This window comes from Lycorma delicatula, chromosome 9 (genome assembly GCF_047948215.1).
Source record: "Lycorma delicatula isolate Av1 chromosome 9, ASM4794821v1, whole genome shotgun sequence".
Classification (NCBI taxonomy): domain Eukaryota; kingdom Metazoa; phylum Arthropoda; class Insecta; order Hemiptera; family Fulgoridae; genus Lycorma; species Lycorma delicatula.
The window spans coordinates 108,682,067-108,754,155 of record NC_134463.1 but is presented as its reverse complement, the minus strand read 5'-3'; the positions used below and the strand labels follow the sequence as shown (position 1 = coordinate 108,754,155).

Here is a 72,089-nt window from a genome sequence, read left to right as displayed (position 1 = left end):
CTAGATAAAGACAAGTACATAAAATTCACTGCAAATACTTTTGCTGTTCACAAATAAAATTACCCCAACAGTTTACGAATGCAATTTAGTACATTATTTCTTTCACTTATAGTTTTAGAGTAACTCACAGATAGTATTTCTTGTTTACTATAATTCCCCGTTACGTCACCTTAATCGTATCGAAGTTAAATCAAACTGGAAATTCGCTCCTTACTTCCTCCCCGCAGAATACTCTCGCCGACTGACGTCTCCCAGATTCACACCGCAGACTCTCGTCACTGGACTGACGTCGCAACGTCTCGCTGGATTGGTTCGCAGAACTCCGCCGAACTCACACAACTCATCTCGCAGAACTGACGTCGTAACGTCTCTCAGAACTGACTTTAGCTGGTCTTCCCAGGGGTATTTATACTCCTGTTTTCTTTACCTGCCGGACCGGACCAAACTCTTAAGCGCGAGAACGGTCGACCGAGGCTTTCGTTCCCATGACTTCCATAACCAGGTCCGACAGCTTTTCTCACGGTATAAACAGGTGTTTATTGTGTGTCAGCGGGCAGTATAACAAAAGACGACTTTTAAACGGACCTGTTACCTTACTAAAAAAAGGGTTCCCTTTTTGTCCCTTTCTGAATTCCTCCCATTATTATCTTTTCTACTACTTTCATAATAATTGGTACGAATCCGTTACTCAGGCCCGCTATACCAGTCTTGTTACAATATATATATATATATATATATATATATATATATATAAGAAAGAAATCATCGCTTAATTCCTATGGATAGGAAGTAAGGCTTACCCAAATTATGCTTTAAACAGCTTTTAAATCAGCACTCATTTTGGTAAGTCGGGTTAGCTAGTACACCTTTAATAATATGAAAAACGAAGCTTTGTACGCATAATGAAAGAATGTTTTCCATTAATTTATTCGGTTTTTCCTTTCAAAAATCTTTTCATAATTTCAATTTAAATTATCTGTAAGAAACTTACAACTTGACCACCACAAAACTTTCTCTGTAAAATAAAAAAAAAAGAAGAGATAAGTAAAACTTAATAAAAAATATATATACTGCAGGTCAAATTGAGTGTCTCCTTCCGTTAAAGGTTCGAAATGAATACAAAATAAAATCGATATAATAGAAGGCAGGTGAAAATAAATAATAAAATAAGGAAGAAACAAAAAGAAAAAAGCATATAAGAAAAATCATCGTGATGTTTCAAAGAATAAAGTACAAAATTTAATATGAGAAAGCAACCAATTGAATTTAACGAAACGAAAATAAACAAACAAGAGAGAAATCACCAATAAAACAGACAAGACTAACCTAAACGTAACAAAAAATAGTAATATTTTTTAAACTTTTACGTCAGAAAAATATGTATATAAAATAAAAAGACCTGCTTTAATATTACATTTACGAAAATATTAATTATATGGTTCAACCAAAGCAGAAATATAAAAGGAAAAAATTTACATTAAATCTTGTCGTAGAGCCTTACTTCAGTTCAAAGTGATATTGTATATAACAATGTGATAATATGTATGTTAAAACAATAAGTCAAGTTAAATCGATCGTCATTACTTTTAATCGTAAACAATCCGTTAGTGGCCAAGTAAAATCTATATATATAAAAATGTTAAGTTTGTTTGTGTACGCTTCAAAAACTCAAAATGTTCTGCACCGATTGAGCTCAAATTTTAGCACGATATATAACCCGCATCAAAGATTGTTTTCATCTATTTTTAATAAATCTATCTATCTATTTTTAATTTGTACATTTTTAATTTGGAAATGTAAACAAAGGAAAACCAATCAGATCAATGCAAGATGGCCGCTGTCAAACACAACGACCAAATTTCTTTGAATTATATTTAACAGCTAAAACATCATTATTTTATTAACACCAAAACAAAAAGAAAAGCCACCAAGAAGGATGACTTACAGTAAATAAATTAAAACACCCAACTTTCTTATAGCCCAGATAGACTTAAGACTATGCAAACAAAAAAAGTCGAAATAACAAAAAACACAGAAAGTAATATCCCTACATAATGACCAAAAAATCCTTTGTTAGGTTATTTTTTTACATATATATGACCAAAAAATCGTTTTTTGGTCATTTAGCGTTCTTTGCTATGTAAAGGCAAATAACAAAATTCACAAACAGTAACACTGAAACCACACAACTAAATATTCGTTTTTTTTTTTGTTTTTTCTAACCTCCGAAACCACCGTTATGCATCGCTTCAGATGATGATATGAATGATTTATAGCGTATGAAAATGCCACGCCTGACCGGGATTCCAACTCGGAAGATTACAGTCAGAGACGTTACCACTCGCGCCACGGAGGCCGGCAACCATATTCGTTAGGAGCCGAATAAAAACACGACTTACCAATATGGCGTTGTGTGTCAAACCAATTTTATACGGACTATAATTACTTTTAATACGCGAAACCGTTTGCAATGATTGAACATTAACTTAAACCTCTTCAAAAATTATTCCTTTTGAACTAAGCCGCATTTTGATATCATTGTTTTTCTATAACACGGCTGGAATTCTTTTCGTTTAATGATAAGAAGCGTTGTCGAAGACAATAACCGAATTCTCTTCCAAAGGACATAATACACCGCTAAACTATTTCTAAATAATTCAAATTCGTGTAATTTTTTACGAATCGCGTTTTTATCAAAATCTCACCTTTTTCTCGATTGACCTGCGGGGTTTTGTTTTCTTTGGAGACCGTAATTCATTAGTAGATTCATATTCTAGAATCACGTTGTACACTGAAGCAGCACAACTTCTACTTACGTTAGCAGTTTATTAACATCTGAAATCAACGCCGTTTGATTATTCTTTGTAAGCATTACTCTGCTTTTGTAAGCATTTAAAATGATGTGTTTTTTCGCACGATTTAAGAGATTTTTTCGCAGCCCACAAATCTTTATATATAAAAATGTTAAGTTCGTTTGTGTACGCTTCAAAAACTTTAGCAAACTTTAACAAATTTTAGCACGATATATAACCCGCATCAAAGATTGTTTTTATCTATTTTTCGCATCAGTCACATACCCGCGACTGATAAATTTATTTAATAAATTTTATTAAATAAAATTTATTGTGGGTATAATTTCTAAAATTTCCATAATTTTTATTAACTTAAAGCAGAACGATTTTTTTTTATAAATTCCCTTCCTTAATTTTAATAAAAATGTTTAAATTTTAATAATCATTATAAAGTGCGATGAGAATAAAATTAGACAGGTCACACTCAGGTAAATTAAACAGGTGAACAGAGCAGGTTCATTCCACAAACATCTGCCCATCTGTTACGCTAAATAAAATTCACCTATCGCGATCAGACCCGGCAAAATACTTGGGTATTCGCCTTGACAAAAGACTCACATACAAAACAAATGAATACTTCATTAAATGTACTGTATTTTAAATAGAAACTTACAATTATCTCTGAACAAGTCAATAATTTATAAAACCATCCTTAAACCGATCTGGACCTATGGCATCCAGTTATGGAGAACTTCAGCAAATCCGGCATAAGTATATTACAACGTCTTCAATCCAAAGTTTTATGCACAAGTCACAGATTCGCCTCGATACATTATACATCTAGACTTCCAACACATCTATAATCGATGAAGATATTTCAGGATTTGCTTCAACGTACCATTCAAGGCAGAATAAACAAACATTCAGATGTTCTAGCAATTAACCTTTTGGACAACAGTGGCGACACTCTACGTTTACGTTTAAATCCTACTGATCATTTTTTTAAATTCAAGACTTCTAAGAACTAAATGTACATACGGACTTAATTGCTGTCGGGCTTTGCTCCTTCAAGACATTTGCGAGCATTCACCTCATTTATTCATTGTTTGGGCAGAACAAAATCTAAATGTATCAAAAAAATAATAAACATGTGTTTTCAATTTTTTTAAATTATTTTCTAGTTGTTTAAGCTTTGTAAAAATTCTTTTATTTCTCATTAAAAAAAAATTCTAATTATTTTTAAATTAAAAATTTAATTTTTATCCCCATAGGCGATGATATTTAATTATTTTCAACAAAAAAAGATTAGAGAAAATTTTATAAACTTTTTATTAAAAATTCAGTAAAGAATGATTAAAAAGAACGTGAAATAATTATATAAAAAAAAATCAGTTACGCTTAAAGCGTAACATCATCCAAGCATCGTCCACGCTTTGAATATTATTATTTAATCTGCTCTCTCAGATGAGAACAATTAACTCTGAATAATGTTGTAAAGAAAGAACATTAATTTTATTATTTATAAAATCTTACAAAATAATCTGCACACTAACTATTGATTCATAAACTTTTTATTTTAAAAAAATAATAATAAAATCGTTTTCAAAAAAGTAAGACCTTTTCAATTCTTTAAATTTTAATTTCTAGAAGTATGCGAAAATTATAAAGGTACTTACGTATTAACGCCACCGCAGCTACAGCTTTATTTAAAAACAAAGTAGTCAATCGTTTTTCGGTGGAAAATGAAGTCTCTTTATTAATTTTAATAAATTGTTATTTATATTTATTTATTTTATAAATACGAGGTGTGATCAAAAAATACGGCGAATGAATTTTTATAGCGGCAACTGCCGACGCTACATCCATATGGTGTAATTTGTCCAATAGCGTGATCAACTGAGACAGGGACAAGTTGTAACACGTTCGAGCTTGCCAGTCAGCTGCCAGAGCTTTATCGTGTCTGTCGCGCAACATGGATTTTGAAAATCACGTGTCAATTTGCACGGAGTTGAAGGGTCGTCTTCATGCAAAAATTGTAACTAGAGATGAAATTTGGGTCTATGGCTATGACCCTGAGACCAAAATGCAGAGTTCCCAATGGAATACCAATTCATCTCCTCGCCCTAAAAAGGCATGTCAGTCAAAATCCAACATCAAGGTCATGCTCGTTGTTTTTTTTTTGATAGTGAGGGCATAGTGCGACCAGAGTTTATTCCAAGGGGAACAACTGTAAACTCTGAATTTTATAAGGGTGTACTGCAATGTTTGCGAAACGACGTACGAAGAAAGCGACCAGAAAGATGGACCAATGGCTTCCTTCTTCACCACGACAACGCGCCGTGTCACACCTCACTTCTCATTCGCAAGTTTTTGGCCGAAAAAAGTGTTCCTATCTGTCCATATCCGCCATACTCACCGGATTTAGCACCATGCAACTTTTGGCTCTGCCCAAAAATTAAAACTGTGCTTAAAGGAAAACGTTTTGACACCATTGCTGACATTAAGAGGGCCACGACCGAGCAACTGAAAGCCCTTCCGAAAAACGCCTTCCAGAAATGCCTCCAGTCATGGAGTCAACGTTGGGATAAGTGCATTGCTAGCCAAGGACAGTACTTTGAAGGAGATTAAATCGAATTCTATGTAACCTTATTACTTCTTTTTAAAAAAAATTATTCACTGTATTTTTTTATCACACCTCGTATAATTTAACCAAACTTAACCTACGTAGCGAGCGTACCTTGACTAATTAACACCGTAATTTTTTGAGTATTTATTTAATAAATTCAGTAATTATTGCAATTATTTATTATTTAAATAATCAAAACACTCCTGTTAATTAGTCAAGGTTAGCGAGCGTAGGTTAAGTTTGGTTAAATTATATTTATAAAATAAATAAATATAAATAACCATTTATTAAAATTAATAAAGAGACTGTTCATTTTCCACCGAAATCCGATTTACTACTTTGTTTTTAAATAAAGCTGTAGCTGCGGTGGCGTTAATACGTAAGTACCATTATAAAAACTAACGACAAATTTCTAACCCTTAATTTGGCGCCAGCATAAAAAAAAACGATTTTTTTTATATTATTAAAAAAACCTTATTTTTTGTTATTTCAGGTTTTTTGAAGTTTTAAAAAAAATATTAATACGAGTTCAAAAAAATTCCAGTTCCCAGTTTGTATCGAAAAAAATCGTTCGCATAAAGTGGAGTGAGCGAAAAACATCCGTCTTAATATAAATAAGAAAGAAATGTGTGGAAATGAAAAGAAACTACTGCAAGCGTGAGCTAAGACTATATAGAATGTAAATATGCACTGAAAATAACTCTGTATATATGCATTCTATGAAACTTAGTTCATTTACATAAAGATATTAATAAATATAAAATGTATCTGATTTGTTTTAAAAATTATAATAATATTAGGTTTTAAATAAATATGTAACATTATCAAAAATATTTCACGCGACCTGACACGATATTACTCCAAAAACCGGTAAAACCATTTCTAAAAACAACAAACACTTCATACCAAAATTAATAGAAAAAGTGAAAAGCGAAATGTTTTTTCATTACCTCATTATTCAACTCTTTCCAAAACACTGGTAATATTCAAACAAAACCACAGGTAATATTCAGCTCACAAATGACACTTTTATTTTCTTCGCTATAAATCTGGCTTTTGCTCAATATTAAAATCCGGCTGTATAATTGAACATCACTAATTTCAGAGGAATTAACTGCTTCTATGCTTTTTGTGCCTCAGGTCGCTTTAAATACATCATCACAGTCAATAAAAGGCCAACTATAGATTGCATAAAGCAACAATTTAATTCAACATTTCTGTCAAGAAACAATGCAATAGGGCATTTATACGATGACTATCGCAATGTAGATAATATAAATCCTGTTAATATTCGGCCACAGAAATCAAATATTTATTCATAAACTGGTTTAAAGTGATCATAATAAGAGAAAGCAACTAAAAATGGTACCTCTTATCAACCATCAAAAATATAAGAAAAAATGGGACATATAGTTTAAGACAACAAATCAATACCCTTTCAGGTATAAAAAGTTCATTGTGCCACACACACTCCAATTGAACAATGAAAGCAGTTTATTGTTTTCTTTTGTAACAATGGATAAAAGTTTGATATTATTTAAAAAATACTGATCATAGTGAGATTAATCAAAGGTTGTTTTCCATGGTTAACATTTTTTTTTTAATATCTAATATTTTTCTTGTTATTACCCATGGATTACCATACCTACCTACATGATCTAAGATGCAATCTAAATTACATAACATATTACTTTGTCATAATCTGAATTAATCATCTGGTACTCTGCTTGATGGCAGATCCCTTATGCCACTCAGATGACAAGGGCTCACCTCCCTCCCCTGAGAGACATATGTGCAACCCGATATAAAGAAGCCAAGGAATTTGTTAAATGCATTCAGAGGCAAAGAGAACTGCTTGGAAAATGCTAATTACAGAAGTTGAATCAGACTTATGCAAGAGGCTGTATAGTGTCCTGGTAAGAAGAATACTTAGATCCAGAGTCCCTGTTACACAGGACGCCCAGAAAGTTTGGGGTGTAATAGATGGACCCTTCCCTAGCAAAAAAGGTTCAGTCGCGGATGAAAGGGGTGAATATAAGCATCTGCCCGTTCACAAAGGTGAATAAATGAATGCAGCGATGCACATGCTTCCGAAGAAGGCACCAGGCTCGTACCTGTTGCCAAATGTGGTGATAAAGGGAACAGTCTGAGCGGAGCCAGAGATCTTACTTTATGTACACAATACCTGTCTTATAAAGAAGGTCTTCCCCGAGAGTTAGAGATGCTAGCAGCTGGTACTTGCACTTAAACTGGGAAGGTATCTGGCACTCCCCTCCTCATACCAACTGTTGGCTATGGCAGATGGGCTTGCCAGGATAACCGAGGCTGTGGAAGAGACTTGGCTCTCTCCAAGTCAGTATGGCTTCCAAAAGTGGAGGTCCACCCTGGACAATGTAGCTGCTGTTTGTGATGCAGCGAGAAGAGCCACAAGATGTAACCAGTGGGTAATGTGTGTCCTCATTACCTTAGATATGAGGAACGCATTCAATTGCGTTTCTCACATCACCATAATGAGGTTTCTAGAACAGCATCGGGTTCCTTCATATCTGTGCAAGATGGTACAATAGTATCTAATGAGACACAGGCTGGTGTGCCAACTGCAAGACGGACAAGTTGAAAGAAGCCTACATAGAGGAGTATCAATAAGGTTGGTCCTTGGATCGATCCTTTGGAATTTGGAAACAGAAACATTTGAAGTTTAAGTAAGGAATTTTCAATAATCAATGCCTTTTAGCAGGTACCAAATTTTTCGTAGAAGATTTACTAATTCATCAGCTGTTTGGAATAGTATTTCAAATGAAAAACTATTTAAATTAGTCTATAGAAAATTACAGGGGTAAGAGTATATACCCTTTTTGTAATCTATCCTTATTTATATAAATGCAATTTAGTAAAAAAAAAGTAATAAAAAAATGTAATTACTGAAGTAAATATTAAAAAAGTAGGTATTAACTTAAAATATAATACTTGGTAAAATTACCAACTTCAATTAAACAACACAAATTGTAATGAACTATATACAAAATTATATATTCTATTAACAAATTATGCTTTAATAAATTATTTTATAGAAGCAAACTTCTTTTATTTTGATAGTAAAATTAATCATAGAAGCAAAAGGTGTTATGCATAACTGAAAATTACAGCTGCTACACTATAATTAATCATACTGTTTTTCTTACTTTTATTTTAATTTCAAAATTATGATCTTTTGATGACCACAACAGATTTTTTAATGTTAATGATTAAATTTAATTAGAGAGAAGTACAACTCTAATGATAACCACGTGTTTGCTACTGATGGAAACGCTTATGGTGTCTGTAATATTATTATTATAGAAATTTTTACGGCAGATGGTGGAGTCATCTATTAATAATAGACATTCATTTATGATCTGGTTTTTATTTTTTGCAATTTACGCTCCAGAAATTACTTTTTCTTTAAAAACAAACATTTATCTATAATTATAATCTTATTATTATAATTATTAATCTATAATTAATTAGAAGTAAGTGATTCCACTTACTTCTTTCATATAACTTGAATAATTAATGTCATTATATAAATAAAATATAATGTCAAAAAAATAACCTTGCGTAAATATTTTCTATTTTTATTTTTTTTATTATTTTATAAATAAATTTGTTTAACTCTAAAATTACAACTGTAATAGACTTAACAGCTAATGTAATGTGAAGTCATATACCAAATTTTGTCATCACAAAATTTAATTCCTTGAAAAAGTAATTCCTTCCTTATGGCTAAATAATATAATAATAAATAACTGAATTAAATCAGGCAGAGAGAACACTTGCATGCATTAATACAGAATTTAATAAAAATAATAATAAATAAGGCATTTATCCTCATATAAATATAACACATAAATATAATTTAACTTAAATATTATGTAATATTTTTATTCAGATCAGTTTATAAAACAAAAGTAGTAAGTATTATGTTGGAATGGATATTTAAATAAATAACACTTTTACTGAGAATTTTGGAAGCCAACTATAACATGATCCCATAATGCATCAGTTTATGAATGAATTGTAATTAAATTTTTTAACAGAATTTGTATTGTTAAAACTTTTTATAAATAACAGTAATAATATAATTTATTAATGATATTAGTAGCTTTCCTTATACACAATGTGCAAATTTATTATTCAAATATCCTATTATGACTTATGTTGTAACTTGAATAGTATTTGATAAAATTTGTTAGATAGTGTTAATATTAAGATGCAAATTTACTTCCTTACATTATATAAGTAATCTTCTATATTTTATTTTGTAATTTTGTTTACCTATTCCCCACATACGAGTAAATTTATATCAATTAATTACTGAAGCCAATGGGAAGCATGGCAGTTGTAGATATATTACTCCTCATGCTGTACTTTCATGTAAAAAAACATTCCCCCCACCTTTTTGTGTTGTGTTATGCATATGTAATTTTTTTCATATACATAATAATAATAAATTATGTACACCACACTTACATCATTACTTTTTTATTACAATTTTATTCTTAGAACAAAAATTACTGAAAACTAGCAGACCTGGCAATGTTTTGTTATTGCTAGATTTGAGTATATATTAAATGAACACAACTGAAAGTTTGATAAAACATTAAAAACTGAACATTACAGAACTGCACAAAATTTAACCTTTCACTTTATGAAACTCAGAATGTAAATAAATCCAATTGACAAAACAACAGCACTACCTATCAGATATAATTCAAACCGATTCCAGCCAATAGCTCACATTTAAAACACCTAAGATAAAATAAACATTAATAAAATCTGCTTTCCATGATAGCAATGACAATAGTCATAAAATTAGTTCTATGGAAAACAGTGAACGTTTCACTTATATAACTAAACTGTCTATCTTATTTTATTGGATTTGTCATGCTGATGACATGTTTGCAATAATATGTGAACAATCAGTAAAATGAAGAAGATGAAATGAAGATAATCTTCTAAATGAATGGGAATCACTTCTGCAATATACACTTTCTGTAATATACTTACACTATATATGCACTTTCTATAATATGCTTAGCATTGAATGCTTTTCATTCTTTTTGAAGATAAATTTTAAGTAATTAGGTAGTTTACAACTGTCTAGTTATGGCTCCTAACAGTTGCATAGTTATATAATTTATTATCTACTTTATCAGTTCAATATTAAGAAAAAAAGTATATATATATTTATATACACATACAGAACGTATCACGAAGTTCTCCGGGGACTTTAATAACTTATTTTACTTGTGAAAATAATGGAAAAAGTACATATAAACGTATGTTCAAAAATGCTTCGTTTACGAGTTGTGGCTAGTAAAAGATTTCGCTCGGATTTCAGCTACCACATTGAAATGAGGTCGTACTGTAATTTTTCGAACGTTAATTAAAGAGCAGAATTAATGATTTCTTATGGGTTTTGGACTGAAAAATCGAATAAGAAAGGCTCAGAATCGTATCTGCAGTCGTTTTTGAGAAGTGTGGGGCGAAAACTTATATATTGGTGAAAACCCCCTGTTTTTTAATCTTCATGTACAATAATTCTGTTAAATGAGTAATAAACACATAAAACTTATAGAGAATTTAATTCTGAACAATAATATAAGATAAGTTGAATAAAACAAAGAAAAATTAGAATTTTATTTAGAAAAGAGTATTGTAATACGTACCAGTTTATAACAAACTAGCAGACCCGGCAATGCTTTGCTATTGCTATGTTTGTATATGTATATGTATAGATTAAATGAACACAACTGAAAGTTTGGTAAAACATCAAAAAACTGAACATTACGGAACTTCGCAAAATTTAACCTTTCACTCTCATTCAGTATGTAAATAAACCCAATTGTCAAAACAGCACTACCTATCAGATTTAATTCAAACTATTCACTAAACACATTAGTCAGTTCAAAACATCCCTAAGTTTCTTTCTACTAGTCAGATATTTAAATAAATAACACTTTTACTGAGAATTTTGGAAGCCAACTATAACATGATCCCATAATGCATCAGTTTATGAATGAATTGTAATTAAATTTTTTAACAGAATTTGTATTGTTAAAACTTTTTATAAATAACAGTAATAATATAATTTATTAATGATATTAGTAGCTTTCCTTATACACAATGTGCAAATTTATTATTCAAATATCCTATTATGACTTATGTTGTAACTTGAATAGTATTTGATAAAATTTGTTAGATAGTGTTAATATAAGATGCAAATTTACTTCCTTACATTATATAAGTAATCTTCTATATTTTATTTTGTAATTTTGTTTACCTATTCCCCACATAGGAGTAAATTTATATCAATTAATTACTGAAGCCAATGGGAAGCATGGCAGTTGTAGATATATTACTCCTCATGCTGTACTTTCATGTAAAAAACATTCCCCCCACCTTTTTGTGTTGTGTTATGCTTATGTAATTTTTTTCATATACATAATAATAATAAATTATGTACACCACACTTACTTTTTTATTACAATTTTATTCTTAGAACAAAAATTACTGAAAACTAGCAGACCTGGCAATGTTTTGTTATTGCTAGATTTGAGTATATATTAAATGAACACAACTGAAAGTTTGATAAAACATTAAAAACTGAACATTACAGAACTGCACAAAATTTAACCTTTCACTTTATGAAACTCAGAATGTAAATAAATCCAATTGACAAAACAACAGCACTACCTATCAGATATAATTCAAACCGATTCCAGCCAATAGCTCACATTTAAAACACCTAAGATAAAATAAACATTAATAAAATCTGCTTTCCATGATAGCAATGATAATAGTCATAAAATTAGTTCTATGGAAAACAGTGAACGTTTCACTTATACAACTAAACTGTCTATCTTATTTTATTGGATTTGTCATGCTGATGACATATTTGCAATAATATGTGAACAATCAGTAAAATGAAGAAGATGAAATGAAGATAATCTTCTAAATGAATGGGAATCACTTCTGCAATATACACTTTCTGTAATATACTTACACTATATATGCACTTTTTATAATATGCTTAGCATTGAATGCTTTTCATTCTTTTTGAAGATAAATTTTAAGTAATTAGGTAGTTTACAACTGTCTAGTTATGGCTCCTAACAGTTGCATAGTTATATAATTTATTATCTACTTTATCAGTTCAATATTAAGAAAAAAAGTATATATATATTTATATACACATACAGAACGTATCACGAAGTTCTCCGGGGACTTTAATAACTTATTTTACTTGTGAAAATAATGGAAAAAGTACATATAAACGTATGTTCAAAAATGCTTCGTTTACGAGTTGTGGCTAGTAAAAGATTTCGCTCGGATTTCAGCTACCACATTGAAATGAGGTCGTACTGTAATTTTTCGAACGTTAATTAAAGAGCAGAATTAATGATTTCTTATGGGTTTTGGACTGAAAAATCGAATAAGAAAGGCTCAGAATCGTATCTGCAGTCGTTTTTGAGAAGTGTGGGGCGAAAACTTATATATTGGTGAAAACCCCCTGTTTTTTAATCTTCATGTACAATAATTCTGTTAAATGAGTAATAAACACATAAAACTTATAGAGAATTTAATTCTGAACAATAATATAAGATAAGTTGAATAAAACAAAGAAAAATTAGAATTTTATTTAGAAAAGAGTATTGTAATACGTACCAGTTTATAACAAACTAGCAGACCCGGCAATGCTTTGCTATTGCTATGTTTGTATATGTATATGTATAGATTAAATGAACACAACTGAAAGTTTGGTAAAACATCAAAAAACTGAACATTACGGAACTTCGCAAAATTTAACCTTTCACTCTCATTCAGTATGTAAATAAACCCAATTGTCAAAACAGCACTACCTATCAGATTTAATTCAAACTATTCACTAAACACATTAGTCAGTTCAAAACATCCCTAAGTTTCTTTCTACTAGTCAGATCAAGGATTTCAATAGCTTTAAAACTTCTCTCCTAACAACGCGGACCGTTTTGCAAAAAAAACCGCACGTAAATCGGTTCGGTAGTTTTTTTATTTTATAGCGGAGACACATACGAACATTGCCTTATATATATATATATATATATATAAGAAGAAAGTCTATATAATTGTTTGTTTTGTAAATATCTCGACACTGTCAACACCTAGCGGGTCCATTTATCGCAAAAATATTTATTTTCACGTAACTAATATAAATTCTGAATATGAACCAAATCGGACCATAAATGCAATTTTTCCAAATATCTCAATTCCAGCGCTAACTAGCAGCTCATTTTTTGCAGAGGTATTTCTTTCTATGTAACGGATGCATCTGTTTGAGTCATCAGATATCCATAAGTAAGCTTTATTTTTGGGGGAGACGAAGAGGTGGAAATGCATTTGCGCACGAAGTGTCCGCCATCAACAGACTACTGACTAAAACCAACCCCCTTTAGAGTAACCCTACGCATCTCGGGATCATTACTTCGAGATGTGTAGGCCCCCTTACGAGCTCACTTGTACCAACAACACGTCTCGAATGCTCCAGGCCAACATAATACACTTATAACCTTTCGTGAAAAATTATGAAGGCGATAGGCATGAAACGACAACCAGCCACCATGGCGTGCAACGATCTTACCATTAACCTGAACGGAAAGGCAAACACCTTTAATGCGAAAGGCGAACACGAAGTGAAACGCAAAGGCAAACAATATTCTTACAATCTAGTTATTTCTTACGCAATAACCCGGAATAACACACTACTCGGAAACATGAAGAACGTGGCGATCATGTCACGAAAATATGCCAACAAGGCAAAAACTATTCTTACTGGCTAAACTTACTGCCTTAAAGAAAATAAAACACAAGTCCTCATCCATACAATATAAACCTAACCTAAACAATTTACCTAATCTAAAAATACTAATATGATATACCTAGCAAGGTAGATTACATCCAGTAGCACAAAGTATCGATAAATTAACACAACGCATGTAAGATGAAATGATCACTATATTAATCAAATAGAATCACTAACCTAACTTAACACCGATACACCGGCGAGAACACATAGCCCACATTTGATAATACTGTTGTTACAATGCATATGAACGTATAATCAAGTAAAATAATAATACATGAAAGAATCGCAACTGAATAATCTGATGATCTTATTCCTTCACAGGAAATAAAACACGGCTCGTAAAACGCCACGAACGAGCCAGGATGTGAAATGCGAACAAAGCAACGACGATCTTTTACTTAAGATAATCCTATTTAATTTTTTTTTTTTTCATTTCATTTATTTATTTTTATTTTTTATATATACAATCCACAATGAGGCAATCCACGACTCCTCGCCTTTATAATATAAGCCTAGCCTAAACACACACCTAACCTAACAATGATAATATAATATTTCTAATAAAACAATGTCCATCCAATAAACAGACAAAACATCAATAAATTCATTTAAGCATGTATAATCCAATGAACATAGCATTAATCAAATAGAATCACTAACCCAATCTAACCTAGCAGGAAACATCAGTGAGATCAAATAAAATATATTTAATAATATGGTCACAACACATATAATCATAACGCAATTGTATAGTCATAAAAGTAAAATCACAAAACTAGTAACACATCGATGTATCACAACTTCAATAGCAGTCTGCAATTCAACATATGTCTATTACCATCAAACTTATTAGTAATTATGGATAAAACTGTGCCGCCTCCTCCTCAGTTTTATTTTTCACGACTGCCCTGATAAACATACCACAACAGCCCAGGACATCTTAGCATTGCCTCTCCAATACTGTCTGGGAAGATGGGACCCACTTCTTTGACTACCTGCATTCACAGAAGCTCCCATCTAGGGCACACAAAAAATGTGTGTTCGGCAGAATCAACTGCTGCCGAGCAATACACGATGAGTAAGCCTAGTGTGCTCTATTCTAAAACAGCAAACAATAACCTTCTATTGACGGTTATTCCTGCATGAGAAGCTCCATGGTGACATGGTATTCTTAACTAGAAGAAGTTTATTCAAAATGGTAGTATTCCATTCACTTTACTATACATCATGAACCAGCCTCTTCAGAAACAGACAAGATTGTTTGAAATGACACAATTAGTGAAAGGAGGCTGGAAACCTCTAATGAAACCTTTTTTGTTTCATTATCAGTGTGCTCATTGTTTGAAATTCCAACATAGCTGGGGATCCAGCAGAAGCTCACAGTTATATTATGTTCAGTCATTTGAGAAATAATGCACTGAATCGCACAGACAATAGGATGTCTGTAATACATAATCACTGTAAGGCACACATGAAATCTGAACAGATAAGTACGTATCAAAATGTTGGTCTAATTATATTTAAGGCCTTATTAATATCATAAAGCTCTGCAATGAAAATACTGATGATGCTGGGAAGACCAACAGAATTAATGTTTTTAGAGCCATCCATATAAACTATAGCATCCAAATTCACACTATTTATAAGACTAGAATTTTTCTCATAATTTAACCAGATTTGTATCCTTTTTATATCGACAAAAACCAAACCACTAATTAACTAGAGAAGGCCACCAAGGAGACTAATACAATAAAGCAACATACAAACTGGACATAATTGTATATTTAGTTCTAAGAAAAGGTGCTGAGCTCTGAGGCCAAGCAGAACAGTAGCTGTTCTTCATATTGATTAACATGCAGGTTGCAGAACATCGCATCAAAGGTAGGATGATTTGGTTGCCCTTTAATGCAAGCTGCAAAGGACTAGATCATTTGGTTTCATCTATTCCAAAGAAATGTCTCACCACTGTCTACTAGTAGACTTACCACACGGCTTGAACCACACACAAATGTAGCAAGACGGATAAATGAATAATGAACTGCATCAAGCATCTTTAGAGTGATGCGGGCGAATAAGCAACACAGCCGTAGTTTAAACGGGAACAAACCACACCTCAGTAAAAGCACAATATGCATATATGATTGGCTCCCCAACAAGTACTAGATGTTACCTTAAGCATCTCTAACATTTTTAGACATTTTACTTTCAGCTCCTTCAAATGTGTTACCCACATCAGTTGTTGGTCAAACCACAATCCTAGATCTAACACGCATGCATGGTTCACTGTGTAAAAACACTTGAAGGTCAACATGTTCCCTCAAAACAAATGCATTGTTAAAAAAAACAAGAAGCAAATGCATTTAATTTTTTCTGGGGAAAACATGAATCCAGTCAATTTACATCACAATTCTAAACAAGTTACTGTGTTTTGAAGCACTCTCTTGGCAGTAGCTAAAGTTCTACATGCAATGTAAATAGAACAATCATCTATAAACAATGAACACGTAACAGGTTTTCACAGGCAGTTTGTTATACAATTTATGACTACGGCAAATAAAGTAATACTTGAGGACACTTCCCTGTGATATTCCATTTTCTAGTGTGAAACTTTCAGATACTGTTGTTCCAACTTGAACTCAAAGGACCGACTACTGCAAGGAGATCCCCTTCAATACCCTATTCATGCAGTTTATTTAGGATTCCTCTCCTCCAAGCCATATCATATACCTTTTGCACATATCTTAGAATGCAATCTAAGAAAAGATTTACCAAGGTATTTAATATATTATTCTTCAGTCAGAGATTGGTAAACTTTTTTATAAAATTTCAGATCTGCAATGGTTATTTTACTGCAAGACAATAAATAATTACTCCCGAGTAAAGGAGTAATCATTGCTATAATCATCTGCAATGATGATCTACAATCATCTACTTGTAAATGAAATGTAATGTATATTATAGACTTGTTAAGGATATTTAAGGTAAATTACAACACTCAAGCTTAATAAAGGTTACTTTAACACCAAACTTACAGGATTAAATATTTGTAATCTCTTATTACAAAAATAAAACATAAATTTTAACTGAACTATACATGTGCAAAAAATGTAAGTTTTTCCAAATAAGAAATCAAATATCTTATCAGTTATGTTATGTGCTAATATGATAATTATAAACTAACAATAATTATAATTCTATCAAAATTAAAACTATTGGACCATCAGTTTAATACCTCGTGTATCAAAAATACTTATTAGAAAAAATAACAGATAAAAAGATGGCAGGTGGAAAGAGAAAGCATTAATACAAAGGAGATGAACTTAAACTTTCAAATTAATCTTAGAAAGCAAGCTAAGAAAAAGTCAAAAGATGCCAGTACAATACTTGTAAATCATCAGAATTAATTTTATAACGTATTTGAATAAAATATTGGAAAATAAGGAAGGAAGAAAAAGTGATGTTGTGAACAGAGATCTGTCAGGTAATTTGAGGAGTAAAACAAGAAAACTGAACTCCAAAATGGAAAGGAGGAATACAATGATGTAATCAACAAACAAGTTGCTTTTCAGCTTTTATTCAGTGTCTCAGCACGAAATGGAAATAATTTCACAATATATTCTAACAATAAAAATAAACAAAAAAGTTCATATAGCCATAGATATGGAAATGCGTTCTTTTCAAATTACAGCTAACTCAATAAAAAGTTTGCAATATTTCAATCTATTTTATGAAGTCAATTTTCCTTATACAATTTTTCTGCAATATCAAAAAGTTTTTTTTTAATTGTAACAGTTTCACATTCTAGTCTGTCATATTTTAGTTCTTTTGTTTTAAATTTTTGTTTTCTCCAGTCAACTTAAGTTATATTAATTTTTCAGAATTAAATTCTCTAAAAATACTGTTATAAAGTTTTATTTGTTGATTGACAATTTAAAGTTAAATTATGTTGAACAAACAAGAATATTTTTCAACTGCAATTTTCTGGGCTTTACAGTTTTATCAGAAACTACTAGAGATACAGTTGTAGGAGTCACTTTTCTCACATCAGAAAATACGTACTACAGCAAATTTTTCCCTATAATTTGTCCCCCAAGAATTTCAATATAGTTCTCATTTTATCATACAACTACAAAAGAGTGAAATGTTTCACAACACGTAACTCAAAAGTTAAAGTATGAGTATATTCAGACAAATCAATTAGTAATAAGTTTCATTACTAATTAAGTAATTTCAGGCCTTCATTTTAGATTACTTTGTTTATTCTTACCAAGAACATATTCAAGAATGATTTCCATTTTTGAGTAATCCTCTATAGAGGGGAGCTGAAAAAAGGTTAAAGAGCATAATAACAATCCAAGAAAAGGAGATATAAACATCTAGATTTGATGATTATAATGTTCTTTTGGCTGAAAATTATAATTTGTAAAAAATAATAAACAGTTTGGATGCAGTAATAAAAAAATTTAATCAGAAAGTAAAAACAAAAGGAATATGATAAAAAGAAATATTCATTTAAAAAATATGATGATAGGTAAATATTATACATTAGCAATTTTTATATTAAGAACTTTATTTAAGCTGTAAAGTAACACAGGCAATGTTGTGAGGAATTTATTAAAAATAGGGCAACTTAATAAGGATAGACTAAATCTTTTTTTAATTTACTAGTATTAAACAGATGTAGAAACAGAAACTTTTTTTAATTATCTGTATAGTTATAACATACAAGACAGTAAAAAATGGACAATAAAATAAAGCCAGGAAGGTAACAAACTGAGTTATTTCAAGCACAAGTTATCAAAGAATATTAAAAATTAAAGCAGTCGACAAAGTACAAAATGTAAAAGTTTTCAGATGAATCAAGAAAACGGAAATCTATGAAAAAATCTAGCTAGAAGAAGAAAAACAAATTTTTTTGATTATATATATTAAGGTACTCATAGTTAATTTAATAATAGAAGGTAAAAATTAAAAGAGGAGACAACTACTGTAAAACACAATATTTCAATTAGGTTAGATATAGAGCTTATAACTATACAACAAAACCAACATTGTATTTTAAAATTAAGAAATACAGAAAAGAAGTAAATAGAGAAGACAATCGCACCAGTCAAGAGATGATAAAAAAGTAAAAATCAAAAGTAAAAATCTGTTGATAAATTACCTAAAACTTTTACAAAATTTACATAAATTGCTCTAACAGCAAATGTTAAATAACACATTAAAGGTTTCCCCTAACATTCTTGTTGGCACAAAATAAAAATACAACTCATATGACACAAACGCACAATTAAAATTTAAACTAAATATTATTACGTACATTTTTCAGAATTCGCATTGTAATGAAATATTTGATATTAAATTCCAAGGAAACAAAACTTAAATATGTATAATGAATTTTCCGATGTACACATGATAAATATTTGGTAATTAATAACAACAGCCATTCATCTAACCCGTGTCTAGTAATTAGAACAATCCATTTCCCTATACATACTCGTACATCAACAGCAGCAGTACATACGCAAATATATTGCACCTATAAATTAATGGCCTGTTATCTAATTATACATCCCACTAATAACAGAAAGTTAACTATTAGAAATTTAATTTAATAAAGACACATTATAATTACTTATAAAATAAGCAATTAGTAAGAAAATTTTAAAGAAAAAAACTAGAGTATGTTTGTTATGTACTGACTGCTTCACACGTCTTTCTATAAAATGTGAACACAAGTTAAAAGGTCAGTTTTTATTACAGCTCACGGATCTAAAAATTTCTTCTTAGAAATATCTTAATAAATTAAATAAAATCTAACCAAGAAATGAATGATAACAGCACAATGAACATAAACCACTTATTCTAAAGATCTCCAAAGCAAAGATGAGGTTTGGCTAAAACTTTACAATTTGATAGGATAATTTTTGCATGACATGTAATTTTAAGGAAACACAATGAAATTCTTTCAAGACGTTATAGTATACTTTCAGTTGGCTCTTTAGTTTCTGAAGAAATAGTAATTTTATTTAAATGTATAATTAAGTTGGTTAATTCGAAATTACTTTACGGTAGAAATACCAATCATTACCTAGAGGGGAGAGTTAAAGTTATTCCTTGGATGGAATCATTTGTCTTATGCTATAGTTGTTCCTTTGTAGATGAATACCATTTTCTTTATCCTTAATCCAACCACAGTTCATAAATTAAAAATTGTGGAAGACTCTTACATAGTATTATGGGAACATAAAATGGATTCAAAGAGGTTAAAATAAAATTTTATGTAATTAGGTAATTAGTTCACTGAAGTAAATAATAATATAGATGAGGCAAACATATCTTATAGTAAAAACTAATCGGAACTGCAAGTAGCAACTAACAAATAGCATGCACGTAAGATGTTATCACATTTCACTGCTAATCTCACTATATGGGCTCCATTATACTTATGCATCCTTCTCAAGGCTTACATGTACTAATCAGTTTAAAACTATTAGCTGTGCTAATTTACTTTATTATTCAGAATTACTTATATTTCTGATTTTTAATTAGTCGTAACAGTTTTTAAACAATTAGAAAAGCACTATAAGGTATTAATTTATCTATTTACTGCTAAGTTAAAAAATTATTTAATTATAATTATTAAATTCAAATGAAAAGTAGCTATATGTTTAAAAATGTAAAATGCTAATAAAATTTAAATGTAACCATACATAAAGTTCAATTTAAAGAAACTTTCTAATGTGGCATGATATTAAGAATTAATTTATTCACAATTTGGTAAACATAGTTTCATTAACTCAAGTTTCTTACAAGTACAAAATTTAATGACTGCCTTTAGGTTCTCTTAAATTGGACATTAAATGTTAACCACGCAACATTACATCATAAATTTCTTTTTTTCTTAAAAACTGCATTCATATTTTGAAATTTAATCTTGGCGATCTTAGCACTTTAGATTTCAACTTCATTTGTAGATCATGAGTTATTTTTAAAATATTTTGTAGAGAATCATTTCTCCTACCTTAAACTTGAGATGGTTAAACAACCATCTCAAGTGACTGATCACCTATTGCTGTTACTAGCAATTTTTTCCACTAACGAAGTCATGAATATATATAAAATATCCTCTTAAATACCAAAATAATATCAGTTAATGTCATTAAAGAACAGCAATACTAATTACAAAAGTGGGAAAAAGAAAGTGAAAGAGTTTCAACATAGTTTAGAAAATGTTTTATTAGAATAAATAAATTTCACACCCATCATTAAAACTTAATAAATAAATAAATAATAATATATAGTTTTCACCAACTATGAACAAAAATATCAAAGACTGGTTTAATAACAATAAACTTAACAACCTTATTGATAATATGAAATTTTTAATCACTATCTAAATTACAAAAAAAACTTTTAATTACATTTTGTTGTAATTTTCTCAGTAAAAGCAAAGCTACAATTTATGGAATAATTAACCAAATTCATCCTCTTAGTATTATCTGCTTAATTAATTTGAATCAAATATTATTATGAAATGTGTGCTCAAAAGTGGAGTTTCATATAATGAAACATTGCATTCAATATTCTTTTACCATACTGCTTTATCACAGCAACAATAAAAATGTTATAATTAGAGTATAATGACTCTATAATTAATAACACTGTGTGATATTATTTAATTAAACTGAACAAAAAAAAATCTTGATTAACTCTGATATCAAAAATATTCTCCTAAAAAAGTGCAAAGAAAGACATGTTGCATCAGATACATAAAATACATATATTTTTTGTATGTAAAATTCTACCTAGTTTATTCCCTTTCTTCTATGAAAATTTTTTTCTCTGATATAAAAATACAAATCATTCTTGCCCAATGTATACAATTGAAGAAATCAAAAAATTACATTTTTAGCTCCATATTTATGAAAGTCTTGTTTTAATCAAATAAACCCCACATACTTATCTATTTATTGTTTTGAGAAGATCTGAGGGTCTGAGACTGGGTTGCAATTATGAAGAGAAAAATAATAAAACAATAAATAAATCAATATTAAAATCAGATTAACTGTTGACCATTTCTGACACCATTTAGGGTACATTAATCTTTCTTTTTTTACAGCTAAAGTCTCATAACAATGCTGAAATCGAATTTCATCTACGTCTTCAAAATATTTATCATTGTACGACTTTATTTTATGTTCATTATGCAACAGAATAGTTAAATCTTTTTGAGATATCCCAAGCACATATTCAATAATCATACTGTAAAAAAAAGTATTGTAGGTTCAATTACAAATACTTGAACAATTAGCAAATAAGGTTGTTAATATCCATTTATAACTTCTTCTTAGTGGAAAGTTATGACCAAAATACAAAAGAATGGAAAATTGATACACAAATGGAAATAGCAATCCAAAAAATTAAAGTCCACTTACTTCTTTTTTCTTACATAATTTTCTTTATTAATTATAACAATAGGTTGTAAAGATTGTAACATTAAAAGAGTTGATATAAATTGAGCATATTTTGAATAGTTATCTAAATCAGTCCACTATATCATGTAGGTTAGTATAGTTATTATACAACACAAAACAATTTATTAAGATGATGAAACGTCATATTACGCTCCACAACAATAAAAATATTATAAGGATAAAAAAAAACAATCATGTAACCAAGACAATACAAAAAAACATTAACAGTTCTAAAACAGAAAACATCAGCTGACACCAACTGAAAACAAAGATTTAACAGCCTTGATTTTAAAAACAGAAACTGATGATTTATGTATACCAGGTTACAGAGTAACATCACAGTGACATGACGTCAACAGTACTCTTCAGAGATGCCAAAGCATCTGTTTGCAGTTTGGTATGTAACTGTAAGTGTAGAGTCTTGTACAGACTCAGACCGACCACTCCTGAGACATGTGGTTAATTGAAACCCAACCACTAAAAAACACTGGTATCCAGTTTACCATTCAAATCCATATAAAAGCAACTGCATTTACAAGGACTCAGACCTTAGTACTCTCAGCTTTGAAAATCAGCTGATTATGCGATGATGAGTTTAACCACTAGACTAATACAGGTGATATACTTTAAGTTAAAATACATCTTAAACCTGGGTCAGAGTTACCATAAATAAAGTCATCCAGCAAATTTCTGTAAAATCAATTTTTGCAATTCCTGCACGATGTGTCAACAGAAAAATTAGGATTCTTAAGTGATTATCTTCAATCGTAAATAAAATTCAAAGAGATCATAAAGAGAGATTAAAAGATTAGAATAAATGGAAAATTCATCAAAGAAATAAAATGATTTATTTAAAGAAAAAAAGGAAAATATTAAAGAATTATGAGATAAAAGAATAAATAATATTTAATTAATAAAATTAATAAATAACTAGATTTATTAATTACATTGTATTAAAGAAAAAAATGGTATCAAGTAATAAAGACCTTCAAGTCATCTTTGGCACTAATAACAATAAATAGCCTATAAAAAATGACAACCCTTTATTCATCAGTTATTTAATATCTGGCAATTTTGACAGGTAGAACAATGTTAAGAGATGATATTATTTATTATTTTAATAAAAAAAAGAACATTAATTTCCCTTGCAATTTATCAACGTTAATATCAAAATAGAAGTCACAATATAAAATACAGCCCTCTGTTATTAATGACTACATTCATTATTACACATAAAATGATAATGCTACTGATACACTAATGTAACATAGCATTGTTAATTATAATTAATACTTTATCACAAGAAACACAGTAAATTCACAATAGGTTCACAATAGTTTCAGCTTTAACAAACCAATGAACACGACAACCAATCAATTAAGCGTAACTGTTCATATTACTAATTCTAAAGATTACAACATAGCAATTCCAATTTCAGTGCTATATGATCCGGAACATTATCAAAAGCCATAAAATATAAATACATTAATACAACTAATACAAGTATTTAAGCACAGAAATAAATTCAGAAATATATTCCAACAAAAACAAACTATCATAAAAAATTCATTACATTTGCAACATAATTAAAAATTATGTCAACAAACATTAAAAATATATTTTTATTCTGATGCAAATATAATAACCTAATTATTAAAAATAAGAACCTAACAACTTAACCTTTCTCTGTAAAAGACTAACATTTGAGTAAAATATCATGTTTATTTCTAGTTTTCTACAGCACTGATTTTAAAGATTTCTGTCTAATTCAAAATCTTTTCATGAGTACATTTTTGATAGATTCTTAAACTACTGTTTTATAGAGAAAACTAGAAAATTCAACCTAATTCCTCAATTGTTTCAGGTATCACATTGTGATTTTTTTTAATCAGTTCCCTGACCCAAAAACTGGAGACTTCTTTATATGAAAATGTAAATCCATAATGTTTATCACAGGCTTTCTTAAAAATGTCTTGAATTGGAGTAGCTGATGCGTTTCTTGTTCCTTTATAAAATTAAATACTCTTCATAAACTGCAAGCATCTATTCCTTTTTTTTTCCCCCTAAAAGTCGAAAAGGCCTTTCACTCGAATTATGGCTTATAGCCAGATAGATATAGCTAGATACTGCATTAAAAGACACATCAAATAATAAATTTAACTCATTTTTGGTATACAATACCAGGCTTCTGTGGATCCAAAAATTTTTTATTGAATAAACAAAAACATTACAGTTTTATAAAAAAAATTTTATAAAATTTTGTGAAGAAAGAAACATTTGGAAAAATATAGTTAAAAGAAGAGACAGACTTATAGGCCACATACTAAGGCCTGGAATAGTCGCTTTAATATTGGAAGGACAGGTAGAAGGGAAAAATTGTGTAGGCAGGCCACGTTTGGAATATGTAAAACAAATTGTTAGGGATGTAGGATGTAGAGGGTATACTGAAATGAAACGACTAGCACTAGATAGGGAATCTTAAAGAGCTGCATCAAACCAGTCAAATGACTGAAGAAAAAAAAATAAACTTATATTAGATATTTTTGTAAATTGTAGTTATGTACCAAATAGTATAGTGTATCATCAGGTTGATGGGCTTTTATGTTTGATATCCAAATTCTAATGCCAATTTCTAATTTAATTTTGTAGGTCTTGTTTTTCAGTGTTTGGTGATGCACTAAGAATTTGTCAGGATATACCTCAACTGATCTGAAATATGCTTTTTCTGTAAGTATATAAAGAGAAAGAAGCAGGCTCATAGAAAATATAATAGTTGCTAAACAACTATAGAACAGCGAATAAATAGATATACTTGGGTAGGTTTGTGAATTGTGTTGCTCCACCCATCTCACAGCAATTATCTAAAAGGTGTGTGGCCTTGCTGCATTTGTTGATGAAGGTGTTCACAGGTCTTTAAAATCTCAATAATTGGTTTGGTTTGGAAGGATGAATATTTTTATATTATATATAGGTATGTGTACCACCACCAGGGGAAGCGCGCACGGTTCCGTTCTTGGTCCCCTACTGTGGAACCTGGTATTTTGACGGATTTCTGGGATTAACATTCCCAGAAAAGGTCACGGCCCAGGTTTTCACCAATGACCAATGTCTCCTTTTACCAGGTTTACAAGGTTTTCACCAATGTCTCCTTTTAGTTCGTGATAATTCAGGACCGCAGCTGGAAGATCGAGTGCAAGTGGCCTTGTCAACCGCGGAGTGCTGGATTGACATTCAAAATTTAAAGATTTCTGTGCCCAAGACTAAGTTTATACTTCTCAAGGGTGCAAACAAATTATCGTACAACCAAAATGGTAAATCGACTTAAATACCTCGGAGAAATAACAACAAACAACCTAAACGAAAAAAAAACCTCGATCCAAATAGGAAGAAATTAACCTCGTTCAATTACAATAAAAAATGCCTATCAGTAAATACAAAAATAAGACACTACAAAACAGTTATAAAACCAGAAGCCACTTAAGCAGCAGAAACATTCTTCCTCCTGAACAAACAACCAAAGACATACAGACTCCAGAAAATCGAAAGAAGAATTGGAAGGACAGTAGAGGATTGTGCCCAACAAAGTCACGTGTAAAGAGTAAGAACCCTTCACTGATACCATGCATAAGAGAGGAGACTAGGATTCTTTGGACATATCATGAGGATGCAAGATTCAAGATTTCTGAAACGGCTAGACTCCTAAAACAGATGGAATTGTGAATTACTGCGCAGTGCAGGTGAGGAAGCGATAGATAGATTATACAAACTGGTGTGTAATATTATCGAAAAAAGGGAAATTCCGTCAGACTTCAAAAAGAGTGTTATAGTTATGATACCAAAGAAAGCAGGAGCAGATAAATTTTAAGAATACAGAACAATTAGTTTAACTAGTCACGCATCAAAAATCTTAACTAGAAATCTGTACAGAATTGAGTGGAGAGTGGAAGAAGTGTTAGGAGAAGAGCAATTTGGTTTCAGGAAAAGTACAGGGACAAGGGAAGCAATTTTAGCTCTCAGATTAATAGTGGAAGGAAGATTAAAGAAAAAAATTCAAAATACTTGGCGTTTATAGACAAGAAAATGCATTCGATAACGTAGACTGGAATAAAATTTCCAACATTTAAAAAAAATTAGGGTTCAAATACAGAGATAGAAGAATGATTGCAAACACTTACAGGAACCAAACAGCAACAGTAATAATAGACAGAAGAAAGAAGCCGTAGTAAGAAAGGGAGTCCGACAAGGAGGTTCGCTATCCCCGTTACTTTGTAATCTTTACGTGCTACTAGCAGTTAATGATGTTAAAGAACAATTTAGATCCGGAGTAACAGTATAAGGTGAAAAGATAAAGATGCTACAATTTGCTGATGATATACTAATTCTAGCCGAGAGTAAAAAGAATTTAGAAGGAACGATGAACGGCATGGATGAAGTCCTACGCAAAAACTACCGCATGAAAATAAACAAGAACAAAACGAAAGTAATGAAATGTAGTAGATATAACGAAAATGCACCACTGAACGTAAAAATAGGAAGAAAAAAGATTACGGAGGTAGAAAAATTTTGTTATTTGGGAAATAGAATTACTAAAGATGGACGAAGCAGGAGCGACATAAAATGCCGACAGGGAAACGAGCCTTCAGTCAGAAATATAATTTTTTACATCAATAATTAATTTAAACGTCAGGAAAAGATTTTTTAAAGTGTATGTTTGGAGCGTAGCCTTATATGGAAGTGAAACTTGGACGATCAGAGTACCTGAGAAGAAAAGATTAGAAGCTTTTGAAATGCAGTGCTATAGGAGAATATTAAAAATCAGATGGGTAGATAAAGTGACAAATGAAGAGGTATTGCGACAAATAGATGAAGAAAGAAGCATTTGGAAAAATATAGTTAAAAGAAGAGACAGACTTATAGGCCACATACTAAGGCATCCTGGAATAGTCGCTTTAATATTGGAAGGACAGGTAGAAGGAAAAAATTGTGCAGGCAGGAAACGTTTGGAATATGTAAAACAAATTTTTAGGGATGTAAGATGTAGGGGGTAACACCGAAATGAAATGGCTAGCACTAGATAGGGAATCTTGGAGAGCTGCATCAAACCAGTCAAATGACTGAAGAAAAAAAATTTTCATCACTCAGAAAAAAATCTTTTTACACAAACACAAAAAGTATTCAATTTAGGACAACTAATAATCCCATTCCGAGACGCCACCTGACAAGGCAACACGCCCGGAGAGCCTAGCTGCTGAAGCGTGCCTTAGGCACGCCCTGTGGCACGCTAGTATTATGGTAAATTTCAAGGTTTTTAAAATACAATTTGATTTCATGAACACTGCACAATCGCTTAGATAGATTTTTAATGTACAATCTTTCCCAACATCCTTCCCCCTTCACGCAAATCCTAAACACCATTAATTATAGCTCACCGAGTTGGTCTAGTGGTTACTCGTCTCACATATCAGCCGATTTCGAAGTTAAGATTCTAAAGTTCAAATGCTAGTAAAGGTAGTTAGTTACTTTTATACAAATTTGAATACTAAATTGTGGTAGATACCTGTGTTCTTCGACGGTTGGGTTTCAATTAACTACACTTCTTTTAGTTCGTGGAAATTCACGACCACAGCTAGAAAGCAGAACGCAGGCGGCTTTGTCAACCGCCGAAGGCTGGATGGACATACACAATTTAAAGATTTCTGTGCCCAAGACGAAGTTCATGCTTCTGAAGGGCGCAGACAAATTATCATGCAGTCGAAACCCCCACATTAAGTATAAAGGCTGTGTAATCAGCCGAGTAAGGGTTCATAAGTACCTAGGTGTTTTGTTTGATGACAAGTTGCTTTTTAGCAACCACATTAAACAAGTTGCGGCGCACGCTGTCTCTGTGATGCACAAACTTAGAAGGATTGCTCGGAAAGACTACGGGCTGTCTGGTCGCCAAATGTACTCGGTGTACCGAGGTATCTTCGAGAGTATGATCGCATACGCGGCGCCAGTTTGGGCGCACAGGTTGGATAGAAATAGAGCACTGCTTCAAAATTTAAGGAGTGCCCAGCGCAGAGCCTTAATTGTATGGACTGGTGTTTTTAAAACAACCTCCTACGAGGCTACTACCGTATTGGGAAAGGCTCTCCCAATCGATTTAATGGTGAAAGTTCGAGCAGCCATGTGGAAGTTGCGAAGAGGTCGGGAAACCGAGGTATTTGGAATGCGGTTTCGGGCCGGGCTAGAACCGGAACGGAACGGGTATCACAATGCACCGGGTTTAAATTTCGAACAGTTGCCCATTTCCCGCCTGCGGAAGAGGCTTTGGAGCCTCGCGATGGAGGCATGGCAGCATGAATGGCACACCACGACTAAGGGAAGATCTCTGTATAGATTTATACAGGATCTGCGGGGATGGTATGCCTCGAGTTCATTTTTAAGGGCGGCGGGTGCCCAAGTGCTCACCAACGATGTGAATTTGATGCAATATCTGTTCAGGTTTCGCCTAGCGGGTGATGAGTTGTGTGTCTGCGGGGAGGTCCAGTCAAACGAACATCTAATGTTCGACTGCCCTGCTCTTGGGGGGGCCAGAGACCGGGCCACCCTGGAACTTAGAGGTCAGGGGGAAAACTGGCCGCTCATAAACGGCGAGTCAATGTGGCGTGAGCCGCATTGTCCGACCGTGTCGGAGTTCCTCGATGAGGTTGCGATGTTTAACCGTCATCGTTAGATCGGTTAATTTAAATGGGATTTATTGATTCCTGTAGCGTGTCTGTGGGAAGTCTTCCTTGAAATAATGCTGCCATCAGCCAGTAATAAGCTCCAAGCGCTTTAAATGGTGGACAGGCACTAGCTGACAAACAGCGACCGAGGCGTGGCAGCTTAAATTGCCGTCTTTTTAATGTATAACTCTATAGTTTTTGTAACAAGGGGTACGCCTCCTCGATCTAGTTTTAATGTGACAAGTGAGCGGAAGGGACACATAAAGCGGGTGCTGTACGGCACCCAGCTTAACCGCTCGCGCAAGTTAGGAGCTCACTAGGAGCATTATGAAAACGAGGTCGCAAATCTGTTTCAGAGCCACAGTAGCCGTTTTTTGGCACGGAACATTTGGTCTATGCTCTAGGGCGACCGAAAGGGGTGGTGGCGGGAGAAATGCCGGCTAACCAAAAAAAATAACCACACTTCTCAGGAACGGTCGACCTAGGATTGTACAAGACTACACTTCATTCACATTCATACATATCATCCTCTGAAGTAATACCTTACGGTGGTTCCGGAGACAGGAAAAATTAAAAATTACCATTAACTTGTAAGATATTTCTGTGGTAGAACCTAAGGGGCTTTAGCACAGGAATCGATTCTAAAAAGGACTCTGCGAGTGAAAAACTTTGGGACCTCCTACTATAAATAACTAAACCTATTAGAAAATAATAATAATAAAGTAAAATTAACATTCGTATTTCTACAAATCTTTTACTGTAACTGTAACCCCGAACGACCGTGAAACGCTTTCGATTATTTAGTGACCGTTTAATATTTAAAGGATCAAAACTTTTATTATAAATTTCAGTTTTATTTAATTTAATTTTAGTATATTTGAAAAGTTATATTTTAGATCTATTAACCAACCGTTTGCAAAATATTTTTCAGTTTTTTTGTCACCGATTTTTTTTCTGATAAATGTTTTTTTAAACCTCCGGCACCACCGTTCAGGTAATGCTTCAGAGTACGAGATGAATGACAATTTTTGTGGGGTGTGAAAATCGCCATGCCTGACCGGGATTCGAAACCGTGACCTCCGGATGAAAGGCCGAGACGGTACCACTCGCGCCACGGAGGCTTTTCTGATAAGGTAGAAATTACAGGTCCGTACTAATTTCACTTAAATCCAGTAGACGGCACAGCATACGGTAATTTTATACGGATCAATACCACGTTGATAACTTTACAGATTATTAAGCGACTTAATAAGGTATTTTTGTAAGAGATTAAGATCATTATTTGATTTATAATCAAATTTTGGGATTTCATAACAACATACTACAATAAACGTTAAAATTTTACGGATATATTAAACGAACTAACTGGATACAGATAAAAAATAATTCGGTTAAATACTTCATAACCTAACCTTTTAACAACGTCTACGGAGAACTACATTTTACAAAGAGATTATAATTAATTGCAAAAGGCTTTCTTACAAATAAGTTTGATTAATTTAATAATAATTTTTTTATTATTTTTAAAAGCGAATCATAAACGCCAAAGCATCTTGAATTTTTTCAGATCCTTTGACAGTTTACAATTGAGCACAAAAATATCAGATTACTTCCAATATCCAGCGATTCTTTAAGACTTTTTTCCGCTAATCACTATTTAGTTATTTAAATTGTAACGATAGATTTTTTCCTTAATTCTCAACCCCTATGCTTTACAGTTTGCTTCTATTCGTTAATTTTACTCTGAAACTACCTTTTACCATTTCTCTCTTTATTAAAACCGGTTTACAAATAAACATTGTTTTTTTTTTATCTCGTTCTTAATTCGTCTAATCGATTACTTCAACCGCTACTACATGATAAAAAGGGTGATAATAAATCGCAATCATTACAGTTGTTATAGAGTAATAATTACTATTAATTATAAAAATTCTTGGATCGGTTTCTTTACTATCACAGAACTGCATTTGTAAAAAAATATTATAATATCGAAAAAGTATATATTTACCGATAACACGTGAAAGACTGGAACCGGTAGTATACTTTTCTTTCTAACGCATCTTTTATCCTTGAATTTATCTAGTTTCTATCGCTGTTTCTAAGTTCCAAGTTATTCGTTGATTTTGTAAACACCAAAACCTATCGGGTAAATTAAACACCAAATTTAGAAGCTATTCAAAAGTATACCGCGATTCAACTCTTTACTAATTACTTAAAAAGTTTTCCCAATAATAGGTCTTATTACATAAAATATCTCGACAATATAACAGCAGATATAATTGGAAGAATCGGGCCCAAACTTGACCTTTTACCTCAGGGAATTCCCGTTTCCCCTTTTTCCCGATAGTAAATTCCCTTTTCCCTTTAAAACGCTACACGATCGCTACGTAGATCGCGTAGCGATTTAGAAGGGAAAGGGAATTTTCCACTGGGAAAAAGGGAAAAGAGAAATTCCAAAAAAGCGAAAAACGGGAAAGGGAATTCCCAGAGATCAAATGTCAACTTTGGGGCAAGTCCTCCGATTATATCTACTTATGATTCTCATATGGCGTCGATTAAAAATAATTTACTGCTGTTGAATTCGTAGAAATTATCCAATTTAATAGCTACTGTATTCAGCATAAGTACCTATACAAGTTGAGAGTACGCCCTCTTATTCCTTATCTACAAAACACAGCATAAATACGGGCTTATAAATATAAGAATTTCTTTTACATATTTACGCATGCGTGCTACGTATACAGATTTGTCATATATAAGACCAACCTTGCTCGGCAAATGGAGTACACCGATCTATTACGTAGACTAAATATAGCTTTTTAGCTTAATTATTTAATAGAAATTAAATTTTTTTCATACGGTATTGTACTGTCTAGAATTATTATTAAAAAACGTTTAGCTAAAAAAAATATTCCCAAAATCAAATTTTAAATGAAATCACAAGGATACCGAACGATATCTTCGGCTTCATTATTCCCGGAAAAAATCTGACGATCGAATTTTACCCTTCATAGAAAAATCTAGGAGATTCGTCATTCGATTTTTTGGAATCGCAGCGTTTATATAATTTTATCGTGTGACCGTTTTAATACGGACTGTTACGTTTTCACCCCCTCTTGCCGTCGGATGCTGAAACCTAGAGGTGGCTACGGTGCCCGCAGCAAACTAAGGTCACGCCACTCTACGTCACTAGCTGTTCCTTCGAGCACTGTACCTAGCGTCTTATACCGATCTGCACTCACACCTGACCCAAGGCGGTCGTGTCCGGATGGACTCCCTCTTGTTCTTGTTCGGATGAACATTATCTTAAGTTTTATTTAGTTTACGTTTGCCATCTTTAAAGTTAAGTTATAAGTTACAAGTGTTACGTTACAAAATTATTTTAAACCGCCAAGACGGCGTACAATTAAACAATCCATTAGCGATCGACAATCATTCGTCACCTATGAACACATAGAGTCCACCCTCGCTCTAAAATCTACCGCAACGCTGTTAACCAAGGGCGTCCCGTCGACGTCGGACCGCGGACTAAAATTATTGCTTTAAATGTTACGGTTTTTATATTCAAAACAAACGCGATAACAAATTTGACGGTATATATTGAAAGTCTTAATCTGAAATAAATCGCTGTAATATTTTAATATAATTATTAAAAATTAATGAAATTCCACAGTAAATATTCGACTCGATAAATATTTCCAAACGGGTAACGTTATATCATTCTACTTTTCAAACGCAAGTATATTTTAACGGGTAATCCTAAAAATACACGCGTACAAAGTTAATAATTTTCGTATGAAATTTTCTAATAGCAGAGGCTAACGTAGGAATATGTAAAAGAAATTAAGATACCGGCGTTCACTAATTTTTAATAATAGTGAAATTCGATGAAACTTTATGTAACATTTGCTCCTTCGTAACGGTCACCTAACGCGCATAAAAATAATGAAATACGATCCGAACACGATTCTAATCCTCCCAAAGAAAAGCTAAAAAAATAAACCGATGACAATACACATTCATCCTTGCATGTGGCGAATTACAATTAAGTTTTACTTTACACCGGCTGGGAACGATATAGCCGGGCCCGGTACCGCTCTATCCTGGTAGTTAGAGACGATGGCACCACCCAGAGTCGTGGTAATGCTTAATTGCGGGTCCGGCCACGGCAGGAGGGGTTGGTGAGATAGGAGGTTTAGTCGATATGCCGCAGGCACACACACGCACTTCTAATAACATCATGCGGAACCTGTTAGCGAGTCCGACACTTCGCCCGTAAATGGGGTTCCTCTGACTCACTGAAAAAAAAGTTTTATTACACCGACGGATTACGTTAGCAAATAGCTAAACCGAAGTCCCGACTTCAAAACGTCCCTAACCGATCAAAAAATCCCTACTTCACACCGATTACAACCGTAAAAGAAACCGACAATTATTAAGGCGGTAAATTCCACCCGATCGTAATCCCTGTTCTTTTAAAAAATCATAACGTACGAATGAAAATTACAGATTGTAATTCAACAAATTTTGACCGATAAAAATTCGTGCTCGACCTGAATGCTATTATACAACATATCAAATACGATAACAAATCTTTATACTTTATCAGATGCATCCGGGCATCAGCCATCCGGGCAAGAATTAATTTTGACCGATTACTAGAGAGAGAATTATCATCACCAATATTTTATCCTACAACCATAATAAAAATATTTGTAATTCATTCATAATTCAACATTTAATGTCGTAAAACTTTATCCAAATTTTACGAAAGAAATACGAAAACGCTTTACAAAATTCAAAATCAAACCGATGCTTACGGTTGTTGATTCTACTGTATCTTGTGGAAAAAAACCGGAAGAGTAAAGTTATGATGAATGAAAAATACAACATTTACTTAAAATATTAAACGAAAAAATGTTTTACGAATATTCGAAAAACCCAAAAATGTAAATTTCAATAGCCGGTAGGAAGAAAAAAAATACAACCTACGAATGTATTACAAAATTTTGTAATTATTTGTTATTTTGTAATTTTTTTTCTATTAAAAAATATCAACCGAAAAAAAATGTGCGATTGTCCAGCTTCAGTTATTTCTTCATCGACGTATTAAAATGAACGTGTATCGTAATAATTTTTTCTTTTCTTTTTATTAAATAATAAAATTACTATTTTATTACATTTAATATTAATTTTTGAAATCAAGATGCCCGACTAACGAAATATTAATCAAACATTTAATATTAGCATATTACAGTTACCATTTCGAATATTAATTTTTCTTTTTTTAAAAATTTCGGGGCTCGTGCAACAGAGATATTTTTAGCGATTAAAATATTCACTAAAATTGATTTTAAATAAATTAAAATCGAAATTAAAAATATTTTTTTTCCGTTTCTTTTTTTTAAATTAAGGAGCTCTCTTATGAAGGGAGGTGTATAAAGTTATTTCAATGACTGTTTAACAAGTTTGTTTTGATAGTTAAAAATTTGCGATTGAAAAAAGATTATGTTTTTTATTTTGGGAGCTGCCATACTCAAGGGGAAGCGGTTGTAATAAAAATAATTTTGAAGAAAATAATCCTGAAGTGGTGATAATAAATTAAAAAAAGTAAATTTTTAAAATCGTTAAAAAAACACTAACGTACAACCAAAATTATAAATAAACAAAACTGTAATTTCCTAGGAAAGGAATAAAATTTTTAGCTAATTTTTTTTAAAGAGTAAGAGCTATCAAAAATTTAGGGCATTTACATTCTAAATGGATGTATAACTTGCGAGATGGATCTAAATTTAAAATAAATTTAAAAATAAAAAAATATATTTTGTTAACGCACGCAGTTGGAATGGAGTTAAGGTTCAACTCCTAATAAAGGCAAAATCCTACGTACAATACTTTAGGAGCTTTTATTTGACAATGGATGAAAAAATGTTTTGAAATATTTAAAAAAAATTTAAATAACAAAAAAACTGTGGGGGATGGAAAAATTTCAAATACATATTTGAAAACAGGATAAAAAACTGCATTAAGTACACCTACTGGCACTCATGAGACAAAAATCATGTTGGCCAGTGGATGTGTGTTGCTGGATTCAAATCCAGCTCACACAGTGACAGACACTTGCAGTTCATAACTCATTAAAGTTTCTGCTTCAGTCAGGAAATCTCCACTACCACATTTTTTTTCAAAATGTTTCGAGATGAAATATATCTAAAAACCTTCCATTATCCCAAGAAACATGGGGAAAAATTTAGTTGCGATTGATTGGGTAGTTTATTTGCTTAATCCAAACAAACAATAACCCTCTTCCTCTTTATACGATAGTATAGATCGGGGTAAATGTTTAACATGTCTGTATTATGCAAGTGTTCCTAGAGATTAAAATTTCCTATCTGTAATGCTAGAATTTGTTATTTGCCTATGTAATTTTAGAGTGATAATAAAAAGCTTCAGTAATATAATTTTTACCCAAGACTTATTACCTAAAGATAATTTCATTTAATAATGAAATCTTTCCCCAAGATTAAATTTCTGGTTCTCTTTCTCAGTATTTAAACACAAATAGTGACTGCAATCATCTGTCCATAAGTTATTGTATCTTTTTCTACATTAATCAAAGGTCAATCAGCATTTCAACAGACATTGAGGTGAAGCAGTCAACCCTATCTTGGACTCTATATACGATAAATCTTTCTACATTGTGGGTATTCAGGGCATTACTGAAACACTGTGATAAATGTAGCAGGGAATTACATCAAGAAATAAAAGAATTCTTTACTATCATAAGTGTGTTCTACATTTATTAAAAATTAATAATCCCAAATTAACCTGAATGCTCATCATATTTACCTACTTTCTTATTAAAAAAAAATCAATTAATCTGAACTAAGGCATTACTATAAAATATATTTTTTTAAAATCTCCAGTAGTCCATTGTGGGGCATTACTAAAAACTCCACATTTTTAAGTGTTGGTAGCTTTTAAAAATGTTCATAATAAGAATTTCCAATATGTTGTAGTAATGTACGATGTGAAAAATATTGAATAAATGTGTCAATAAGTACATGTATAAGCAATGTATGAGGTTAATGATTGCGATATATAACATTAACACATATACATAAAGTAATATTTTGCAATAAATAAATATGGGTGTAAAGCAAATAATAAGGAAGTAATCAATGTATAAAACAATGCACATTAGTGTGAATGGGCACAGTCCTTGTTTGACGTAACTTCTGAGCAAATATGGAAAAGATTAAAAACAAGATATTTAAAGGCTTTTTATAGAACAGTCTAATTATGTAACATTACACAATTATCAAAAGCCAACATAAAAGATAAATTTAACGTTGCACACCAATAAAAAAAGATGTGTTGTCTCAAATAATAAAAACTGTATAGAATTTCATAAAGTTTATAACTAAGCAAATTGCATCCTAGCAGCAAAATAAACAATTAAATTAATTTTTTACAAACCACTTTGTTTTTTTCTAAATTTGGTATTTTCACAGAAATTGGTAATTTAATAAACTCTTTTAATTCTTAATTTGCAAAAATTAGAATTATAGAGATGAATTACCATCTACGTTATTGACATAAAATGAAGTATGGCAATATACTTTACTTTAGTAGTTCTTTTTATATCACTGCATCAGATGGTAATATACAATGTCTGTTAATAAAGTAATGAGTCTGGTTCAGAAAAATGTATTATTTACAATCCAATTATATACGGACTCCTTCACCTTCGAAATAGTTCTCCAGGGAAGCCACGTAATGCTTCAAATGCAATTTACGTAATTCTTCATAGCAGTGTTGGAACTCAGAAACTGGAATATCCTCAGAGGGTTGGTTACATTTTTTTAATGTTTTCTATTGTTTCAAAATAAGTGTCATTTGAGGTGTTTTTTTAATGTTGGAAACAGGAAAAAGTCACAGGGACTAAAGTCAGGTGAATAAGATGCTTGAAAAAACTACAGGAATGTTTTTCTTTGCCAATAACTCATTAATTGGGAGTACAGTGTGACAAGGTGCACTGTCATGGTGCAGCATCCAATTGTCTTTGATGGCTGGGCTCACATGGGCAACTCTTTTCCGCAGTCTTTCAAGAAATTCTCAGTAAACATATTGATTTACAGTCTGTCCTGTAAGCAAAAACTCCTTATGGACAATGTCATTACTATCGATGAGAAAAATTATCATGGTTTTTGATTTGTTCATTTTTGATTTTTTGAAACATGGTGAATTTGAAGTGTGCCACTCCTTTGCTCTGGCATTTTGTTTCTGGGTCGTACTTAAATATCCAAGATCCATCACCAGTGATAAAATTTTTTTAGAAAATCACGATCAGTTTCAATTTGCCCAAGATCACAGCGTACTTCCACCCTATTGTTTTTCTGTTTAACAGTGAGGTCTTTTGAGACCAATTTTGCACAAATTTTTTCATATTTAATTCATTTGTCAAAATTTGATGGACTGTGATATGGTTCAAATTCAATTGTTCTGCAATCATTCTGTCAGTTAATCTGGTCATACCATATCAAGTCTCAACACTGTCGTCACTTTTTGATGCTAACAATATTCCAGAGCATGGATCGCCGCAACTGATACCCGGCCATCTGAAAATCCTTTAAACCACCTAAAAACTTGGGCTCGTGACAGAGCGTCATATCCACATACCCCCTTTTCAATTTTTAAAATGTATTAGTAGCATTCTCACAGAGTTTAACAAGACTTAATTGCACAGTGCTGTTCTTAATTAGTATCATTCATTTTTGTAAAACAACAAAAACTTGATTCACAAAAGATTTGTTTACGTTTCATGTGGCAACAGTAGATTAAAAATATTAATACTTAATATAAATTAGCTGTTTATATAACCATATGTTTACTAGTAACTTTACAGTGTTGCCACTTTGGCTGCCAAGATAAACTAGTCACATTACTTACAGTTTCAATATTTTAAATTATGTAAAAACATTTTGATAAAGCAAAGATCTCTGAATGTGGATTTAAACAAAAGTAGCAAGTTAAAAAACTAATTTTATTAAATACTGATTATACAAAGATTTCTCTATGTATCCAAAAACCATATTTGGGATAATCATTAGGCAACACTTAGTTCAAACTTATCCTTGCTACATGACACTGTTGATAAGTTTTACAGCAAATTTCTTCATATTCAATATTTCTCCTACACAATTTTCCATGAGCATTTTAGATACACAAAATTTAAGTTAACCATAATTTTTTTTACTACTACCTGAAAAAGAAAAAAGTAAACTAGAGCAATCTTGACATTTATTAATCAGTTTCATTAAGAGTAAAGTGAATATTTAAATCATATTGCGTTGAAACATAGATCTGTTGTAAAAGGGTTGACTGTATGCAGCACTATAGACTGACATCTAAAATTGAAAAAAATCAACCAAAATCTAATGCATACAGGAAGTGTTAGAAAATGTTATCTGGAGCCAGAATGGCCTCAAGCTCACTAATCGTATGAAGAATTGAAAAAAATAATTTGCGGATTACTGTAAAATACTAATTTGAGTTTATAGTACAGTAGTACCAGTTAGTTCTTAACAATCCCTACCCTTTATTGTTAGTTAAGCAACAACTTAAGCATTGCTTAAAAAATCTGACAGTGAAATATTAGAACACCTACCACACCACATGCAGTCACCAGAGACTTTCATTTGTTTATCAACCACAGGAAATTTTAGGTAGCATGACACTTTGGAAGTCAGAAAACTGAAAAACTATTTAAATTAAGACTTTAAATTAAAATGGTGATTATGTAGAAAGATAAATAAGAATTTGCATAGAGAAAGTGTCAAAGAAATATATATTTTTTAAATTATCACTAGATTTAAATTATTACAGTCAAAATGTTTCTAACTTTCTGAATGAATATAGCAAAAAAATATTTTAGTCTTTTTAATGTCAAAAATTTATAAAACTGACAAAAGTTTTATAAAGTTGCTATGGATAAGTTTTACTCTTTTCTGTTAGTAAATGAAAATCAGCCTAGTACTCTGACTTGACAATTAGAGGCTATCCATGCTAAGAAAATGGTGCCATGACTGTAAAATGAAGAACAGTATCTGCTTTAATTACTTCCTCCAGTGGTTCATATGGAAAATGAACTAAATTTCCTTACATTATGGCAGAGATAATTTTCCTTCAAGAAATAGTACAAATAAAGCAAACTGGAAAGTCTTTTTATGAAATAAAATTATAAACTAAAAATAAGACTTTTTTATTCAATGTAAAAAAAATACTTCACAAAATTTATTAGTAACAAAAATTAATTAAATTAATTATAAAAATCATAATCATTCTCATTACTGCCAAAGAGGATGCTGTTTGATTCTTTGTCAACAATTAACTTTTTCTCTGCTTCGATAACACGTAAATTTAATTCTGAAGCACTGTAACCTAACAATGATTTTAAATCACAGACAAATTTGTATACAAATCTCTTACCATGTACCTGTAAAACAAAACAATAAATATTAATTACATAAACATCACTCATTAACTGAAACTTTAAGAAAATAGCCTTCAGAAAAAATGTATTAAATAAACAATAAAATAGAAAGAAGTAACTACGAATGAACAAAATCAAATTTAGGCGAATATGTAAATTGTAATATATATTAATATATAATTAATAAAATATTATAATACAATTATAATATTTACCACTCCGCCGATCTTTGTGGCAGAGTTGTAGCGTCTCAACCTTTCATCCGGAGGTCCCGGGTTCAAATCCCGGTCAGGCATGGAATTTTTCATATGTTACAAATTTCCATATCCCACACACAAGCTTCAAGCTTAGGTGGTGATATCATCAGTCAAAAAAAAGAAAAAAAAAGGATTATATGTTAATAATATACATAATTATAATATAATATTATAATTATTAATAATATAAATTTATGTAACTACAAAAACAAGATCTGTACTACTTTCAATAATTATTTTACAAAAATCCTGTCCAAAGGAACTGCAAAAACTTGACTTCACCATATTCGGAATATCTAATTTATAACAATCTGGAATATATATCACAAAAAATAAGGACAAAAGTACTTGAAATCGAGGAATAAACTGGTACCAATAGAATATCAACAATGATGCAAAATGAAGCTCCATTTTTTATGTGAAATTGGTTTGATAGGCAAGAGTTAAATTAAAAGAAAAAACTTAGATAAACATCTATACAATCAAAAATCTGGGTTTCTAAGACAAGAGTTAGCACAACCCCACTCCAAGGCCAAACATGTGGGTATAAGTTACCAGTCTGCAAATAAAATTACTTTAAAAAGGGCTATCTTATTTACTTTTAAATTAGCTTTATTACAGAAAAATTACTGTTATCTAAATGTAATACACTTCCTGACCGAATAAGTTTTTCCTGGTTTTTAAGTAGCATACACTATTATGGTCATTAGCCACTAATAGTATCAACAGCATGTACCCAACATTCCTACTATCTTTAGTAATCTATAAGAAATGGTTCAGTGAAAGTGGTTTTGACTATTTTATTTCATATATTCACATCCCTCAATTTTCAGAATGTCATTGTGACTTGTTTCAGATGTGGGACTATCAGCTTGAAAAGTAATGCAGTTACCAATATTACCAAGAACACTTCTAGTTATTTAATAATAAAGTTGTACATAAAAGAACATTATGTGCACATTTCTCAGATAGTTTATCCCACTGATTTCAGTGCCCAACAAAATTTTTTTTTAATGTTTCCTTCATTTCATGAGTCAAATCTTACTTATTTTGAGTTGAGAAAAACAAATACGACAAAGAAAACTTTTTATTGGGCTAGTTTTTGTGATATACAGTAGGTGGAAGTTTTTTTATTTTAAGGGATAAGAGAAAATGATACCTTTTAATTCATTCACCAACACAGAAAGTCCATTTGACATTTTTTTAATGACAGCTATATTCTAACAGTTCTTAATTGATGGAAGAATACCTGGCAGTTGGTTGAGTCTGAAGAGAATCATGTGGTGGCTTCATGGGATTGTCTTTTGGCTTTCCTCTTGTAAGTTCCAGAGCATTCCTATACACAGACCAGCAGTAATCCACATTGCTTCATTCCAACATGCCTGATATCTTTATTCCTTTACAGAAATATCCTGATGGAATCATTCTCAGTGTTCATCACTGACAATTCCACAAGTAGGAGGGAAAAGTCCAGGTGTCAGTGGAGAAAATGGATTTTAAGAGACATGTTGCATCCGAGTTGATGGTATTTTTGCAGAAGTACTGTCACCAACCAACTGTAGTTTTCATCTCTTTTGTTGCCAAAAATTCCATGAATAACTCCTTTTAAGACTTTCCAAGCTTCCTTTTCTTTCCCCTCCAAAATTACCTTCCTTAACTTTTGCATCACTTAATGAAGGAAATTTGTCTCTTAAGTACTTAAAGGCCTGTCCTTCTTGGTTCATACTTTTGACAAAAGTTTTCATCAAACCCAGCTTTATATGAAGAGGTGGAAGAACTCTTTTGGGTCCATGAAGAAGCTCGGCAATGACATTTTTCTCGCTAGTTAAGATTTCTTGCAGGCCAGTCTGCTTGAATATAATGTGATTTCCTATCCCTACTGTTCCACATACCTAAAAAGCAGCAATATTTAATGTACCCCAGTTGCATTCCTAAGAGTACCGTAATGACTTTTAGATTGCCTCAGATTTTCCACTTGTGTTCAGCATATTTGAAGAGTCTATTAGGATTGCCATGTTTTGCATAAGTCTCCTTCATATCAACTCAATTCTCCCCCAAGGGAGAAGAACACCTGCCTTCTGACATGTCTGGTTGCCACATCACTCCCTCTGTTCCTAGCCATTACTGGCTTAATCGGAGGTCATCTGCTTGCCCTCCAACTGATTACATTCCACAGTCAACAACTGATCTCATTGAGATGCCACTGATGTGAATGTCTCGGAAGACATTCACATCAGTAAATTCTGTCGTCTCAGCCTTCTCTGAAAGCATCAAACATTTACATTAGCTTTACCATATAGCCCTCAGGAACTACTCCACTAAACTCGTGGAAGCACGAAAACCCTGTACCTAATTCTACTGCCACCTAATGAAACATATGTGCCCACCTACAGGTACCCTTCATGTGAACTGTATCACCAACCATATCATCCCAATCCCATAGGGGAACCACCATCGGGAGAACCATATGGGAACCTTGTGATGCTTCCGGTCATCCCCCCCCCCGTTCACAGCCCTGATGGAACTGCATGTCCAACAGGAATAGAAGGAAGACAGTTGCTGCTGTGAAGTAATACAATTTTCAAATTAAGCTTAGCGTTTATAAATAACCTCCAATCAGCTGGATCATGATTCAAATTCAAAATTTCATCAAGCCATAATGTCGCAGCAAACAAGATTGTTTTTATTCTCAAAAAAATAAAGCAGACCCCTATGACAATATCTGTACAGTGAGACCCTGACATCACGCTGGAGAAGATTCCATTGCCTCTAAAATTTCTGCCTTCTCCTTCAACTCAAGGTCTCAAATCAAGGTCTCAAATGAGATCACTCAATTCCACTTGACTCAGTCTATGCGGTTCATCTTTTTCATCAAAAGCAGAGTCAAGGGATGTGAAAGACTTGTTGGGTTCTTCTTCCACACTGTCTTCATTTTCTATTTTAAGCTCATAATTTCGGGGTGGAGTACGATCTGATAAACTATCTGAATATGGAACAGATTGAATAGCAGATGGAAGATTAGGGTATTGAACTGTTCCTATTTTCTTCATTGACAATCTTGCCTTTATAGGTGGAGTCAAGCAGAAATAGCAGTTATCTGTATGATTTGTAGGCCCTCCCGCCAAACCATAGGCATAGCAAAAGCCATAATCAATTTTTATTTTTCAGCCATTTTCGTAGTATAACAAGAGTTGCAACATATATGTGGAGCCCATGACTTATCCTGGTTCCCTACCTTCAAACCAAAATAATGCTGATAGGCAGTCTTCACAAGAGACATCAGATTGCGTTTCTGTGTCAAAAATATTATTTCACCACAAATGTGACAAAAATTATTCACTGAATTTACACATTTTTGTGACATTTTGATTTAACAAATTTTTTACTTCAAAAGCACTTGAAAACCGGAAATTCTATATTATTTACAACAATATGAAACTCAGTCACAGCAACAGCAATAATGTTTATAACCTACAAACTGCTGAAGAACATTGTGTTCTGTCGTTTAACAGGTGTGACAACTCTAAAAACAAAATTATACCCCCAAACTAAAAATGTAGATCAGGTAAAAAATGACATGTCAGTAAGAGCTAATCGATCATTTTTATGGTGATTTTTGAACTCAGCAGATGCTAAGATGAGAATAAGCTATTTTTTAGCCTAAAACATTTTCATTGTTGGGCAGTATTTCAGTAATAAACTATTTCTAAACGTACAGTTAAAATATAACTAATGAGAGAAATTAACTTATCACTTTTCCCAATCTCAATCATGATTAGAATTCAAATCCAGAACCCTCTAGATGAAAAGGCAAAGGTACTATCTATCACTACCTCATTGGGGTAACATGATAATATATAATCTGACTTTAAAAATAAATAAATAAGAAAAATAAATCTTTCACTTCCCAATTACCGAAACCACAATAAATTCTATCTAAACTGGAATTAATGTTGAAATTACTGCAATAATTTGTAAATTATTGGATTCAATTTGTAAATTCCAACGGATCACTGTTTATTATCAGATTCTTACACCATGACAACAAAAAAATAGATTGCTAATGTCTGTCCCAAAAAAAAAAAAAATAGCTACAATGCCAGAGAATATACTACCTATATAGCATAATGAACACAACAGAAAAATATTCCTTGTTACTTAAAAAAAAAAATTCAGTGGGAACTAAGGAAAATGTTTAGTTTAATTAAATATTTCCAAAATCCCTCGCACTGAAGACTGCTGCATATTCTTTCACGAACACACTTCCCTGAAAAAGTGTTCCTCAGGGAATATGATCAGTTTTATATTTTATTACGATAAGAAACGAAAGAATTTTGTAGAAAAATTATGCAACTGGTTATTTAAAAAAATGTCCAGAGTACCAGCAGTCTGCCTTGTTCTTTAACTTGTTCAATATTCACAAATTTAGTTCTTTAATAAATAATAAAGTAATATTCCTCAATCATGTTTCATATTAAATACCTTTAAAAATGTATACATTATACATTGACAGCATGAGTAAACAAGTGGACTTAAGTATTGGTCTAAAAACAAATCATTCATCAATAGTACTTCACAATTTTCAATTTCCAGGAGGCAACTACTACCAGAGATGTTCCAGGTTGCAATTACTCCCAGAGATGTTCCAGGTGTTAGTGAGACCACAAAAAATTAAGGGGATAGTTTTGAAATACATTATTTTTTTTTATTCATAGTAGTAGTAATGATATAATTATTTTATTGTAAACAAAAAAAAAAATTAAAAAATAAATGGACGTCAGACAAAAATGCTAATGTACAATAATATGCATGCACAAGAAAACCAAAAGCTACAACATTAGAAGTAAACAAGGGTCACATAAATCAAACGGATAACAATTTGTTCAACTTAAAACAAATAGACAAAAGTGCAAGAATCATCTGTCAAAAGTTTGAAATTCTTGATCATTATTCAGTAAATGGTAAAAAAATTGACAGAGATGAAATATTTTTGAATTATTAATTCACCACAGGAAGCCCTAATTAAGACGTGTGTGTGTGTGTGTGAGAGAATATAATATATAAAGAATTTAAACCCGTAGAAATTGGCAATAAACAGCATACACTTAAGACCAGCACCAAAACTTATCCATTGAGACTCAACATAAAAACAAATAACTGATTTATCAAAAAATGCATTTTAATAAAACATCATGATATCAAACACTTTCAAGCAAATGAAGGATAGAATGATATATTTTATACACAACTATTTTTACATAGACTAAGTTTTGTCAATGTTAAAACAAGTTTTTATTATAAACATAACCTAACTAGGGGACTAACCAGTTTTTAAACATGAAAGACATTAAAAATAAGTTTTTAATACACCTATCTAAACACATATGACCAAATGTTATGCACCCACGTAACTAATTTAATATGAGCTATAAAAACATTTAAAATTAGCAATTGATGATTTTTTTTTTATATAATGGTTATCACAACACATTCAATTCAACTGAATCTAACAATTATTTTTACTGTTTATTAAAAAAAATCTTAGTAATTTACAATTCAAGAAATTATTTAAAAAGTCTTCGCTCCTGTGGGAGGAGTGAAGATTATGAATTTACCACAGAAAGATGACAGGTTAATTTTTGTAACCAATAGCAGATGGCCAACATTTCATCACAAAATACACACAGATAAGGTATAAAGACCTGTTTGTGAAAGTAGAACTGCTTTTCAGAGATACAACTCCTTACTCTGATTCACCTGAGCACAGTAGGAAACAAAAACATTATGTGTAGGACTGTATAGCTATACAGAAAGCTAAGAGTGGTGCAATACCTATATAGAGCAAAGTTTAGAGAATAAAAATAACTTCAGAAGCAAAAATAGACTGGAATCTTTGTAATCTTTAACAAATGGGTAGGTGACACGTATTATGTAGGATCTTCAGAAAAAGGTAACCACAATCAGATGACACCTACTACAACTGGCATACTGATCCTAGCTAAAACATGAAAACTGATATGTTCACACGAGGAAACTGATTAGTACAAATAATGAAAATAACATTTGTATGCCCTAGTTCTAGGAAGAAGAGACAACCAGGACCTTGATTGCATTGGATCAGAAAACATAGTTGCAAAGAATCCTGTTCTTGCACAGGATAAATGGGAAAACATAATTAAAATGGGTAAATTGGTAGGCTCTAGAATACAGGGTTCAGATAAATCTATACAACCCAGTACACCCTTTACAGTATATACACTCAATTAGTAACAAATAATTTCAAAATAAATAATGTTCATACACATTTTCAAGTAAATATCTAATCACATGCATATAAATCCCATCTAATCACACACATATATAGATTTGAACAATATGGGCTCATGTTACCTAGTAATACCTTACAATATCTCAAATATTATGTCTTATGAGCTTATAATATGGACTATATTTCTTACTCACAAGTTAAAAATATGCTTAGTTGCTATGATATCAAACTTAAAATAGCTGGACCCGATATTTTTAAACACATACATGCATTAGCTAAATTGGTCTTAATGAGTTAGCTATGTGTAAAAAGAGAGCTAGCTAAGATAGTAATCAGTGAAAGAATTCTTCCATATTTTACTACTAATCCACAATTCCTATAATGAATTAGAACATAAAAAAATAATCCTTAAATAAAATAAAACAATATTACCTTTGATATCATATCACCTTCATAATAGTAACGTAAAGCTCGACTTAATTTTTCATAATTCATTGTAGGTTTATTTTTTCTTTCGCCCCATAAATGTGCAACCATTTCTGGATTTAATAATTTAAATTCACCGTCATCACCTAACCACTGTATAGCCTGTCGATGATGTTTATCTGTCAACAGCTCTAATAGGAACTGCCACAATTGAATTTGTCCATTATTACCTGAAAAAATTCATAATTTTTATAACTAAACAATTCCTAACAAACAGTAAATGAAATTACATTATACTTTTACTTAACTTTTCAATCTTATTCAAAACAAGTTTTACATTTGTTCAACATCTTCACATCAAATAAATTACAGTCTCTCATTTCTTTCAACTTAACAAAAGAGAAAAAAATTCCGTGCAACTAGATCAGAACTGTAAAGAGTGGTGTGGTAAAATAACTGAAAACAAAATAATCTTAAAGAAAGAGATGTTTTACAGGCTCAAGGATATAAAGAAAACATTGTCTTGAAGCAAAATCATACTTTTTGAAAATTTCAAAATTTTTGATAAACAGTTCTTAAACTTCAGTTTTTATAGTACCTTTCAATAGTATTCATCGTTTCATATGAAATTAAATGAACATTGACCTTCCGTATTCCCAAACATTATTATCATGTTTGAAATTTGGTTTTAACTTTTTTTTTGTGGTAAGAAATTACCCATGTATCCAGATTAAATTCTTTTAATAAATAAATTCTTAATAAAATTAAATTAATAATTATTAAACAAATTTTTAATTAAATTAATTCTTATATTAATAATTAATTTATTAATAAAGAATTATTAATAAATTCTTTTAATTTTTCATTAAAAGTGATCATCTGATAAGTGGTTACTATTTGTATCGGAGATGAATCTTCATATTCAATGTTTCAGATGTTTAGAAACCACAAGTGTTTGTGCACAGATTTGGTTCACATAGAACTAGGCAAGATAGACTTTTTAATTTTATCTTTTAATTAAAATTCAGTAATTAATGAACAAACTAATATGATGTGTAAAAACTTTATCAAGTTTTAATTCTTGTATAATTTTTAAAAAATTGCTTGCAATTTCCTAATTTTGTCCATTAAAAAAAAAAAAAAAAGCCAGGTTAAAGTAAGTATGGTATTAATAAAAGACAATAAATTATTTCAAATAAAATAGATATACATATAATGAACAAAAAATTACCTGATCTGTTGCTACATTGCACTTGACTATTATTATCCCGTAATTGTAAAATTTTATTTTTTACTCTTGGTTTTGCCATACGATTTGCATTTTTTGTCTTATCAATTGAATTAATTCCTCTACTTACTATCACTTTTTTGGTAATAATTACATTATCAGTGCTACAACTACTCTTATTTAATTGTTTTTGGACTATAACAGCTGAAAAAGATAAATACATATAAAACCAATAAAAATTTTAAGATACAAACTGTTATCAAAAATTACACAAACCTATCAAGCGATCTTCTAACAAAATATACATGTTTTCAGTCAAATATTAATGATAGAAATAATCTAACACCATATGATCAATGAAATGATACAAACAAAATATATTTCAGTTTTTTCAAAAAAGAAATATTTCCTATATCATAAAAGTGGGGTACTAATTCATGAATACTTGATGTATGGTTTTCTTTTTTTTACAAGGATCCTATTGTGCATAAGAGGTTACTTAAGATGGGTAACTGACGTGGGAAGGAAACAGATTTCACTTTCACGTATAATTTTTTGTAATCAATGTCAAGGACTCTGGATATTAGACAATAATATACAAATTAGTGTGATATACAAGTTTGTTCAGAAAATAACCAAACATTTTTAATTACGCACAATCAGAAATATTTAGTGACATGCGGTTGGCAGCATTGCGTTCCGCATAACTTCTATGTAACCGACCACATATTCTTGGATTGTTAATATCTTGTTTAGATTTCACATAACTGTTATTTGAGGGCTATGTGTTTAAGTATTAGAAGTGATTTTTGTAATGTACAATTTTCAGAAGCAATGATACAATGTAAAATTTTGCATGAAACTGAGGAAAACTTTCACAGGAACATTTCCACTTTTGAAATAAGCTTATGGAGATGATGCTCTAGGTTGTATGCAATGTTACGAATGGTTTTCACGACTTAAAGGTGGTCATCAGTCAATTGAAAATGACACCTGACCAGGAAAGTCTTCAACTTCAACTGAAGACACCCACCCACGTTCAGAAAATCAACAATCTGGTGTGTGTAAATTGCTGATTGACTGTCAGAGAACTTGCAAAAGAGGTTATCATCTCAATTGGCTCATCCCATGACATTTTGACAGAAAAAATATACATGTATAGAGTTGCAGCAAGTTTCTTCCTCATTTCATAACCAAAGAGCAGAAAGTGGAGTGGATGTTTGTCAGCAATTTTTTGAACAAGCCAATAATGATGAAACATTCATGCAAAGGATCATAATGGGAGATGAAAGCTTACGACTACAACATTCAGACAAAAGTTCAATCATCACAATGGATCGGTAAAGGATCTCCACACCCCAAGCATATGTTAGTCTCAATCCAATTTCAAAGTGATGGTCTCTGTTTTTTCAATTTTAATGGAATTTTGCATTTTGAATTCTTGCCTCAAGGTGAAAAAGTGAACCATGCATACTATCAAGGCATTTTACAACAGCGTTTTGTGAAAAAATCCGCAGAAATAGACCAGGGTTGTGGTGAGACAATTCGTGGTTCCTTTACCACAACAATGTGCCTGCACAATCAGTTTGTAAATTCATCAGTTCTGGTTAAAAAATTAGACGGACTGTCCTTCCTCAGCCTTCCTACTTGCCAGACTTGGCTCCTAGTGAATTTTCTTATTTCAAAAATTAAAATCAGTGATGAAATGATGCCATTAAAGTAAATTTGTCACAGACCTTAAAGGTCATTTCAAATGAAGCTATCCAGGACTACTTTGTGAAATGGAAACATCACTGGATAAAGTGTATGAACAGGGAAGGGGAAAACTTTGAAAGGGACAAGGATCAATAATAATCTGTAAAATTAATAAAGATTAACAAAATGAAGATCAGTTACTTTCTGAACAGATCTCGTATGTTCACACACCAGTTATAAGTTAAAGAACATGGCTTCAGTGTGGAAAATCATGCTAACAAATTTTTAAGTTCAATGTACAACAAAAGCACAATTAAAAAGCTTGTAGAGATTTTATTAAATTTAGTTTTGTATTTGTCAAATTTGGTTGATTGCAATAAAGTTAGCAGTTCATAATCTGATCAAGCAATAACCTGTTTTCAGTAACAGGTGAATAATCAGGTATCTGTTAATCTAAGTTTTACTGCGTAGATGCTCTAATCTGTAATAAAAAGAATTTTAACCTTTTTAATGTTATGCATTTTAATTATATTCCCTACTGTGTGGTGACAGCTTGTATACACTGTTTTTTCTCTCAAAGAAAATTATACTTAATGTGTTGGTTTATAGTCTTTCTTATGGTTGTGATGTATGCAGAGCATCTGAGGTACAAGTAGCACTAGTCAGATTAGATTTCTCCAAGTACTGATGTTCACTATATAGTCAAATCCTTGTAGTGAAAAAAGTGAGTGTTATTTGTAGAGGTAAATATCACCTGCATTTCAATGTGTTTGTCATACTGACATGCAACAGTGTATTCACCTCTACCAAGAACATAACGGGAAATAACTTCATTTCTCGGTTTCCTTAGTAAGCATGATCTGGGCGATTGTTATTCTTGACAATGTATGCATGTGATTATGGTACCTACTTATAACATATTTTAATTATCATCTAATAAAGAAACAATTAAGTATTATAAATGATATATTAATTATTGTCGCAATGCGGACGTGCACACATACATAACAATTTTGTTAAATACTGTTGTTATGAAATAGTGCTTTTTATTTAATATTACTCGGATTAGTGAATCACATTTACCAGTAAATATGAGAAAAATGTTCTATATATACATACAGGGCTGTCCAAGCTTATGGTATCAAAAAAAAAAAAATTTATATTAAAAAAAACCAGTTAATATAATTTAATAATTTCTTTTTTAATAAACACATTAACTCACCGTGTTTTAATGTTGGTTAGTGAATGCATTGGTTAGATCAATGCATGCACTTTTGCTTGGCAGATGTCTAGATGATAATCTAATTGTTTCCAGGTGTTTAGGAGCATCTGCGGCATTATTAGACCAACACCTTCAACAATTCTTTGTTTTAAATTGTTTAAATCTCAATTTTTTTAATAAATCCCTTTGCAAAAAGTTGCAAAGGAGGTTATCTGGAAATCTAGGTGGCCATGCAGTTGGACCTTCTCATCTGATCCAACATCCAGGGAAAGTGTTGTTCAAGAAAATGATAACATCTCGATGAAAGTGTGTTGGAACACCATTTGTTGGAAACTGAAGCCTGCAGGAATCTAACGTCCAGCAAAATTCTCAAGCATGTTAACGTATGTGTGCCCTATCACAATGGGCTCCATGAAAAACAGATCAATGACACAATTTTTTTTTCCTAACCAGAAATTTACTTTCAGTGTCTCCCTTTGATTTTCAATTACTGTATAATTGTATCAATTACTGTATGTTGGGTATATTTATGTCAAGAAAATATATCTTTATATTTCTTTCTATTTCTTTCTTATATAAATAAGAAAGAATATTTCTTTTAAGAAATATTCTTATAAGAATATTTCTTTTTTTATGTTTTTGTAACATATAAGTAATATTATTATAAAAGCTACTTAATTAATTTATCAAGGACTGTCATGTTTGTTTAATTTGTTTGAAAATCAACTGTGATCTATAAATCACACACGTAATTCAAAATTATATTTGATGGATGCTTCTAACATTATTGATACAACTATTTCTAACATATTACTTAAAGAGACAGCCTAGATTTTTGGGTTTTCCTCTTCTTGTAATAGTTTTCATTAAACGAAAAGTATGTGGTATAATTTTAAACTACCATCAAATTTATATGACAAAACAATGATTCACGAAGTAAAAATTCATTGTTATTAAAACTGGTGCAAACCAGTTATTTAGTTATTTTTCACAGAGTATTAAAATTACTACACTTATTATTATTATGTTCTCCTGCTAGGATGTAATTTAGTAGTTTATTTATTAACATGCAAGATAACACATTAAATTAATGTACACACCTAAAAACTTAATTCTTAACTAACCTGCATATTTGCATTTTTTAAGAAGTTCTAAATGTGTCCAAAATAAACCTCCAGGATCTTTAGGCACTTTCTTTTTAAAATCTTCAGGAGAAAGTTGACATAAAGTGTTACCATCTATTTCCCAGTCAGCTAAATTAATTCCAATAACATTGAATTGGCGAACAGCCCAAAGTAACCAATGACGGACATGAGACTTTTCCCAATCATTTGGATCTTCAGGTATCTTTAATCTTTCTTGTTCCTTTTTAAAATTTTGATCGATACGCCACCTTACTGCATGAATCTCATCTGATGGTACGTCAGCTTCAATAGTGTCATTTTCTTGAGCAACTTCATTCACTAAAAGACAAATCATAATAATAAATTTAAATGAAAGAAAAATAAAGATTTAGCCCTGTTAACAATTTTTAAGTAGTAGGAGAAAACTAAATCAAAAAAATCACAAATTTTTTTAAAAATATAATCTAACAACTGGTTAGGTTGTTTTGCTCAATTCTGAAGGTCTAAATTAAAGATGGGCAAAAATTTCAAAATTTTCACTACTACCTCATGCCTCATTATTCACTACTTAAAATATATTTTATCAACAAACACTTCAGTTACTATTTTGGTCCTATAACAACACTGAACAAGTACTTATGCAAAGTGCATAAAGAGATTTCTTTACTAATACTCTCAATATAAGTCATTCATTCTTGTCAAAATCAATGATTGACTGTTTTGGATTGTTCCATCAAGACATCGCTCAACTATTAGTTTTATTTAGAAATTAAAATGATAAAATTATTTTAAGCAATAGCAAACTCTGACAATGAATCGGTTTCATAACTGCAGTTTACACAAACTAAAAAATTGATGGTACGTCATAAGAACTATAATGGGTCTAGTACTCCTGTAGTAGTTAAAAAGAAAATTTTCTCTTTTATTAGAAGCAGTAGAAAAATCATTAAAAAAAGAACAAATTGTAAAATTAATTTTAAATGATACTAACATTTTGCAAGATACATCAGACAATTAATAACACTCCAGTAACATTATCACAAACATATTCTTACCAATTTTATTTTAAAAATGGCAAATTAGAGTTCTGTAAATAAAGTAATGACACTATTTTTTTTTTTTTTTGGCAGCCAAAGTGGCAACACTGTAAAGTTACTAGTAAACATATGGTTATATGAACAGCTGATTTATATTAGGTATTAATATTTTTAGTCTATTGTTGCCACATGAGACGTAAACAAACCTTTTGTGAAACAAGTTTTTGTTGTATGATATAAAAATGAATGATACCAATTAAGAGCAACACTATGCAATCAAGTCTTGTGTTAAACTCTGTGAGAATGCTACTAATACTTTTTAAAAATTGAAAAGGGCGTATGGAGTTGACACTCTGTCACGAGCCCAAGTTTTTAGGTGGTTTAAAGCATTTTCAGATGGCCGGGTATCAGTTGCGGATGATCAAAGCTCTGGAAGCCTGTTAATGTCAAAAAGTGACGACAGTGTTGGGCAAATCAGACTTGATATGGTATGAATGGCAATTAACTGTCAGAATGATTACAGAACAATTGAATTTGAACTGTACCACAGTCCATCAAATTTTGACAAACAAATTGGACATGAAAAAAAGGTTGTGCAAACTGGTCCTCACTGTTGAACAGAAAAACAACAGTGTAGAAATATTCCGCGATCTTCTAGGGCTAATTGAAACTGATCCTGATTTTCTAAAAATTGTTATTACTGGTGATGAATCTTGGATATTTAAGACGACCCAGAAACAAAACACCAGAGCAAGGAGTGTCACACTTCAAATTCACCACATCCCAAAAAAGCAAAAATGAACAAATAAAAAATCAAAACCATGCTAATTCGTCTCTTCAATAATAATGACATTGTCCATACAGAGTTTTTACCTACAGGACAGACTGCAAATCAATATGTTTACCGAGAAATTCTTGAAAGACTACGGAAAAGAATTGCCTGTTTGAGACCAGCCATCAAGGACAACTGGATGTTGCACCATGACAGTGCATCTTGTCACACTGCACTATCATTAATGAGTTTTTGGCAAAGAAAAACATTCCTGTAGTTTCTCAACCAGCTTATTCACCTGACTTGAGTCCCTGCAACTTTTTCCTGTTCCCAACTTTAAAAAAAAAACACCTCAAAGAACACAATTTTGAAACAGTAGAAAAAAAATATAACCGACCATCTGAAGGATATTCTGGTTTCTGAGTTCCAACACTGCTATGAAGAGTGAAAAAACCATTTGAAGTGAAGCGTGGCTTCCCAAGGGAACTATTTCGTAGGTGATAGAATCCATGTTTAATTGGATTGTAAATAAAAGGTTTTTCTGAACCAGTCTCATTACTTTATTTACAGTCTCTGTATATGAAATACTAATTAAAAAAAATGTACATTGTGATGAAACAAATCTCAATCAACAAAGTAACAAACTACTTGATTTATAAAAATCAACGAGTTGATTAAAGCTATGGTATTTTTGTATTTAATGAAAATTTAGATAGCTTATTAATATTTAACAAAAACTGACAAGTGCTAAAATCTAGATAGATAAGAAGAGTCATGTTATAAACACAACATAAAAAAATTAAATGAATCGCATGACATGTCTCATGTAGTTCATTTATTGAACAGTAGCTAAATGTAAATGTTAAAACATATTCTTCTAATTCCATCTTATTACTTCTTATTTATTCTAGTTTTTAATCAATTCCAAAGTATTATGTGTCATTCAACTACATCATTCTATTTAGTTATCCTGACAGCTACAAAAGGTTAGTTCATAAAATGAACTCCTGAATATGAATACAGGAAAAATTAAATGAAAATATTTTACTACTTTGCAGATAAAATTTCTCCAAAGTAAAGAAAAAAAAACCTTTAAATACTTCCTTCCTCATAACCACTAACTTCTACTACCTATTTCATTATTATTTATCTTAATTCATTATTCTGATTTACTTTTAACAAACAAATAATCAATAAACGACTTTTTTATCTTATACTTACACAAGAAAATCAGAAAAATACACAAAATTAAAGAAAAACTGACTAGCCTTTATATGCTCTTTTTATTGTACTCATAAATATGATAAGTGGTAGTAACTCATTCCTAAAACTAGTACTTAGAATAATTTCCAAATTATAGAGGCTAACAGAGATGTTTATTTTACATATTAAAAAGAAACAAAAAAATTTGTAAAACATCTGATGCTATAAAATAGAAAACATTTCACAAAATCTTAATTTTCCTTCACTTTATAATGCAATATTTTTATCACTAAACAACACTGTCAGGCTGCTTTGAAAGCAAAAGAGACTTGACCTCGTGAAGTAGAAAAAATTTTTAAAAAGAAAGATCCAACTTCACAATATACTAATTATATCTGAGGAGTGATAGGGGAAGCTGATGAGACAAGAAGCTCTAACCCTTTCAATAACATAAGTTTTTTTTAATACTGGTAGAAGATAGAATAAAAATACTTAAGAAAAGTAGAATGATATTAACATAATAAAATTCAATAATTTCTCCATTACACCCAGCAGAAGAGTATTAAAGGAGTTTGTACTCCTTTAATACTCTTCTATACTCTTTTAATACTCTATTTTGTACCAAACCTAGTGAATCTGCCTACATTTAGAGAATCAGACATCATTAAACCATAAATTTTTCCCTCACAGCAGGCTATTTTTTCTCTTTTTTTATTAACACATAACAAAAAAATATTGATATTTGATTTGTTTAACCAATGTGCATAAAAAAATTCTGATAAGTTTTTTAAGTGAATTATTTTTTTTTTTACAACTAATGAGATTGATAGTTTACAGACAACATTCGAGAGTTGTGAATGTCAGCTGATCTAGGCAAACAAAGCATGTTTGTTGTTTACCTGCATGAAATTGACATTTATCAAATTATTTGCTAATTCTGTAGTTGTACTTTCTATTTGCTACTGTTAATTTACTTACAATGGCATCCCACTAGTGATCTTCATTCAATGACAATACTACAAATTACAAAATCAAAAATGCAAATGATTATGAGGTAGCAATAGTGAATTTGTAATTTAGTTATAGGTGAAAATAGCAGAGCTAATACAATAAGTAATACAGATGAAGAATAATATTTAATCCTAAGGAACCCTGCCTTTCTTTTAGTAGCAGTAATAATCATAAGTGTTAATTCTAGACACAAGTGATAATTGTCCACACTCTTTTAGAACCATTACCTAACCAAACTTGGTCAAGAGATCATCCTGAATAAACCTACTACTATTGTGGAAGACATCTCTGATAGTGATTGACAACAAAATGATGATATTGATGAAGACTGAGAAAAGATGGAGGAATAAAAAGTCCCTGGATTCCAACACTGATTTACTTTTAATGAACTGTTTAAGAAAAGACATTATCCTCCTAATGTGTCTCCAAATAAAATCTCAATTTATTTTTTAGTCAGTTTAATCTAATTTATTAGTAAAAGAGACTAACAGAAATGTAGCTCAATTTTTTGTAAACAGAATAATAATTCATCCAGAACTGTGGAAACCAGTAACATCAGGTAACCTACGTTTTTTAGCCATAATTTTAAATTTAGGTCAAACAGAAAGCCAGATATTTATGACAATCATCAAGTATGACAGATTTTAAATCTCATATAATATATGCTAAAAAAATCAATTATCACCATTTTTATGCATTTTTGTTACACTTAAAAAATGAATCAGATAACACAAGAGTACAAATGGAAATGAAATTATTACAGTTTATGTCATTTGCAAGGAACTATGCTCTTCATTGCAATGAACTCTCTGTTGATATAACATAATAGATTAATTAAAGAAAAAAGAAAAATACTTCAGTGGCAATTGTCTTATAATTCCCATTCTAAGCCTCTTAATTCTAGTTCAGTCTCCTAATTAGTCCAAAACCCTATCGACTGGGTTTGCCCATAAATGTAACAAAAAAAAAATTAATAAATAAAAAAATAAAATAAAATACTACCTTGCTTAACACCATGAAACTCTTCCGGTTTTATTACATCTAGCACAACAATTCTCTTATTTCCTAATGAATCAATAGCTAACTGTAGTTTATACAATACTATGCCATCTCCATTTACACAGTGGTTGACAAGCTCGATAAGATTTTTACTAGAATCCAACTTTTCACATAAAAAAAAAAATCAATAAGAATATCATTATAAAAAAATTAAAAAAAAAATTGAATTTAGAGTGCAAGAGATTTATCGTACACCCAATAGAAATCATTTTATTATAACCATTTTACTGGATTGGTATAAAATCTCTACATTCCTTTCACTAGAGCATTTTAAATAAACATACATGTTTTTTACACTTAACACTGACTGCTGGTCATCAGTCCGGAACAAATGCCATCATCATATAAAATTGCACCCAATACAGCTTAACTTTGGTGATCTACAAGAACTGATTTATTAAATGAGAATTTTACAATAGTAAACCTTACCTCACACACTTTAATCTTTAGAATGCTAATCTACAAGGCATTCTATGTATATACAAACAAAAGGTTGTAAGGAATGTACAGTTATTGTTTTATAGTTTACATACAATCCAATATAGGTTAAAACCTATTACAGCAGTATTGTTTCTTTTGATACTTGCAAAATTCTGCTCGTTTCATTATCTCATGATTTTCATAATTTTTATGAAATGACATAATTGTTTTACATGTAACTGTAATATGATGGAATTTTTTGTTTATGTACTATTTAGGTAACAATAATCTTTGTGATTGTTTGCCAGCACAAACAAGATTAAGTTATACTGAAACAGGAACAAGGTTTACCAAATACTGGATTTATACTGATGCTTCAGCACTAGAATAAAACACAAGTAACATGAATCAAGAATTTTCTAAACAATATAAACGAACAAAATTTCATTATTGAATAAGTAACACAATTTAAAATAAACTTCAAAATCTTTAGATAGCTTTCAATAGTCTGTGAGTTAGTAAGTAAAAAATTAAAAAAAACTGACAATTTAAAAAACATACATATATAACTATGCAGAAATATGTAACATCCAAAAAATGCAATGCAATCAATCAAAGATTACCTAATATGTATAAGAGTAATTTAGCACAGCAAATAAGAAATACAATTCTCTCACTGTCAAAACTGTTACTATGGGTTATATTAATGTTAACAAAATACATGAAGAAAAAATCAGACTCCCAATAAGAAATCGGAACCAGAAAATCAAGTCTGTAAAGAATATTTCTCCAATAAGTTTGAATCCAATTAGATCTATAAAATATTATAAATTTAAAAAAATATTGCAAATGTTAGTGATAACTTTATAATAATATTTTGAATATCTGAATGAGGAAAAACATTCAAAATTGGATAAACTATTCAAATGCAGACTAATAAAGTACATTTTTATTAATATCAAATAAATGAATAACAAAATTTATAAACGTACTTTCTCATAGTTTTGTAAAGAAAAAGAAAAATCACTCAAGTCCAAACTGGTTCGTTCCTCAACCACTGGTCTTAGATGTTCTAAAGGTTCTTGAAGGTTCATATAACAAGAAATATCATCTTGAATAATTTTGCTGTAACAGAAAAAAAAATTAAGAATATATTAACACAGAAAGATATACAATGATTTAATTCTGTCACTGAAATATATAAAAAAATACAGATGGAATTTTATTATTCTTCTATTTCTAAACGTATGATATTCATCCACTACAAGATTCTTAACCCTCATGTAACATTTAAACGCAGACATTTCTTACTGCATAGCTGCAATCAGGTTAATCAGCATTTTCAACAGTTTATTGTTCTCAACTTACTGTTATGATCATTAATCATCAAAAAAATTATGAATTAATTGCATTATATACTTTTAAAAGTTTTAAAACAATAACTTAAATTTAGGACAAATATAAATTTTGAAAAAGAAAGTTCTGAAAAGTTGTTGGCACTGATAAATCTAGTATTTTTAGATGAAACATTTTATAAAATGTGACAATTTAATTCCTGGATACCCATGTAATGACGTTACAGTGATTTGGTTAGAATCATGTGAATAATCGTGCTTTTACATTTTAATATTTGTGTGTGTGTGTGTGTGTGTCACACACAATATCCTACTGAAGGATTATTTTATAAAATCTATGTGAAGCAGTGCACTGAATCAAACAATCATGTTTTGAGTACATTTAAGGTCAAATAAATAGAATAAAATTGCTTATAATAATAATAAATTTGTTTCAATCCTAAATTTTTCAACACATTCCAAAAATCTGTCATGAGACTTCATTTTCATAATTTATTAACAATGCATGGAAAATGGAAAAGTTTGATTCATTTTGGCCATCTGTATTCATCATAGAAAGATTGTATAAGGATGTAAAATAATAGACATCATAGATAACTGATCAAAATAATAGATATCAGAGTATATTACCAAATTTTAAATTAAAAATCATAAGATTACAAACATAACATAAATTAGGAGTATATAATAAATACCTTACCATGATTCAACAATAAAAGATGACTGGTCTTCACTATCATTATCTTTATTAGTAATGTCATTGTTATTACAATTATTATCATCATCAATGTCATCATCAATATTACTATTGTTTGAAATATCTATTGGATCCTCTTCATTTTTTATTGTAAAGTCAGTGTCTTCTGATGCAGTAACAAAATCAAGTGGATCTGAAAAAAAATAGATTTTTAGGACCAGTTGAAATTGATAAACCGATTCTATAATGTCACTATACATAAATAAAGAAAAAATATTAATTTATGAACAATCAAAATGATGAGATCAGTAACTTAATCTAAACAAGACATTACTACAGATATTTACAGACAAACAGGGTTAAAACAAAAAAAAAAATAAAAGTGAAATCAATAAAAAGTAAATATCAAAATGTATACAACAAACTGAATATTCTATTTGGCAAGCCCATTTCATGAAAAACAAACGATCTTAAGACAAAAAAAAACAAGTTAATCTTGGATTAAGTGTGACTCAATTGGTGAGTTCTAAACTTGTACAAGGGTCATTCAATAAACCCTTAGAAATCCAAGAGATGGTGCTCATAGTATCAAAAATGGTTTGCTTTTAGTAAGCATCATTTGTCACTAGAGTGCAGTTAAAGTTTCAACTGTATCCATCAGTGGTTTCGTTTTCATAATCGATTGAAACAACAAGCTATTGTTTATAAATAAAAATAGAAAAAAGTGAGTTTCTTGGTGATTAAACAATTTTACTTAAAAATTTTAACACCAAATGAGATCAAAGCTGAGTTGGATGAAGTTAATTGCATATCTGCTCCTGCATTTGCAACTTTTTACAAATGGGTAAATGAGTTTAAACATGGCTGTACATCCACAAAAGATGAAAATCATTCAGGATGTCCAGTGGAAGTGACCATCCCCGAAATGATTGACAAAATTCATGATATGGTTTTGAGTGATCGACAGATGACTCAAAAGTATGCGAAATAGTTGAGGCCACTGGCATATTAAGATATAAGGTGTTTTCAATTTTACAGAAAAAATTAGGTGTGAAATAAATTTTGGCAAGATGTGCGCCGCACTTGCTCCAGTGAAGAATAAACACAATCGTGTGGTCGACTCTGAGACTGCTTTGGCGCTTTACCGTCGCAATCCTGATGAGTTTCTGTGTCAATACATAATGTGGACAAAATATCGATACACTACTACACTATAGAGACAAAGAAACAGTAAAAACAGTGAGTCATTGATGCCAAATAGGCTCCGACGTATGTGAAGACAGTGAAATCAGCCGATAAGGTGATTGCCACAGTTTTTTGGGATGCATGCGGTATCATCTACACTGATTACTTGGAAAAAGGACAAACAATAACTGGAGAGTATTATGTGTCGTTATTGCACCGGTTGAGTGAAGAAATCAAGAAAAAATATCCTCATTTGAAAAAGATCCTCTTCCATCAAGACAATGCATTGGTGCACACCTGTGTAGTTTCAATGGCCAAAATAATAGAATTAAAGTTTGAAATATTACAAAATCCACCATATTCACTGGATTTGGCCCCCAGTGATTTTTTATTAATTTCCAAACTAGAAAAATGGCTCGGCGGGCAACGGTTCACATTGAACCGTTGGGCGTTCATCGCCCAAGCTGATGCTTACTTTGAGGACCTTCCAAAATCCTACTTTTCAGACAACTTAAAAAGTTGGAGAAATGCTTTGAAAAGTGTATAGAGTTAAAAGGATTTTAACTTGAAAAATAAAAAAAATCTACAAAATAATTTGTTTTTCTATCTTTTTCTAAGGACTTATTGAACGACCCTCGTATTTGGTAGTTCATCAATTAATACTGATACTATATACATCTATATACTTTCTTTCTTTTTCCTGTTTAGCCTCCAGTAATTACCATTCAGATAATACTTCAGAGGATGAACGAGGATGACATGTATGAGTGTAGTCTTGTAGCCATTCCTGAGATGTGTGGTTAATTGAAACCCAACTATCAAAGAACACCGGTATATCCACGACCTAGTATTCAAATCCGTGTAAAAATAACTGACTTTACTAGCACTTGAACACTGGAACTCTCGACTTCCATATCAGCTGATTTGGAAAAATGCATTCACCACTAGACCAACACGGTGGGTTACATCGATATACTTATACATATATATATATATATATATAATATTGATACTAATATTTAAGAATCTCTCAATCAAAAAATATGTTATGGGCAGAAATACTAATGGCTGGAATCAAAGCTCTCTACACTGATTCAAGCTAATGAAATCAACACTCATTCCAGGTAAAACTAAAATTAAGATAAAAGAATACTGATTAAATTAAAGTAACACGTGAAAATGAGTTATTTAGAAGAACAGATCATAAAGTAGCGTGCAAATTAATCCAAACACAGATGTTGTTTAATAAAAAGTAAATTTATTTAGAAAAAATCATACCTGTATAATGACTATTACCAAAAGATTTTCACTTTGATTAAAGTCTGGAGAGTTTCCTGGTCACAGGAACATTTTAATGTTTAGTTCTTTTAAAACTTTTTCTACTGTTTTGGCAGTATGGCATGGCACCTACCTTGTTGAAACACTCTGTTGCATTGTAGAAATTGTATTATTTCTACAAAATAATACAATTATTTGTAGAATTATTATTTGTAGGGAAGGGATGTGTCACAACCCTTCCCTTCAGAATCTTGATATAATAATCACTTTTCAACATACCATCTGCTGGATGTAACGAACAAGGGTCTTCAAATATGAAAAATCCACAAAAAAATTTTTCTAGGAATGTTTAACTAATTGTTGGATAAGAGCCGGTAATGTATTTTTATCTCATGTTTTTCTAACTTATGGAAAACTTTGCCTCTGAATACTGACTCGTCGATAAACATAACATTTTTCCAGTCAGCATATACTTCGGCCCACAAGACCCTATTTTACACATTGCTGGTGTTAAAAGCTGCTTTTTTATTGGCCAACAAGCTTTCCACCCAACTGCAAGTAGTCTACGTCTAACAGTTGTCGCTTATAAATCTGTTCCTCTGGCTAATTTTCGATTAAATCCCACAGCAGATAATTTTGGATCAAGTTTACTTTTTCCAATAACCAATTCTGTGTTGCAGTAGTTTTTTTTTCAATCACATTTGCCTTTTATTTGATGCAAAAATGAACCACTTACTTTAAATTCTTTTAAAATATCATTCAGTGTCCCTAATCCAAAATCACACTCAGAAGATATCTGTCATAGTATCATACTGGTAAGCTCAGAAATAAAAAAAATTAAATTGACTTTCACATAATGCTATTTATAACTTGAAAATTTCTAAATAACCAAACACAATAAATAACCTCAAATTAACACAGACAACTTGAGGAATGGGTGTGATAAGCAGAGTAGCCACAATGTAAAAATAAAGAAAAAAATCTCCTGTTTTGATTAATTTGCACAGTATTGCAGAGGTAATTTTGAAAACACATCCACTGGAAATTAAAGAATAAATCAATAAAGAATAGCTTCCTTCAATTTTATTATTTAGGTAGATTCATTGAATTGAATAATTATTCTACATACATATATATGAATGTTAGTACATTTTATGTGCTTAAAACTCACAAACTGCTACAAAGATCTGAATTTTTATTTTAATGCTTTATTAATTGAGGTTTGAGTAAGATTTTAAGCAAAAATTCAATTTAACTACATATTTAAGTGAGTAACTGTGCTTAAACTAAGACTATGAAAAGCATTTCTAATTTTAATCATTATTTTCCATGCATCAATATTAAGTTCAAACAGTCTACTACCTTCAAGATATCAATAATTTAAACAAAATCTCAATTTTTGGAACTTACTGCTGTTGATACCGCTTGTAAAGAAATGTCCTAGCTAGTGATAGGCCAATCAACATGTGACTGATCCTAAAATTAATTCACCCTTTCTTATTCAGGTTAAAAATTAAACACTTGGAAACATTTACCTTAAAAACATAAATTTTTTATTTGTATTTCTCATTTATCTAAATCAGGCAATTGGTTCTAGAAATATCAGTGATTCAACAGAGAATTATAGTTTATCAATTTTTACAGGTTGGTAAATATTACTTTTCACAATGTCCCTACATAATTTGGAAATGAAATTTTATAAACAAATTTTAATTGTAAATAAGTTTTTCCAACATCTTTAGTTTCAAACAAAATTGAAGCATGGTTCAATTAAAACACATTTTTTTTTACTAGAACAAGGATGAATTGCAAAATAAATTTAAACATACAGAAAAACGTTCACTTATAAATATTTCACTTTTTAATTTTTTGACAGCAAGTATGAAATACCTTGACCCACAATAAAAAGTAATATTTACAAATATTATTAAGTAAATTCATGTTGCAATGTATTCTTTGACTTACAGATATAATATGTGTATTAAAGATGTCAGTGCAATTATTTTTTTTTTTGTTACATTAGAAATGAATAACTATCACAAGCAACAAGTGTAAGGATTATTTTTAAATAACTTTGAAAATAATCTTTGGAAATATTTGAAATGTTATAAAATAGCAATTGAGAACAAGGCTTTAAAACCCGACTCAAACTTAAATAATTAAAAAATGGTTAAACTTCAAACCTCATCAATTATCTTGTTAATTATCACCAGTCACAAAAAAAAATTGACAAAATTATAGATAAGACACTGAAAAAATTCATATTCACCTACATTAACTGCTTCTGAATTACTTGAATGAATAAAAATTTCAGACGTTACACATCAATTTCTTGAGGATGAATTAGTCAGTAGCTAAATTTCTCCCTTGCTTCTGACAAACATAATACAAAGTACAATCCACCACTTGCTTACTTAACATAGCGTTAATGTAACTTTTTTTATTTCTAAACTTGAAGACAAATTCGAATGGTTGACATATGAAACAGACAGACTTGATAAAGGAAAAATCACTAGCAAAAGAATTGCTTAGTAATTAAGCAAAAGAAATAGTTTCCAAAATATTTTGAAGAATGAAAAAAATAGTGACAACAGTATACAGAAAGCATGGGAATGATTAATTTTGTTTGAGAATTATCTAAACAAACCTTGTGCACCCCCTATTAAGTAATAACACTCAATTACAAAGAAAATATATACACACACTCACACAAACCAAATTTTTCAGTATAAAAAACAATTTTTTAATCTTAAATTCATAAAAAAGCACTAAAAATTTTATCAAAATTTATAAAGCCAACAGATGACATAAAATTTACAAAGAAAGAATAAGAGGTTGACTAATAAGAAAATAAAATGAAAATGTTTAATTTTAACAATAAATAAATAGGATTTAATTACCTGTTTCTGTGACACCATTTATAAGTATAGTCGTTAATTCTTCACTTTCACAGTAATCACTCTTATCCAATTCAGTCTTAATTCTTCTCTCAAAAATATGACTAAAAGGTTCATCGCCCATCATTAAAAAATCAAAATCTAACCTCATCCTAAAATCAGGGGAAAAAATAATAAAAGCATTATGGATTATTAAAATTTTCAACTTAAGGTTTAACAGGCAAAACGTCAATAATAGATATTTCTTAAAGTCTAACTTTTGTAATTAGAAATGATTTCATGCTTGACTTTTCCTAGCGACTTCAATTGCTTTTTTCATTCATATTGGTTTACAGCATGTCTACTGATTATATCTTTATCTAAATTTTAAGAAATTAAAAATAAAATTTAAATTTTTTCTTTATTTTAATAAATGTTTAGCCATAAATCTATATTTTATGACTGAACCATAAAGCCAACCATATAAATCAGATTATGGTTGAAAATTTATTCCTGGAATAAAGTTCTATAATTCAGGCTTGTTCATTCAATTTTACAACAATTTTAATCCACTAAGATTATTTTGTAAAAAAAAATAAGTTAGTAGTAGTAATAAATAATATAATTTTGATTAAATTATTATCTAATAATAACTATGCACTGCATTAATATGAGCGGGTTAAAATTTAAAAAATTAACATATAAGGAAAAAAAATTTTTCTTTAGAATTACACTTAAAAGTATATGTCAATACAATAGCTTGTAAAAAAAATACAAAATTGGGTATACACATTTTTGATAGCAGGTTTAAATGATTACTTACCTAAAATATCAGAATATTAGAAATGCAATAAAAATTAATTAGAAAAGGATAACAGGAGGAATTTGTGGTATGAATGTTAATACGACCACAACACCACTTGCTCTAAAACTTGTTTTCTTTCTTTTCTTTGTTCCAAATACAAGTTTTCATAGCACCTATGAAACTTTTCTAATATTTGTAAAAAGCACCAAATAATTGAGAATATATTTTTTAAACAAAGTGTTTTCTATATTTAGGTTTGTAAAGAAACCAAAGGAAACTACTTCATTTCTAAATTGCTCTAATAACCTGGCATAGGGCACTACTTGAGAATAATTATGCCCTTGTAAGTTATGACTAGAGTATTTTGTGTTACATTGATATGGTATCAAATATAATTATAAATTTGTAGCTAATCATAATAAAAAATAAAACTAACTTCTTTGATGATGATTCATCCAAGTATTGATAATCATCATAATTTAAACCAAGAAATCTACCAGAAGTATCGCATTCCATCATTTACATGGTTTTTTCCTGAAAATACAAAATAAAATAAATTACTCATAAAAAAAATTAATTCTATATATACAATGTTTAAATATGAAAAAAATTAACTACATTAAATGTGCTACCTTCCTTTATAACTTTGGTTGTTATACAGTGTCCCATAAAGAAACTTTAAGGATATGTTGTACTGGTGAAAATAATGAAAAATGTTTACCGGTATTTAAACATATACGTCAGGAAATGCCTTGTTTTCAAGTTATGTCTAGCGAAAAATTTTGCCTGGATTTCAGCTCTTCTAATAAAAAGATGCCCTAGTAATTTTGAGACCCAAATTAAGGAGTAAAGTTGGTAGTTTCCAACGTAATTTAACCTGGGAAGTAAGATAAAACAGATCCCAGAACTTTAACTCTATTAGTTTTTAAGATATCTGACATAAAACACAAAATTTGATGTCAAAAAACTTGTTTTAGGTTCGCTGTACAATAACATCTTTGTTAAATGACTAATAAAGGCGTAAGATTTAGTAACAAAACTTGCTGAGAATTTAATTCTGAGAAAATTACTGAAAATAAAACAGAAAAAATGTTAATAACAACTTCTAAAAATCGGTTTTTATCGAAGCAAAACAAATGAAAAATAGACAAGAAAATCACATATTCTTTCTGTACCTAATAAACACCGTTCTTAATTTAGTAAAACAAAAAAAAAATAAATAAAATAAACAAAATTATAAATAGTAACAGAATAGCAAAACCTCAGTAACAGTAACAATTTTCCTCCTTCACAATATACAGAGCACTCTGTCCGACATAAAATATTTCCGGTGGCTTTCTGTATCATCTCAGGATCATTTTGTATAAATTCAATAGCATTTCATATCTTAATTAGTAGCTCTTCTATAGTATTAACATTTTACAGGTATACTATTGTATTCATATGGTCCAAGTAAGTAATCTAGTGTAGTTAAGACAAGTGATCATGGTGGCCAATCAATTGGTCCATCACATTCAATCCTGTTTAAGAAATAAGCATTCAAGTGATTTCTAGCTACTAAGAAAAATGTGGTGTTGCACCATCATACTGTAAAATCATTTGCAAACTAGTTTATAAAGGTACATCCTCCAAAAGAGCTGGCAAATTATTTTTCAAGAACCCAAAAGGTTTTCATTGAAAACAAATGGTCCCAGAATTTTGTCATAAATAATGCCACACCAAACATTAATGTGAAATCTACATTGTAAACTAGTTTCCACAGTACCATGTAGAGTGTCTGCTCCATAAATGACTATTTTAGAATATAAGACTTCATTTCTCATAAAAGTGGCTAAATCAGTAAATAAAATTTGCCTTATCAGCACTGTCAAGAAGCCAATGATACATGTTTAATTTAACCACTGAGGAAATCTGTTGGCTGCAAATTTTGAAGCAGATGCAAAAGAAAAAGATTTTCTTTCCGTAGGATGCACCGCACTTTGTTTTTTGACAAACCAGTGCAACATGAAATTCACTTTATACTAGTGCGTGGGCTACAATGAATATGCTGAACCGCACAACATTATTAACATGATTTACTTGGTATTCAACAGAAAACAAACACGTTGGAGGTGAACCTATTGTTCATAAATGCTAATACACTTAAGAAAATGTTGTTCATATTTGGAATCTGCCTTCCAGGAAATCTCTCCTAATATTCACATCTAGCAGCTTCAGAATTTTCGTTAAAAAATCCATTAACAAAAACCATATTGGCATATTCCTCATTAAAAATCTGAAGTGGCATTTTTACATTACAATATAACACTACACTTCCTTTATAAATATGATAATTTATGACAACAAAATCAAAGTACAAAATTTTCATTGTTAACCAGCTGTTAGTATTGCCAACCTACACAATAAAATGTTTTTAAATACTTTTAAAGCAACATACATTTCAATTTAGTTTTTTACATTACTTAATTTTACCTGTATAAATTATTGAATGGACACAGCTAAAATATTGTTTTATAAATTTTGTATTTCTTTTAAAATTATTTTCAGTAATTAGTGTTTTTTGATTTTAAAAAAGATGTTTATTAGGTACAGAAAGAATACGATTATCTGCCTATTTTTCATCGTGTTTTTGCTTCAATAAAAAACAGATTTTTAAAAGTTTTTATTACTTTTTTTTTTTGCTGGATTTACATTAATTTTCTAAAAATTAAATTCTTTACTAGTTTTGTTACTAAATCTTCCGCATTTATTAGTCATTTAACAAAGCTATTGTACTACAAACCTAAAAAAAAAAAACTTTTTTTTGACACCAAATTTTATGTTTTATGTGGGACATCTTAAAAACACTGAGGTTACAGTTCAGGGACCTGTTTTATCCTACTTCCCAGCTCAAATTACATAGAAAACCATCAACTTTACTCCTTAATTTGGGTCCCAAAAATTACTACGGTTTCTTTTTATTAGAAGGGCTGAAATCCAGGCAAAATCTTTCACTAACAACTCTAAAACAAGGCTTTTTCATTATTTTCACCAGTAGTCCTGAAAGTTTCTCAATTTCTTCATGGGACACTTGTATATTGATATTTTGTAAAGATTTATGCAAACTAGCAACAATACTGTTATCTGAACAGGTTTTATATATTGTAACAATATGAACAGGTTATCATATTATTCAACAGTAGAAAATGTTCTTAAGTTTCACAATTTCCTCATGGGACACCCTGTAATGCCAACAGACACTGTACTTCTTTATGTTCGTTACCAAATAACATATGTATCTACCAGTTAATATATGGGTTGGCAAGAAAGTAAATTCAGTTTTCACAAATAGATAGCTTTATGTTTGTTTTGATGGTCTTATGTTATGATTTTATCTTTTGGGATTTGATAGTTGTAATTTTAGCATACTTTAGAAGCAAACTGCACGTAATTCTGTTTACACTTATTATTTATGTAAATTTTAACATAAAGTGCAAAAACAAACATTTCAACATATTTTACTTTTTTATTTCTGTAAAGGCAACAAAGCTGCTGAAGGCTCACAAAGAGATATGTGAAGTTTATGTTGCTGACTGGCTAATAGAATGCATGTCAAAATTTTTAAAAAAATTTTCATTCTGGGGATTTTTCACTCAAAGGTAGGCAATATTCTGATCGACCTACTTTAGTCGATGAAGACCAATCAAGACCAAAATTGAATCCAAAAAATGAATGATTGTCATATAATTGATCGCAGAGAGGTTAAATATATCAAACATAACTATTGAAAATCAGATCGAATATCTTTGACTTGTTAAGAAGCTCGATATCTGGGTTCCGCATGAATTGAAAGAGATTCACTTAACACAATAAATCAATATTTGAGATATGCATCAAAGGCAGTGAAGTCAACCCTTTATTGAAATGAATCATCACTGGTGATGAAAAATAGATTGTCTACAACAATATCGATCGAAAACAATCATGGTCCAAGCACGATAAACTGGCACAAGCCACATCGAAAGCTGAACTGGATTAAAAAAGATCATGTTATTAATTCAATGGAATTACAAAGTTGTTGTGTGTCTAGGGTTGGGGAACCAAATAATCAATTACTGTTTACAACTACTGTTTACTGTCCACAACTAATAAAACTGGAGGAACCGACCAAAGAAAAAGAGCAAGAATTGGTAAATTGCAAAGAAATCTTGATCAACTAAGTCATAGCAAGGCCTCACATATCTTTGGCAACTCATGGAAATTATTGGAACTCAGCTAAGAAGTGATGTCTCATCCCTGATATACATCTTGTACCATCAGATTACCATTTATTTCACAGTTTGCAAAACTCTTTGAACAGAAAAACTTTCACTAATAACAACCACTTGAATTCGCACTTGATTCAATTTTTTCTGATAAGGACAGAATTTCTAAAAGCACAGAATCATGAAGTTGCCAGAGAGATAGCAAAAAGTTATCAGTCAAAATGTAAAATATATAATTGATTAAAAAATTCATTCTTTGAATAAAATAAAATTAGTTTTATTTCACACCAAAATTACCTTTTTGCCAAGCCAATATTTGTGAATTACTTTTCTTTAAAAGAATAGAAAACTACTTCTGTTTTTATAGTACACTTATAGTATTTAACTTTCTTAAAAATAACAATGAATAGTTATTTACTGCACCTATTACAAAGAAAGGACTAACTTCATTAATAATAACAGAAAATGTTGATTCTAGCTGTTTTAGCTAGGAACTTCAGCTTAGTCTTCATGGTTGGAAAATTAGGTTAAAGACCACTAATCGAAATGAATCAGTTTTAAACCTGTTACATCCAAATTACAGAATAATTCTACCAACATAATTCACATATAGATGGACATGTAAATTTAGTTTAAGCATCTTTAATGAGAAGCTTTATTTAAATTATGAATACATAATTTTGAAATTCTACACTCATTATGATAGTGTTTATTAACTCATAACATTTATATTATTAGGCAATATGGTACTGTTGAAAAAGCTTTGCAATCAGCAGTAGTAAACCAAATTAAACAACAATATATATATATATATATATATATATATATATATATATATATATATATATATATATATTCACACAATGCAACTATAAAACAAATACACATAAAAGAATCATTTATTATTTACATATTTGTACTTAATGAAAAAACTAAACCATATGTAAATAATAAGGTACTTTTTCTGCTGCAATATAAACTTAATTATTACATTATGTATACTGGCTTGGTAAAGTACACATTTATTAAACAATTAATACTAATTTGTTACGTTTCAGTACAACAATATTTGTTTGTAAATTACAGAATAAAAATAAAAGTTAAATGTGGTAAACGTAATAGTATAAATACATTAAACTATGTCAAACACTTCCTTAAATTCACAGCACTAGAATTATTCTCAACTGGAATAAAAATTACATAACATCTAAGCTGATTGAGAAGTAAACTTAAAATGAAATCCTCTCAAAGCAAATCGTGCTTAAACGTAACCTAACAACTCTTTCATCAGTAATGAACCAATTAATCCTACAATAATTTTATTTCCATCCAAAATTCTTAAAAATAATAAATTAAAGTTAAAACATTCTATAACGGAAATTTTAACTAATAAACAATTAAACCAACAACTATAAGAAAAATAAATCCAGCTGTCACATTGAGAAATTGTAAAATTGAGGTTAAGAAACAACTTTTATATTTAAAGACAAATTATACAACACTGAAAGGATACGCAAGTTGCTCAATTTTCAGGTAAAATAGATACCCATAATCTAAACTACATGTATTAAAAATACTAACAGAATTATTTCGGAGAGAAAATATTTAAATAATTTAAAGACAACTTCCACAAGGCCGGTAAACCACGTTGTACATTCTACAAGAATCTTTGGCATGCGATACTAGCGCTGGTGGCATATACATAAATTTCAAGATGGCAGTGGCGCGCAAATGTGAAAATAGGAGGAGAAAAGATTATGGAGGTAGAAGAAGTTTGTTATTTGGGAAGTAGAATTACTAAAGATGGACGAAGCAGGAGCGATATAAAATGCCGAATAGCACAAGCGAAACGAGCCTTCAGTAAGAAATATAATTTGTTTACAACAAAAATTAATTTAAATGTCAGGAAAAGATTTTTGAAAGTATATGTTTGGAGTGTCGCTTTA

General features: G+C 30.7%; 1 protein-coding gene across 1 annotated transcript; it reads right to left on the bottom strand.

Annotated features, from left to right (window-relative positions):
* Positions 1-39,734: 39,734 nt before the first annotated feature.
* On the bottom strand, positions 39,735-71,822 carry LOC142330236 (DNA-binding protein Ets97D-like). The gene is made up of 10 exons (XM_075375391.1): positions 71,725-71,822; positions 66,336-66,433; positions 65,119-65,267; positions 59,759-59,948; positions 58,696-58,828; positions 57,227-57,386; positions 52,202-52,540; positions 48,164-48,364; positions 46,939-47,162; positions 39,735-39,984 (listed from the first exon to the last, which is right to left on the bottom strand). The coding sequence occupies exons 2-10, from the start codon at positions 66,416-66,418 to the stop codon at positions 39,808-39,810; spliced, it is 1,656 nt and encodes a 551-aa protein (XP_075231506.1). The 5' UTR covers positions 66,419-66,433; positions 71,725-71,822; the 3' UTR covers positions 39,735-39,807.
* Between the last annotated feature and the right edge of the window lie 267 nt (positions 71,823-72,089).

What these genes read in the sequence shown, in the direction of transcription:
- LOC142330236 (XM_075375391.1), bottom strand. Translation starts at nt 66,418, where the DNA reads ATGATGGAATGCGATACTTCTGGTAGATTTCTTGGTTTAAATTATGAT. An exon ending in TCTTTTATTGTTGAATCATG is followed by an intron (nt 58,829 to 59,758) that starts GTAAGGTATTTA and finishes TTTCTGTTACAG; the next exon opens with CAAAATTATTCAAGATGATA. An exon ending in GCAATGTAGCAACAGATCAG is followed by an intron (nt 47,163 to 48,163) that starts GTAATTTTTTGT and finishes GAATTTTTTCAG; the next exon opens with GTAATAATGGACAAATTCAA.